The sequence below is a fragment of the Caretta caretta genome, chromosome 14 (genome assembly GCF_965140235.1).
Source record: "Caretta caretta isolate rCarCar2 chromosome 14, rCarCar1.hap1, whole genome shotgun sequence".
Taxonomy (NCBI): Eukaryota; Metazoa; Chordata; order Testudines; family Cheloniidae; genus Caretta; species Caretta caretta.
In genome coordinates this window covers 26,917,034-26,988,441 of record NC_134219.1, presented here as the reverse complement: position 1 = coordinate 26,988,441, position 71,408 = coordinate 26,917,034, and the positions used below count along the sequence as shown (strand labels likewise).

The 71,408-nt window shown below is 45.1% G+C and overlaps 2 protein-coding genes and 1 pseudogene across 2 annotated transcripts; all 3 read right to left on the bottom strand.

Moving 5' to 3' along the window:
• LOC125621517 (myosin-13-like) overlaps window positions 1-13,470 on the bottom strand; it is a 24,150-nt pseudogene extending 10,680 nt beyond the window's left edge.
• A 4,218-nt stretch (window positions 13,471-17,688) lies between these two features.
• On the bottom strand, window positions 17,689-19,467 carry LOC142069197 (uncharacterized). The gene is made up of 2 exons (XM_075119710.1): window positions 18,820-19,467; window positions 17,689-18,230 (listed from the first exon to the last, which is right to left on the bottom strand). Exons 1-2 carry the CDS (start codon window positions 19,400-19,402, stop codon window positions 17,689-17,691), a joined length of 1,125 nt encoding a protein of 374 aa, XP_074975811.1. The 5' UTR covers window positions 19,403-19,467.
• Window positions 19,468-28,297: 8,830 nt separating this feature from the next.
• Window positions 28,298-57,042, bottom strand: LOC125621054 (myosin-1B-like). The gene is made up of 39 exons (XM_048817453.2): window positions 56,849-57,042; window positions 54,396-54,635; window positions 54,167-54,310; window positions 53,918-54,074; window positions 53,079-53,106; window positions 52,869-52,977; window positions 52,680-52,772; window positions 52,420-52,483; window positions 52,226-52,324; window positions 51,533-51,636; window positions 51,243-51,381; window positions 50,142-50,260; window positions 49,893-50,042; window positions 49,020-49,190; window positions 48,094-48,400; window positions 47,890-47,963; window positions 46,657-46,744; window positions 46,445-46,562; window positions 45,935-46,058; window positions 45,715-45,851; window positions 44,535-44,790; window positions 41,556-41,798; window positions 41,272-41,448; window positions 41,040-41,185; window positions 40,873-40,963; window positions 39,942-40,331; window positions 38,977-39,103; window positions 35,121-35,239; window positions 34,658-34,854; window positions 34,116-34,299; window positions 33,870-34,035; window positions 33,410-33,534; window positions 32,854-33,162; window positions 32,550-32,753; window positions 31,015-31,140; window positions 30,751-30,921; window positions 30,562-30,666; window positions 30,156-30,251; window positions 28,298-28,587 (listed from the first exon to the last, which is right to left on the bottom strand). Exons 2-39 carry the CDS (start codon window positions 54,597-54,599, stop codon window positions 28,435-28,437), a joined length of 5,814 nt encoding a protein of 1,937 aa, XP_048673410.2. The 5' UTR covers window positions 54,600-54,635; window positions 56,849-57,042; the 3' UTR covers window positions 28,298-28,434.
• Window positions 57,043-71,408: the final 14,366 nt, after the last annotated feature.

Below are 71,408 nucleotides of genomic sequence, written 5' to 3'. Positions count from 1 at the left end.
TCACCTCTAAAGGGTTAAGAAGCTAAGACAACCTTGCTGGCACCTGACCAAAATGACCAATGAGGAGACAAGATAGTTTCAAAGCTGGAGGGGCGGGGGAAACAAAGGGCTCTCTCTGTCTGTTTGTTGCTTTTGCTGGGACCAGAGCAGGAATGCAGGTCAGAACTCCTGTAAAAAGTCAGTAAGCAATCTAGTTAGATATACGTTATACTCTATTTTAGATATATGTTAGATTCTGTTTTGTTTTGTTTGTTTTGTTAGATTCTGTTTTGTGCTGGAAATGGCCAACTTGATTATGATGCACATTGTAGGGAGAGTGGTCACTTTGGATGAGCTATTACCAGCAGGAGAGTGAGTTTGTGTGTGTATGGGGGTGGGGGGGGTGAGAAAACCTGGATTTGTGCTGGAAATGGCCAACTTGATTATGATGCACATTGTAGGGAGAGTGGTCACTTTGGATAAGCTATTACCAGCAGGAGAGTGAGTTTGTGTGTGTGATTTTTTGAGGGGGTGAGAGAACCTGGATTTGCGCAGGAAATGGCCCACCTTGATTATCATACACATTGTGAAGAGAGTGGTCACTTTGGATGGGCTATTACCAGCAGGAGAGTGAGTTTGTGTGGGGGAGGCGGAGGGTGAGAAAACCTGGATTTGTGCTGGAAATGGCCCAACTTGATGATCACTTTAGATAAGCTATTACCAGCAGGACAGTGGGGCGGGAGGAGGTATTGTTTCATGGTCTCTGTGTGTATATAATGTCTTCTGCAGTTTCCACGGTATGCATCCGATGAAGTGAGCTGTAGCTCATGAAAGCTCATGCTCAAATAAATTGGTTCGTCTCTAAGGTGCCACAAGTACTCCTTTTCTTTTTGCAAATACAGACTGACATGGCTGTTACTCTGAAACCTGTTTTGTTTAAATGGCTGATAAAATAAGTTGTGCTGAATGGAATGTATATTTCCGTTTTTGTGTCTTTTTGTAACTTAAGGTTTAGCCTAGAGGGATTCTCTATGTTTTGAATCTGATTACCCTGTAAGGTATTTACCATCCTGATTTTACAGAGGGGATTCTTTTACTTTTTCTTTAATTAAAATTCTTCTTTTCAGAACCTGATTGCTTTTTCCTTGTTCTTAAGATCCAAGGGTTTGGGTCTGTATTCACCTATGCAAATTGGTTATGATTTTTATCAAGCCTTCCCCAGGAAAGGGGGTGTAAGGCTTGGGGGGATTTGGGGGAGAAAGATGTTTCCAAGTGGGCTCTTTCCCTGTTATATTTGTTAGACGCTCGGTGGTGGCAGCAAAAGGTAAAATAGTTTGTACCTTGGGGAAGTTTTAACCTAAGCTGGTAAAAATAAGCTTAGGGGGTTTTTCATGCAGGTCCCCACATCTGTACCCTAGAGTTCAGAGTGGGGAAAGAACCTTGACAGTCCATTACAATGATAGTACCTCACCCACCTTGTCGTTCTAATATCTCACAGCAGCCATTCAAGGCGGTGCATTAAAATGTCTTATACCGACCATACCTCTGGTATATCTCTCTGGGAAGGAAGCCGTGTAACCAGTCCATATCTTGGACAAGAAACTGACCTCCTAGTAGCAGCCCTGCAAACTACCATGAACAAGGTGTCCATAACAAGTCTTGATCCCATTGACTGCCCTGGGACCTGACCTATTGACAGCCCTAGGACCTGACTTTCACCCTCTGTCCATAGAACAGGAAGCAGGGACAGCACCAATATGCTTCTCTCCCATGCATCAGCCATATCCTGGAGAGGCCACGGCTAGGTGAGAGGAAAGGTATTCCCCATGGCCCCTGCTGACAGCAGGCGGGGAACATTGCTGCGAACATTCCCCCAGAGTATGTCAACCCAGGTGCCGCACTGCCTGACAACTCTACCTTCTGTGCCATCCGGTTCCGCCTGCTCCTCTCGTTGCTTCTGTTTGAACTTTAAGTTCCCATAATGCATGACTGCCCCTGTCATCTTGTAGATTCCCACCTTCTCCTCAGGGTTGAAGCCCAGGATTTCAATGGCACTCTGTGTAGAGGAACCAGGACCGTCAAACAGCACAAGGGTTCAAATAGACAGTTGCACAGTAAACCACTTGGGGCAGGGCTTTGACAGGAAAATGGGCCTTACCCTAGGTTGGGTTCCCTGCACACAACCACCCTCAGCATCTTGCTTGGCCAATGCCTGTCCTGGTGCTTGCCAGGAGCTGTGAGGGAGGGAGTGCGGCAAGCCTAAAAATATCTTTTGTTTTAATTCCAATTCTCCTTGTGGTCAGGTGAAAGTAGCCCGAGCTCCTTACACTTCTGCCCTGTCAAGAGACAGCAGGGACTACTGTCAATCAGCAGTAAGGGCGAGATATAATTTTCTGACTGCAATGATCATTAGATGCCACTGGGGGGCGAAAAAGACCACGTCCGGGGCTCTTCGCAGCCAAGTTTTCCCAGGTAATACAGCAGTACTTCAGAGTTACGAACACCAGTGTTATGAACACCAGAGTTACGAACTGACCAGGCAACCGCATACCGCATTTGCAATGGGAAGTAAACAATCAGGCAGCAGCAGAGACACACACGCACAAAACGCAAATACAGAACAGTCCTCTGTTAAATGTAAACTACTAAAAAAAAGGGAAAGTAGCATTTTTCTTCTGCATAGTAAAGTTTCAAAGCCGTATTAAGTCTGTGCTCAGTTGTAAACGTATGGAAGAGCCACCGTAATGTTTTGTTCAGGGTTACGAACATTTCAGAGTTATGAAGAACCTGCATTCCGGAGGTGTTCGTAACTCTGAGATTCCACTGCAGCTGAAATAGCATCTTAAGCAGTAAGGCAGCAATGTATGGGACCCTGGCAGCCCTTCCCCTCCATGAATCAGAGACCCAACATCACAGCCCTCCCCTTCCTGTGTCCCTGCCAGGTGCAGCAGTACTGCAGGCTGCACTGTGGATGGAGCAGATGCAAGCTGCCCATTGGGGCAAGGACCATCTGCTCCGCGTTTCTACAGCACCTAGCACAGGAAGATCCTGGTCAGGACAGGGCTCTGAGGTGCTTTGGTAATACAAATCACAACGACTGGCAGCGCAGAAAGGGGATGGATCTGCACCTGCATTCTGCTAGTGCTGTTATTGCCTTTCAGACCATGCAGCTCCATCCTGTTCAGGTTACAGAAAGCCTCTCTTCCACGTGTTGCTGAGGGTCCTGTGTGTGACTGTAAAGCGGGTGTGTGGGAGATAGGGAACCGGAGGGCTGGGTGGCACCATTTCCCAGGACCTAGCAGCCCCTGCAGTTTTGGGCCAGCTCTCACTTCTCCAATCCATCAGTCTCATGCACCGTATAAAATGTCTGTTAGTCAAACTCCTCCCTCGACTCAGGGGCCATGCAGAGCTGTGATGCAAACCAAGGGCTTGTGCACATGCTATGTCAGGGGTGTCTTAACCCATGGGTAAGGCACTTACTTAGGATGTGGAATACCAGCGTTCAAACCCTAACTCTAAAGCAGCAACTGGAGCTCAGCTTTCCCCACTAGGAGCACCTACTCAGAAGACCGTAGGCTATGGTCCTCTCCGTCTCACCTCCTGCAGGTGTTCCACTTTGTACAAGTACAGAAATATTCATTGCTGTAGATGTGAGTGAGCATGACTCTATAGCCTGGTGACTGAGGCACTACGATAGCCCAGATCAGATCTGCCTGGAAGTTAGGAGACATGTGGATCCTGACCTGAGCTTTGCAGCTTGGGCCCATGTGTCATATTAACAGGTGCTGGGCCTTGGACAAAAGTTTGGTGAGCAAGATACGTTTTTGGATAAAACTGGAGGCCAAACAGCGAATGAGTAACAATGTGTCCAGGCTGAAAAGGGTTTTGTCCTCTGAGCTGGTTGGGCAGCAGATCTATGGCACATCAGTGCAGCAGAAAGGGGACAAAACCCTGGTAGTCCAGCACATGAACCAGGAGAAGGGTTTAGGAGTTATTAGGAAAAATCCTTTTGAAACCATCTTCCCACAACACAAATGCAGTAATGAAGTCACACAGAGTACGAGATTGGATTGCAAAGGGGCAGAACCAAAGATTACACTGCTATTGGGCCAAATCCATTCCTCGTGTGACTTTGTGGTGCTCGCTGGATTTCTGCAAGGGATAGCTCTGACCCCATGCAATGCCAAAGGGCTTGCTAGACCCTGTTGCTTCCTATCTGTGCATGAGCTGATTTTCACCTCAGTAGCAAAGGGGAAGCTCTGGGGCGACTTTTTCAATATTATGAAAAGGTCTGATAATGTTGGGTGGGGCAAGGGCCATCTCCTCCTCCCTCCCCGCCCCTGCCCACTGCCAAAGAAGTGCTCAGATCTAGGGACAGAGTATCCATATGGGTCACCAGGAGGAGAGGGGGGCTGCATTTGTGTTAGTGCCCTCCCCTGTTATTGGGCTGGAGGCAGGCACCATGGTTACGTCCTCCAGACGGTGCTTCGCCGGAGGGGGCAGACTGGTGAGCACAAGGGGGGCTTCTGGCCTTAACATCCATGGATCTTCACATTTAGTGAAGTCAGTGGAACTCCTCTTGTGTGTAAGCGTGAACGGGATCATGCCCCAAAGGGCCTAGATCTGGGAGGTGCTGAGTGCCTTCTACCCCACTTATATGCCAGGGGAGACATGTGCCCCCAGCACCTGTGAAGAGCATGAGTGGTCTGTAGTACAAGGAGCAGGACTGATGGGGGCAGGAAGGTGGGGTCAATGGTCAGCATTTCGGCCCGATGGTCCAAATATGTCTAATTCCCCTGCTATACATATTATTAATGATTTGTATTACCAAGCACCTAGGAGCCTCTGCCAGGTGCTGTACAGCCACAGAGAGAAGTGATGCTCCCTGCCCCGCTATGATACTCACATCTGTAGCCATCAGCTCCTCACTGTCATCGATGTTGGCGACAGTGAGTTCACCCTGGCTCACATAGGGGAAGTCGTAGCGGTTGGTGGAAATGAGAAGAAGATCTGCAAACAAACAACATGTCATTAGCTTCAGAGTCACAAGCCCAGCAGAATGGCTACACGGTTCGAATGCCATCGAACTAAACACAGCATGGCCAGCACTTACCAATGAGCTCAGGCTTCTTACTGGACATTATCTGGTAAAAAATATGATAACTCCTTTCACTAGCCAACTGAAATGTTACCTGGGATTTCTCCAGGAGATCTAACAGGGCAAAAAGTCAGACAGAGTTATTGTCCCAGGCGAATTCGTTACCAATACTGTTCAAATACTGCCCGTAAGAGCTTGCTGCCACTCACAAGTTTCAATATCTGCTGAAGCCAGCTTCCCTGTGGTCCCAAAGTGGATCCGGATGAATTTGCCCTATTGAATGATACAAACCCAACTTATACAATTATACCAACACACATGCTGTGCACTGAGCAGCTACAGCAATCAGTGTATTTCATGTGGGATATGTTCTCTGCCTCCACTCCAACAATTGAAATGAACTCACAAAGCGCGAGGAGTTGTCGTTCCTCACTGTCTTGGCATTGCCAAAGGCCTCCAGGAGCGGGTTGGCCTCGATTATTTGATCCTCCAGGGTTCCCTAGGTGCAGTACAAAGACTTCCAGTTAAATCTTGTAGTCACTTCAGGTGGAACTTTGGAAAGGAAATATTACAAACCAAGCACCTGCAGATTCCATGACATCCCTCTTGGCTCTGGCTCAGTGAGGTCTTTAAGTACACACCCAACAGTAAGCCTGCAAGTAGTCCCACTGACTTCAGTGGAGACCTGCTGAGAACCAGCCACTTCCTTAAGCATCTTAGCTGAACCAGGGCCCACTATGGACGTTTGCCATTACGTACCCACATGCTCACTGCCATTAATGAATGGGAAGTTCAGGGTTATGCTGGGATTTTCAAATCTGCCTTGGGGAATCAGGCTACCCACTCCCACTTGCTGATGTCCAGTGGAAGGTGGGCATCTTTCACGATCCCAGATGCCACCAACCACAGCAGTCACGCAGGTGTGCCTCATCCCCTCCCCCAGGACACAGCAGTCCCAAAGGTGAACGTTGCCCCCCCATGCACACAGCAGTCATGCAGGTGTGTGTTACCCTCCCCACACGCACACAGCAGTCCTGTAGGCATGCTATACCCCTCCACACACAGCAGTCCCATAGGCATGCTGTACCCCACATGCACACAGCTGTCCTGTAGGCGTGCTATATCCCACAGGGACTTTAGGCTAAAAAACCCTCAGACACTAAACAGTGAATTTAAATATTAGAAGCAGAAGAAATTTCAAAACCGTTGGGAAGGCACAGGAATAATGCACTAATGTAGTGAGCCTAAAGTGGAGAGGAGGCAGGGTTGTTTAACCAGTGGGGCTGCTGGTCACTAAGGCCTTCACATCAAAAGAATATATATGAAAATCTGTATGTGGCCCAGAGGCTACTCAACAGAGTCCAAGCAGGCATGTACCTCCTCGCCCCAAGTTGAAAAGGGACTAGGAAGGCAAGGAGTGACCCAGCTGTGGCCAAAGGGCAAGGTTGAAGAGGGTGTTTGACCTGAAGAGAGGTCATTCTGACAATGGAAATGCAGCCCTAAGTGAGGCACTGGTAGGAAGGAAATTAGGAGGCTCAGATGGAATTTGAGGAGCAAATGCCAAAGATATAAAATCGGACTTCAAGCATTGCTGTTCTTCATCAGAAGCAGGAAGCCTCTGTGAGAAGCTTTGGGTCCACTGGTCCACCTAGGAGCAATTAAGGAGGACAAAGATATTGCCGAGAGGCTAAATAATTGCTTTGCATCAGCCTTCACCACAAAGGATACAGGGAGATACCTGCTCCTTTTGGTAATAAGGATGAGGTTCGCTCAGGGATGGAGGTTTCAAAAGAAGATTTGTTGGAACAAACCAATACATTAAAGAGCACCAGGTCACCAGGAGCTTAACAATGAAACACCTGAGCTGCTAACAAATCATTTGGAGTCTCATTAACCTCAGCTCCTTTGCTGGAGTGTTGGAGGGTAGCAAATGTTGTTGCTAAAATTAGAGGCCTCAGGGTGCCCCTGGGAATTACAGAGCAGGAAATGTTACTCTGGTATCAGCTGAGCAAGGCCTTTGTCAAAGTCCCTCACAAGACACTCTTAGCCTGTTAAGGAAACTGATGGCCAGATGGTGGCCATGACTCCCCAAGGGCATAGGGTGTCAGGCTCCCTGGTGCCAGCTACCTGCATTGCAGCTGGAAGCCTGGGGGAGGAGAGTAGCCTCCTCTGAACCCCTGCCCCATGCAGTACATTCTTCACCAGGCATCGTCACTGGCTGCTTCTTGGGCTACTCTTGGGGCAGCACAGCAGTACATGGCAAAGAATGGACTGACCCTGGAGACGGGAGATAAACAAGATATAAAACATGATCAGGGTAAAGAAATAGTGCTCAGTAGAGAGCGGCAGGCAGGCTGAACAGAAAAGCCCATTTGCAAGCTACATGTCGGATGCTGTTATGCTACCAGGTGCCCTGGTATTGTTGAGACGGAGCCAGTATTCCAGTCCGTCTAACCGGAAGATTTCAGACCGGAATAAACTCAGCAGAGGGCAGAGCAGGTTGTTGTGCGTCTGAGAGGCTCCTACTTCTCCTTTACATTCAGTGCATGCTGCACAGCCTCCAGCTCGAGTTGAGATCAGCACCTACCTGGAGAGCAGCTGGCGAAAGCTGAGCTCAGGCAGGCCTGCAGAGATGCTGGTGGGAAGTGGGAAGTGCTTCTGAAGAACTCGCTAACCTCATCACAGCCTGACAATCCAAGGCATCGGCCTCAGATTGCTAAGAGTCTCCTTGGACTCTGCCCTGCCTTTGGACACTCAAATAGTCGTGGAGCCAAAACCCCTTTGGTCTGAGCCCCTTTCTCTCTGACCACGGCAATCCACGTCCTGGTGCACCTGGGCCTGGTTAATGCTGTTCTCTGTATTTCCTAATACACTGCTCCCTCACTGGCTCCTCACTGAACAAAATCCAGTTTGTGGTTGATGTCCTGACTCTGAAACCATAGGCGCCGACTCCGTGGGTGCTCCGGGGCTGGGAAAAATTAGTGGGTGCTCTGCACAGGCACCGATTCCGTGGGGGTGGGGGCGGGGGTTAGCACCCAGTGGACAGTGGGGAAGTTGGCGCCTATGTCTGAAACCCTGCATGGAATGGTCCCAGCTACCAGCGGTGCCCATCAGGGGCAGTTGGGGGGTAAATGCCCATGCCCTGTTCAGAGTCCTGTAGGCCACAGAGCTGGGGGGCCAGGGCCCGACCACTTTTACACAAGGTCCCGTACTAAAGCAGTACAGCTGCTCTGGTACAGTCCAGAGCGTCGCCGCGTGGAAAGTTGGCCCAGCCACCCCTGCGTTGCAGCAGAGCGGGACTGAGCCAAATGGTGTTGTGACCTGGCACATGGGGAGTCTGTTCCCGTAGGGCAGAGCCTGGGGGGTCTGCTGAGACCTCGACTCCAGGCAGCCTTGGCTCATGCACTATGTGAGTAAGAGGGGAGACTCCCCATCCAAGGGAGACTTGGGGTCTCTGCAAGGAGGTGGATGAGCGGGGACAGAAACAGGGTCCCTGCCAGGAGCAGGGGACAGGGACCAGAATTTGCCTCCCTCCCACCCCTGAAATATCTGAATTGACACCACTGCCATCTACCTCACAACCCTCCCTTCACAACCACAAGCTTCCAGAGCAGCTGCGTTTTGCTCGACTATAGATATCGTCGACCAACAGAGGGCACCTGATGCTCTTGGGAAACAGAGCCTCCATGACTAGAACTCACTGCCAGGTGAAATAAGAGTGGCCACTAACCTCAGCGCATTCAGAGCTAAATGCAGCCACTAGAGAGTCCATACTGGCCCCCAAGCCCCATCTCTTCTGTTTTCCCTGGACAGGCGTGTGCTGAAACAAAGCACGGGAAGGGGATGCTACAGATCTACCTGCATTTTGCTGGGCTGCTGATCTTTCTTCTTCTCCACAGCAACTGCAATTGTTGCAAAGTACGGGATGACACGCTTGGTGTTCACAGTCTTCCCAGCACCAGATTCTCCGCTGTTAGGAGAAAAAAGTATGCACTTGTAAAAAAAATTAAATCTATTCTTCCTATCCTTCCATCTTACTCACAGGTACTGGAATATACTCACGTTATCAGGATTGACTGGTTATCACGCTCTGAGAATAAAATGGTACAAAGAGCTATCAAATGGGCTGCAGTGCACCGAAAGCCAAACTCTGTTCTATCTCCACCCGCACAGGCTCCACCAAACCAAGAGACTCTGGCTGTGGGAGTGATTTTAATGTTTCGTTTCCAAAGTTGTGGTCGAAGCTGAGGAAACACCACACTTGGCTGGAGCTTGGATGTGCAGAAGGGGCCAGTTGCAGAGCTGACTGGGCTGGAGTTAGTTGTTCACAAGACTCTGGGTTTTCTATCAATATTTAAAATATTTATTGACTTAGAGTCAAATTCCCTGCCCTGCTCTGTCCCTAGCTCCCATCTGGAATATGACACGTCTCTGTGCTCAGTTGCAGGGCAGGCTCTTCGGGACCGCTGCCAACTGGTGCTGTTCGAGTAGTACCCAAGCTGTTCTAACCTACACTGGAGCTAGGGCTGGTCAAAGAATTGGGGAGCTGTAACCAGTTCCTTGATGCCCCCCTTCTCTGCGGCACTGAACATTAACCCCTCAGGCCCTGATTCTGCCTCACTTAGATATGCAGAGCAGTGCCAAAGTCTGAACTGTCAGGATATGCCTAAGTATTTGCTTAGGAAGTCAGGATTTCTTGCTCTAGGCAGAAAATATCCTTCCTAGCCTGTATTAGCTTGACAACTCCCAGAAAAGCTAAACTTTCTGGCAGAGGGGATGGCTAACGTCATGATATTAGCGTGGTCTCAAGCCCATTTCCTCTAGGAGTCCCCAGGCAGCAGCCAAACACAGATGAGCCAAGATTCTAACTCCTCATGAGGGAAGCCATTATTTGTCTCCCCATTTTATAGATGGAGAGACAAAGGTTAGAGAAGGGAAGTGACTTGTCCAAGCTGACTCAGTGAGCTACTGGAAAAGCTGAGCCTAGAAACTAGAGGTGGGGGAAAATTTTGGACAAATAATTTGCCAAAAATGCAGTATTGGTGGACCCCAAGCTAGTCACAAACTTGACCTGATAGTTTCAGCTTAGAAAAAGGTTTTCAAACCATGAATCGATCCCACTTTATAACCTTTAGCCCAGTGGTTACAGCAGTTTCCTAGAATGTGGGAGACCCAGGTCTGAATCCCCACTCTGGAGCAGAGACTTAAGTGCACAGCTTCTGCCTCCCAAGAGAGCAGCCTAACCAGCAGGCTATACTGGGGTTGGGGCCTCTTAATCTTGCCTGTTGCAGCTGTTCAACTTTGAATACATTCTTAAATGTTTATTGGGCCAGAAGGAAAGAGAATGGCTCTGTACCCTGGTGATTAAGTGACTCCTCAGGAAGGTAGGAAATATGGAGTCAAATCATCTTGCTGCCTGATTCAGAGCTGAGTACCTTCATCACCAGGCTATGGTCTCTCACTTTGGTCCAATGAATAGTGAAATCTTTATGCTTAAATGTTGAGTTCTGTTAACTGGGCAGCCAGCCCTGCACAAAGCTGCAAAATACTAGGCTTTTCCCCTCCAGATAAATGACTCACCAGTTAACATGAACTGATAGGCATTGTCAGAGATGGAGAAGATGTGGGGTGGGGCCTCTTGACGCTTCTTGCCCCTGTAGCCAGCCACCACTTCTGGGTTATACACTGGCAGCCACTTGTAGGGGTTGACAGTGACACAGAAGAGGCCTGAGTAGGTCTGTACAAAGAAGAATGGAACGACTGTTAGTTCTCATGTGCCCATGAGAATTAAATATCTTTATTCAGAAAAGAAGTTTTAAAAATCGGTTTACTTAAATCATCCAGGCTGCGTAATGTTCTTTGAGGTTATACAAGACAGCGAGCTCATGGAGGTGAGTCATCATCACCATGTCCTCGATTTTATCGTATTTGGGAGGATACCTTTTGTAGTGATAATCAAGGTGGCCATTTCCAGCAGTTGACAAGAATGTCTGAGGAACAGTGGGGTGGGGGGACTAAACGTGGGGAAATAGTTTTACTTTGTGTAATGACGCATCCACTCCCAGTCTTTATTCAAGCCTAAGTTAATTGTATCCAGTTTGCGAATTAATTCCAATTCAGCAGTCTCTCATTGGAGTCCGTTTTTGAAGGTTTTTTGTTGAAGAATTGCCACTTTTAGGTCTGTAATCTAGTGACCAAAGAGATTGAAGTGTTCTCCGACTGGTTTTTGAATGTTATAATTCTTGACATCTGATTTGTATCCATTTATTCTTTTACGTAGAGACTGTCCAGTTTGACCAATGTACATGGCAGAGGGGCATTGCTGGCACATGATGGCATAGATCACATTGGTGGATGTGCAGGTGAATGAGCCTCTTACAGTGTGACTGATGTGATTAGGCCTTATGATGGTGTCCCCTGAATAGAAATGTGGACACAGGTGGCAACGGGCTTTGTTGCAAGGATAAGTTCCTGGGTTAGTGGTTCTGTTGTGTGGTGTGTGGTTGCTGATGAGTATTTGCTTCACATTGGGGGGCTGTCTGTAAGCAAGGACTGGTCATTACACAAAGTAAAACTATATCCCCATGTTTATTCCCCCCTCCCCTGCCACACACCATTCCTCAGACATTCTTGTCAACTGCTAGAAATGGCCTACCTTGATTATCACTACAAAAGTTTCCCTATAAAGGGAATTATATTTTTAGAAAGGAATCTATCAAAGTGTATTATGAAGTCAATCTGCCCTTCATAGGAATGTCAAAAAGAGAGAACCCGTGCAGAGAACCGGCAAGAATGATCAGAGGTCTCTCTCTTGAAATTTATGTTGTTCTTGTTTTGGTTAATTTTCTATCCAACTTTGAGCAATTTAACATACTATTTCAGAAAGAAAAAAGATCATAATTTTAAGTCAAACACACAGATTCTTTTCTCATGTCAGATAAAATTTTGAGCACCACATTTTCAAAGCTGAATACAACTGTCTCTGAAAAATATAACCGTGCCTACTGAAAATGAACATTTGCAGGCCCAAACCCGGACATTGTGCACTCAAATGTAGTTCAATAACGTAGGTAACTGGGACAAACTGATGGGTTGGATTTTAGTGATGTGTAAAGAGATGCATAATTTGTAAAATCATCATATAAATAATACCGACTGAAATGTGTAACTCTGAGCGGACCCCTTCTGTGTAAGGTGAATGAAACATCGCTGCATAAGATGTCTTTCCTGGAGACGAGTATCATATAGAACTTTTTTCCTGTACTATACTACTACTGGGTTATAGCAATAAACCTGACTGATATTGGTTATTTGGTCTCTTGAATATATTTTATAACAAACCAAACTGTGGTCAAGCAATTTAGTTGGGGATTGGTCCTGTTTTGAGCAGGGGGTTGGACTAGATGACCTCCTGTGGTCCCTTCCAACCTGGATATTCTATGATTCTATGAATTGACTATGCAATTTATGAACAGCAAGCAATTTGTAAACATCTGGAGGATAAAAGGGTAGTAAAGAATAGTCAAGATGGATTTGTAAAGAACAAATCATGCCAAAACAACTTAATTTCTTTCATTGATGGGATCATTGACCTAGTGGATAGGGACAAAGCTGTAGACATAATATATTTTGATTTTAGTGAGACTTTTGACACAATCCCACACGACATTCTGATAAGAAAACTAAGGAAATGTGGTCTAGATGAAATTACTATGAGGTGGGTGTAAAACTGCTTGAAAGACCATACTCAAAAAGTACTTATTGATGATTCACTGTCAAACTGGGAGGATGTATCTAGTGGAGTCCCATAGTGGTCTGTCCTGGGTGCATAGGATCATAGAATCATAGAAGATTGGGGTTGGAAGGGACCTCAGGAGGTCATCTAGTCCAAACCCCTGCTCAAAGCAGGAGCAACCCCAACTAAATCATCCCAGCCAGGGCTAACATTATTCTGGGGTATATTAACAGGAACACTTTATGTAAGGCACAGGAGAAAATTGTCCTGCTCTACTTGGCACTAGTGAGGCCTTAGCTGGAATACCATGCCCAGTTCTGGGTGTCAAAAGAGATGGATAAACTGGGGAGACTCCAGGGGAGCAACAAAAGTAATAAAAAGCTTAGGAAACCTGACCTGTGAGGAAAGGTTACAAAAACTAGGCATGGTTAGTTTTGAGAAAAGGAGACTGAGGGGGGAACCTGATAATAGTCTTCAAATATGTTAAGAGCTGTTCTAAAGAGGACAGTGATCAGTTGTTCTCCATGTCCACTGAAGGTAGGAGAAGAAGTAATGGACTTTAATCAACACCGAGATTAGACATTAGGGAAAGCTTTCTAACCATAAGGCTAGATAAGTACTAGAAGGGGGTTACCAAGGGCAGTTGTGGTATCCCCATCATTGGAGGTTTTGAAGATCAGGCTGGACAAGCATCTGTCAGGGATGGCTTTAGACAAAAGACTCAAGTTAATGGTCTGTTGATGAAGAGGCCCGTCAATCCAGTTATCCAGAGGGAAGGAAACAACATTGGAGCCTCAGCAGTCGTATTGCTGGATTAGGGTTGAAAATGCTGACCAAAGTAAAGAGTGAGGCCCTAAATCACTTCTTCTCCCCACCACATATACTCATTTAGGTCTTGTCTAGACTGGGACAAAAGGTGCTTTTCCCCTACTCAAGTTAGGTCAGTTTAACTAGCTAGTTTAACTAGCAGCTAAAAAGTTAATGTGTCATTCTTGACATCTGACAGTACAAATGGTTCCTGGATTATTCCTTACCTCTCTGGCTCTGCCCATATGTTCTGATGGACACGTCTCATTTTCAATGTCTCCTGTTTCTCCAAAGGGTGACTGCTTTCCACACCACAGAAACTGAAACAGAAGAAGCAAAAACTACATCTCTGGGTATGTCTACACTACGGAATAAGGTCGAATTTATAGAAGTCGGTTTTTTAGAAATCGGTTTTATATATTCGAGTGTGTGTGTCCCCACAGAAAATGCTCTAAGTGCATTAAGTGCATTAACTCAGCGGAGCGCTTCCACAGTACCGAGGCTAGAGTCGACTTCCGGAGCGTTGCACTGTGGGTAGCTATCCCACAGTTCCCGCAGTCTCCGCTGCCCATTGGAATTCTGGGTTGAGATCCCAATGCCTGATGGGGCTAAAACATTGTCGCGGGTGGTTCTGGGTACGTATCGTCAGGCCCCCCGTTCCCTCCCTCCCTCCATGAAAGCAAGGGCAGACAATCGTTTCGCACCTTTTTTCCTGAGTTACCTGTGCAGATGCCATACCACGGCAAGCATGGAGCCCGCTCAGGTAACCGTCACCCTATGTCTCCTGGGTGCTGGCAGACGCGGTACGGCATTGCTACACAGTAGTAGCAACCCCTTGCCTTGTGGCAGCAGACGGTACAGTACGACTGGTAGCCGTCATCGTCATGTCCGAGGTGCTCCTGGCCACGTCGGCTGGGAGCGCCTGGGCAGACATGGGTGCAGGGACTAAATTTGGAGTGACTTGACCAGGTCATTCTCTTTAGTCCTGCAGTCAGTCCTATTGAACCGTCTTATGGTGAGCGGGCAGGCGATACGGACTGCTAGCAGTCGTATTGTACCATCTTCTGCCGAGCAGCCATGAGATGTGGATGGCATGCAGTCCTTCTGCACCGTCTGCTGCCAGCCAAAGATGTAAAAGATAGATGGAGTGGATCAAAACAAGAAATAGACCAGATTTGTTTTGTACTCATTTGCATCCCCCCATCCCCTGTCTAGGGGACTCATTCTTCTAGGTCACACTGCAGTCACTCACAGAGAAGGTGCAGCGAGGTAAATCTAGCCATGTATCAATCAGAGGCCAGGCTAACCTTCTTGTTCCAATAAGAACGATAACTTAGGTGCACCATTTCTTATTGGAACCCTCCGTGAAGTCCTGCCTGAAATACTCCTAGATGTAAAGCCACCCCCTTTGTTGATTTTAGCTCCCTGAAGCCAACCCTGTAAGCCGTGTCCTCAGTCGCCCCTCCCGGCGTCAGAGCAACGGCAAACAATCGGGCATCTGAGAGTGCTGTCCAGAGCAGTCACAATGGAGCACTCTGATGGGGCTAAAACATTGTCGCGGGTGGTTCTGGGTACGTATCGTCAGGCCCCCGTTCCCTCCCTCCCTCCGTGAAAGCAAGGGCAGACAATCATTTCGCGCCTTTTTTCCTGAGTTACCTGTGCAGACGCCATACCACGGCAAGCATGGAGCCCGCTCAGGTAACCGTCACCCTATGTCTCCTGGGTGCTGGCAGACGCGGTACGGCTTTGCTGCACAGTAGCAGCAACCCATTGCCTTCTGGCAGCAGACGGTGCAATACGATTGGTAGTCGTCCTCGTCGTGTCCGAGGTGCTCCTGGCCACGTCGGCTGGGAGCGCCTGGGCAGACATGGGCGCAGGGACTAAATTTGGAGTGACTTGACCAGGTCATTCTCTTTAGTCCTGCAGTCAGTCCTATTGAACCGTCTTATGGTGAGCGGGCAGGCGATACAGACTGCTAGCAGTCGTACTGTACCATCTTCTGCCAGGCAGGCAAGAGATGAGGATGGCTAGCAGTCGTACTGTACCATCTTCTGCCGAGCAGCCATGAGATGTGGATGGCATGCAGTCCTTCTGCACCGTCTGCTGCCAGCCAAAGATGTAAAAGATAGATGGAGTGGGTCAAAACAAGAAATAGACCAGATTTGTTTTGTACTCATTTGCCTCCTCCTCTGTCTAGGGGACTCATTCCTCTAGGTCACACTGCAGTCACTCACAGAGAAGGTGCAGCGAGGTAAATCTAGCCATGTATCAATCAGAGGCCAGGCTAACCTCCTTGTTCCAATAAGAACGATAACTTAGGTGCACCATTTCTTATTGGAACCCTCCGTGAAGTCCTGCCTGAAATACTCCTTGATGTACAGGCACCCCCTTTGTTGATTTTAGCTCCCTGAAGCCAACCCTGTAAGCCGTGTCGTCAGTCGCCCCTCCCTCCGTCAGAGCAACGGCAGACAATCGTTCCGCGCCTTTTTTCTGTGCGGACGCCATACCAAGGCAAGCATGGAGGCCGCTCAGCTCACTTTGGCAATTAGGAGCACATTAAACACCACACGCTTTATCCAGCAGTATATGCAGCACCAGAACCTGGCAAAGCGATACCGGGCGAGGAGGCGACGTCAGCGCGGTCACGTGAGTGATCAGGACATGGACACAGATTTCTCTGAAAGCATGGGCCCTGCCAATGCATGCATCATGGTGCTAATGGGGCAGGTTCATGCTGTGGAACGCCGATTCTGGGCTCGGGAAACAAGCACAGACTGGTGGGACCGCATAGTGTTGCAGGTCTGGGACGATTCCCAGTGGCTGCGAAACTTTCGCATGCGTAAGGGCACTTTCATGGAACTTTGTGACTTGCTTTCCCCTGCCCTGAGGCGCATGAATACCAAGATGAGAGCAGCCCTCACAGTTGAGAAGCGAGTGGCGATAGCCCTGTGGAAGCTTGCAACGCCAGACAGCTACCGGTCAGTTGGGAATCAATTTGGAGTGGGCAAATCTACTGTGGGGGCTGCTGTGATGCAAGTAGCCCACGCAATCAAAGATCTGCTGATATCAAGGGTAGTGACCCTGGGAAATGTGCAGGTCATAGTGGATGGCTTTGCTGCAGTGGGATTCCCTAACTGTGGTGGGGCTATAGACGGAACCCATATCCCTATCTTGGCACCGGAGCACCAAGCCGCCGAGTACATAAACCGCAAGGGGTACTTTTCGAGAGTGCTGCAAGCTCTGGTGGATCACAAGGGACGTTTCACCAACATCAACGTGGGATGGCCGGGAAAGGTGCATGATGCTCGCATCTTCAGGAACTCTGGTCTGTTTCAAAAGCTGCAGGAAGGGACTTTATTCCCAGACCAGAAAATAACTGTTGGGGATGTTGAAATGCCTATATGTATCCTTGGGGACCCAGCCTACCCCTTAATGCCATGGCTCATGAAGCCGTACACAGGCAGCCTGGACAGTAGTCAGGAGCTGTTCAACTACAGGCTGAGCAAGTGCAGAATGGTGGTAGAATGTGCATTTGGACGTTTAAAGGCGCGCTGGCGCAGTTTACTGACTCGCTTAGACCTCAGCGAAACCAATATTCCCACTGTTATTACTGCTTGCTGTGTGCTCCACAATATCTGTGAGAGTAAGGGGGAGACGTTTATGGCAGGGTGGGAGGTTGAGGCAAATCGCCTGGCTGCTGGTTACGCGCAGCCAGACACCAGGGCGGTTAGAAGAGCACAGGAGGGCGCGGTACGCATCAGAGAAGCTTTGAAAACCAGTTTCATGACTGGCCAGGCTACGGTGTGAAAGTTCTGTTTGTTTCTCCTTGATGAAACCCCCCGCCCCTTGGTTCACTCTACTTCCCTGTAAGCTAACCACCCGCCCCTCCTCCCTTCAATCACCGCTTGCAGAGGCAATAAAGTCATTGTTGCTTCACATTCATGCATTCTTTATTCATTCATCACACAAATAGGGGGATGACTACCAAGGTAGCCCAGGAGGGGTGGTGGAGGAGGGAAGGAAAATGCCACACAGCACTTTAAGCACAGCACTTTAAAAGTTTACAACTTTAAAATTTATTGAATGACAGCCTTCTTTTTTTTGGGCAATCCTCTGTGGTGAAGTGGCTGGTTGGCTGGAGGCCCCCCCACCGCGTTCTTGGGCGTCTGGGTGTGGAGGCTATGGAACTTGGGGAGGAGGGCGGTTGGTTACAGAGGGGCTGCAGTGGCAGTCTGTGCTCCAGCTGCCTTTGCTGCAGCTCAACCATACACTGGAGCATACTGGTTTGGTCCTGCAGCAGCCTCAGCATTGAATCCTGCCTCCTCTCATCACGCTGCCGCCACATTTGAGCTTCAGCCCTGTCTTCAGCCCGCCACTTACTCTCTTCAGCCCGCCACTTACTCTCTTCAGCCCGCCACCTCTCCTCCCGGTCATTTTGTGCTTTCCTGCACTCTGACATTATTTGCCTCCACGCATTTGTCTGTGCTCTGTCAGTGTGGGAGGACAGCATGAGCTCGGAGAACATTTCATCGCGAGTGCGTTTTTTTTTCTTTCTAAGCTTCACTAGCCTCTGGGAAGGAGAAGATCCTGTGATCATTGAAACACATGCAGCTGGTGGAGAAAAAAAAAAGAGACAGCGGTATTTAAAAAGACACATTTTATAAAACAGTGGCTACACTCTTTCAGGGTAAACCTTTCTGTTAACATTACATACATAGCACATGTGCTTTCGTTACAAGGTCGCATTTTGCCGCCTCCCACCGCGTGACTACCCCCTCAACCTTCCCCCCTCCCTGTGGCTAACAGCGGGGAACATTTCTGTTTAGCCACAGGCAAACAGCCCAGCAGGAATGGGCTCCTCTGAGTGTCCCCTGAAGAAAAGCACTCTATTTCAACCAGGTGACCATGAATTATATCTCACTCTCCTGAGGATAACACAGAGAGATAAAGAACGGATGTTGTTTGAATGCCAGCAAACATACACTGCAATGCTTTGTTCTACAATGATTCCCGAGTACGTGTTACTGGCCTGGAGTGGTAAAGTATCCTACCATGAAGGACGCAATAAGGCTGCCCTCCCCAGAAACCTTTTGCAAAGGCTTTAGGACTACATCTAGGAGAACCGCAAATGTCAGGGCAAAGTAATCCTTTCACATGCTTGCTTTTAAACCATGTATAGTATTTTAAAAGGTACACTCACCAGAGGTCCCTTCTCCGCCTGCTGGGTCCAGGAGGCAGCCTTGGGTGGGTTTGGGGGGTACTGGCTCCAGGTCTAGGGTGAGAAACAGTTCCTGGCTGTCGGGAAAACCGGTTTCTCCGCTTGCTTGCTGTGAGCTATCTACAACCTCCTCCTCATCATCATCTTCTTCGTCCCCAAAACCTGCTTCCGTATTGCCTCCATCTCCATTGAAGGAGTCAAACAACACGGCTGGGGTAGTGGTGGCTGAACCCCCTAAAATGGCATGCAGCTCATCATAGAAGCGGCATGTTTGGGGCTCTGACCCAGAGCGGCTGTTCGCCTCTCTGGTTTTCTGGTAGGCTTGCCTCAGCTCCTTCAGTTTCACGTGGCACTGCTTCGGGTCCCTGTTATGGCCTCTGTCCTTCATGCCCTGGGAGATTTTCACAAAGGTTTTGGCATTTCGAAAACTGGAACAGAGTTCTGATAGCACGGATTCCTCTCCCCAAACAGCGATCAGATCCCGTACCTCCCGTTCGGTCCATGCTGGAGCTCTTTTGAGATTCTGGGACTCCATCATGGTCACCTGTGCTGATGAGCTCTGCATGGTCACCTGCAGCTTGCCACGCTGGCCAAACAGGAAATGAGATTCAAAAGTTCGCGGTTCTTTTCCTGTCTACCTGGCCAGTGCATCTGAGTTGAGAGTGCTGTCCAGAGCGGTCATAATGGAGCACTCTGGGATAGCTCCCGGAGGCCAATACCATCGAATTGTGTCCACAGTACCCCAAATTCGAGCCGGCAACGTCGATTTAAGCGCTAATCCACTTGTCAGGGGTGGAGTAAGGAAATCGATTTTAAGAGCCCTTTAAGTCGAAATAAAGGGCTTCATTGTGTGGACGGGTGCAGATTTACATCGATTTAACGCTGCTAAATTCGACCTAAAGTCCTAGTGTAGACCAGGGCTCTGTCTGGGTTCCTCTTCTCTTACCAATCTTCCCTCTGGCAGACTGCTGCAGGATGAGTTGCATTCAGGGGAGATAAACGTTATTCTCTGTCTTCCTTACTCTGGGTCAGGATTTCATAACCCCATGGCTGCAGAAGGCAAGTAGCATTATAAATAAATATATCATTATAGCAGTTAAGAACAGAGGTTAAAATGTCTTAGGGCCTGATCCAAACCCCATTGAAACCTCTGGGAGTCTTGATTACAGTTGGCTTTGTATTAGGCCCTAAATTGTCCATTCACAGAGCCAGAGGCTAATCTGCCATTCCCTCTGCTCTTCACCTGTCTCTCTCAAATATCTGGACTCAAATTTTCAAAAGTTGCTGCTGATTTTGGGTGCTCAACAACAGATATTTGGGGCTGATTTTCATTTATGCTGAGCACCCACAACTCTATACAAAGCCCCAGACAGGAGCTGCAGGTGTTCAGCCCATCTGGAAACTGTGCCTCCCTAGCCACACTTGGTCCTTTCTTGGCAAAGGGCACTGGATTATCTCTCGAGGGCCCTTCCAGCCTGACAGTTCTAGGATTCTAAGGCTTCAATAGGCAGGACTTTGCCAAGTGGTACAGTGAGGACTACTGCAGCTTTGAAGCTACAGCCAGGTCATATTGCTGGCCTGCGTTCTGCGGGGAGGAGTTCTTTCTCCTGAGCCCATCCTACAGAAGCCCCAGCACACGGCTCCTTTACACGGTGCACTGGTCTGCCCCATAAACAATGGTGTTTTTTATAAAGCGCATGCCCTGAGGCACTCAGGTCCATGCACAAGCAGTTCTAGATACAATACAAATAACAGAGATAAATTATTTAAAAGGCCAAAAATGTTGCGTCGTTAAAAATGGGTGGGGGGGATTCTGACACAGAGGCCACAGCACTGAACATGGAAAACACCTCTGAAAAAATGTGATTTTCCAACTGTGTTAAAACCTGGGCAGGGGGGATGCAAGCAGAGGAGGACATGTGGCGGAGGGCAGGGCTACCCTCAGGCGTCATCACAGTAATCGCACAAGCACCTGCGATGGCGGAATGGTGACACACCTCAAAGGTGTGTGTGGGGGGGAATGCAGATACTCACCACGACGAAGCTCTAAGAGGAGGCCTTGGACAGTGCCAGAGCCCACTTTAAGAATAAAAAAGGTCAACTTAAAGTCCAGCAGCCCACTCATCACATGAGTCCAGTGTAGCGAATACTGGCTAGCTGTAATGTGATCAAAGCGGCTCCGTGCTACGAGCAGGTGTGCTGCTGTACTCTGCACCATCTTCAAGCAACTGTGGAGTCCTGCTGACAGCCCTGTAAACCGGGAAGTGAATGATCAGCTCTTTTGCCCACAAGGGCAATGGCTTTGTAGGACAAACAAGTGGACAAAGTTTGCAGCTGACACTTTTTTGTATCTTGTTGGTGTCCACTGAAATGGTGTGGTTGGAAATAACGCCAAGATGCTTAGCCTGACACATTCCTTCTGACTGGTCCCTCAGCAAGTGGGGTCATTCAAGGAAGCAAAACCTTCCTTGCGCCAACTATCCCTATCCAGCAGCAAAAGTCCTCGGTCCTCAGTGAATCACAGCTACATTGACCAGTACCTAGAATGCTAGTATTCAAAACAAAGAAAAGAAAGGAACAACAATGTAGGTAACTGGGACAAATTGATGGGTTGGATTTTAGTGATGTGTAAAGAGACGTGTAACTTGTAAAAACATTATATAAATAATACCAATGACCCTCTCCAGATTTTTACCATCCTTGTTCAAGTGTGCATACCAGAGTTAGACACAGTATCCAGCAACAGTCTCCGCTGCATTGCATACAGGATAATATCACCTCCCTTGTCTTAGCTGATACTACCGTTTATACAGCCAAGAAGCACATTAAGTCTTTTTGTCACAGTATCGCACCGGGCGTTCATGACCCCTACATTCTTTTCAAAGTCTCTGCTTCCCAGGATGCAGGTCCCCAGCCTTTCAGTGTGACCTACTCTATTTGTTCCTAGATCTATAACCTTGTGTATGGCTGCCTTAAAATTCATGTTGTTTAACTGCCCAGCTTTCAAAGTGATCCAGATTGTTCTGCATCAGAGGTTTGTTCTCATCATTATTTAGGGCCCCAATGATCTTTGTGTCTTCAACAGACTTTATCAGCAGTGATTTGACTGAATCCTGTTGGACCAAAACCTGATTTCATGTTTTTTCATCTATGGTTCATGCCAGGATGTTTCAGAGGGGGTTCACTGGGGGAAACCAGGTGGCATAATCTAAAACCACCAGGATATATTTGAACTCCACGGTGCTCTTTGTGAAGAGCCCCACGAGGTCCGTGGTGAACCTCTTGAATGAGGTGCTAATCACTGACAACAGGACAAGGGGAGCCTTCAGCACTTCACATCGAGGGGAATTGTCACCTTACCCAAGGGCTGCTTACAGGCCCTAGACTCCCCGGTTCAGACCTGGCCAAAGCTGTAGTACATTATGGGACAGTCATGTCATAGGTGCCCAAACAGATAAAACTATTTCTGGCCGCCTAAGCCTGTTTTTGGAGTTGGGCAAGTGCATTGCTCACCCAAGGTCTGAGACTTCCCCACTATGTCTAGGTCCCTAGGTATTCCCCAAGATGCACAGGGTGGGAGCCTCAGGGTCCTCCATCTCTTCAGGCAGTAGGGCGCTGGTCTGCTCAGGTCCTGCAGAAGGCTCGGCTTCCTAGAAGCAAGGTCCACTGAACTTTATACTTCCTGTCCCATCCCAGAACTTCCGGTGAGGGGGGAGAGTTTGGCTCCACCCATCAGGGGGAGGGTAGTGTCTCTCACTCTTAAATCCAGAGGGAGGCCACTCTGCCTCTCTGCAGCTACAAATATAATTAATGCCAGTCAGCATGGTTTCATGGAAGGCACGTCTTGTCAAACTAACCTTATTTTGACAGGATTACAGGTCTGGTACATAAAGGTAACTGTCTTGGTATAGTACATTTGGATTTCTGCAAGGCATTTGTCTTAGTACCACATGACATTTTGATTAAAAAGGTTGCATTATATGAAACTAACAGGGCACACATAAAATTGATAAAAAATAATCTGGCTCATTGACAGATCTCAGAATGTAGTTGTTAATGGGGAGATATCAATATGTCTGGCTGTTTCTAGCATGGTTTCACGGGGATTGTTTCTTGGTCTATTCTATTTAGACACTATTTAATATTTTTATCAACAATCTAGATGATGATATAAAACCTTTGCTGGTAAAGTTTGCAGATGACATGAAGATTGGTGGGATAGCAAATAATGAGGACAGGTTACTGCTACAGAGTGATCAGAATCACCTAGTTAAGTGGTCATAATCCAACAAAATGAATTTTTAATACAGCCAAATAATAATACATCTGGGAACCAAGAACACAGGTTATACCTACAGGATGGGAGACTCTGTCTTGGAAAACAGTGCCTCAGAGAAGGGATCATTGTAGATAATTGCCTCTACATGAGTTCTCAGTGCAATGCTGTGGCAAAAAGGGCTAATGAGATTCTTGGATGTACAAAAAGAGAATATTGAGTAGAAGTAGTTGTGACGCTTTGGGGTTCAATACAGAGCAGTAAAGGATCATGTCGCCACCTGCCCTGCAACTCTGGGTACCTTCAATGCAACGCTGCTGCAGCTCACATTCCTGACAGCAACAGCCAGCAGACAAGCTTTCAGTCACAGCAAGGCTTCTACTGCCCAGTTACTCTTTGCAGAATGATGCCAGCACCCTCCTAGTCCTGAATTTCCCCCAAATCGTCCAGCCCTTTCACTGAACACTTACTGAAGTTATTAAATTCATAGCTCCTATGAAGAGACATTACACTGCAGCTCATTAATTTAACTGGGGTTTGACAAACACTCTTATTTCAATCATAGCACTGATTTGGTTTATAATAAAGTAAAACAAGTTTATTACACAAAAAATCGTAGATTTAAGTGACACCAAGTAGAAGGAATAAAGATAGAAAGGGAGACAAGCAAACAAAAGTAAAAATATGCTTCTCAGGCTAAAACTTAATTTCAGCAAGTTACAATCTTTGACAAAGCAGGTTTATCACCTGTAGTCAGTTTCCAGAGACTGCAACCACCTTGGTAGAAGGATCCAACATTCTGTGAATTCAAGAGCTCTGGCCCCTTTTAATTCCCCAATGATGGATACCAAAAAGGCTTTCTGTTTCTGTTTACCTTTCCCATAGTTCACTGACCCTGCTCCAAGCAGCAGGATGGCTTCGTGTTGCTCTTCTCTTCCTGTTTACTTTCCTCCTCTCTGCTGATTCGTATGTAAATAGGGCTTCCACTGTTTTGATTCCACACTGCTTAATTTACATTGGAGACACATAGATAGCTGCCTTCCCTCCTGTCTGAGAGAAAAATGGTCACAGACTTTAAAACATAATATCGAGTATCCATAATTCTCATAGAAAGTTAATACAGACATTTCACAATGACATTAACCACTTGTGTGTCACAGGCTTTCATAGAAGACCTTACTCAATATACTTTTAAAACACACTAATATTGTTTACAATCAGTTGATTCAATTGCTTATCATTTGAGGTTCAGATCCCCTGTCTTTATAGAACCAGGATTTCGGTGGGGAAGCAGAAAGCCACCCTGTTGGCAAACCTATTCAGGAGGCCAGTGAGGACCTGGAGGCAGTCCCCAGCACCAGTAGGAGCAACTCAGGGGGCAGAGTTGAAACTGATCCCGTAAAATTAGGCCAGATCAGTTCTGCACCTGAGAATTTTGGGCAGGACCAAGCCTATGACCTGCTATATGCAAACATGAGGGAGGAGGTAGTGGAGGTAAACGGCATGCCCGTAGAGAGGAAAACCAAAGGCCCAGGGCTGTACTACGTGGTCAAACACAATCTGTTGTACCACATAGCCCAAATATGGTGGAGGGGGGAGAAGTTGAGCAGCTCTTAGTACCACGGAAGCACACAAGGGTGGTGTTAGAGCTAGCTCACAGCCATTTATTTGGAGGACACCCTGGATAGAGTCTAAGGAGGTTTTACTGGCTCGGAGTATGAGTGGAAGTCTAATTGCACCTCCTGCCCAGAATGACAGATGCACAGTCCCTGACCTCATTTACGGGCTCCGTTGGTGCCCTTGCCTGTTATTGAAGTCCCTTTCAAAAGGATAGCCCTGGACCTAGTTTGCCCTCTAGAAAGATCGTCCTAGAGCCACTGAAGCATACTCGTCATCCACACCACATGGTACCCAGAAGCCAGTCCCCTAAGAAACCCCACGTCCAAATCAATAGCAAAAGAACTGCTCCAGGTTTTCACGAGAGTGGGCATCCCTAAGGAGATCCTGAACAACCAAGGGATTCCCTTCATGTTGAAATTAATGAGGGACTTATGTACCCTACTCCGCATCCAGGCCTTGCAAACTTCAGTCTACCATCCTCAAACAGATGGCCTGGTTGAGCGATTTAATTGTACCCTCAAAAGCATGATCCAGAAAGTAGTGGCCTGGGACAGAAAAGACTGGGATGCCTTTCTACCAGTACCTGATGTTTGCGATACAGGAGGTTTCCCAGGCATCTATTGGATTCTCCCACTTCGAGCTACTATACAGACACCACCCACATGGCATATTAGATATCACCAAGGAGGATTGGGAAGAATAGCCCGACCCAGGGAAGAATGTCACTGAGCACATGGCACAGATGAGAGAGCGAATAGCCCAAGTGACCCCCATAATACGAGAGCATTTGGAGAAAGCACAAGAGGCCCAGTGGACCTATTACAACTACCGGGAGAAAGCAGGAGAATGGGTGCTGGTACTGGTACCAACAGCAGAAAGCAAGCTCCTGGCCAGCTGGCATGGGCCATATAGATAGTGGAAGCCATTGGGGAGGTGGACTATAAGGTAAAGCAACCAGACTGCCGAAGGCCAGAGCAGATCTACCACGTTAACTTACTGAAACCCTGGTGCGACTGGGAGACAGATAGATGGCTCAGAAGGGCAGATGTGGATATCCCCTGAACTAACCCCAGAATAACGAACAGAGGTCATTGATATGATCCAGCGGAACCAAGACGTGTTCTTCATGCAGCCGTACTACGATGGTCCAACACCATATCATCACCTACCCCGGGGCAACGATAACGATAAAACCATACCAAGTACCAGAAGCCAAAAGGGAAGAAATTAGGGTGGAGGTGAGGAGGATGCTGGAACTTGGGGTTATTGAAGAATACTACAGCCAGTGGTCCAGTCCTATTGTCCTACTCCCCAAGCCTGATGGCACCCTGAGGTTTTTTAACGACTGCCGGAAGTTGAACAAAATATCCCAATTTGATGCCTACCCAATACCACACATCAACGAGCTAGTTGATCAGTTAGGCAAGGCCCGATACTTGACAACTCTGGACTTGACCAAAGGCTATTGACAAATCCCGCTGTCTGAGGACGCCAAGGAGAAGACCACCTTCTCTACACCTGACAGACTCTTCCAATACATCATCCTCCCTTTTGGTCTCCATGGGGCCATGGCCAGCTCTAGGTTTTTTCCCCCCCCAAGCAAAAAAAAAAGGGTGGCCGGAAGGCCGCCCCTGGAACTGTGCCGCCCCAAGGACGTGCTTGCTTTGCTGGTGCATGGAGCCGGCCCTGAATGAGTCCCACGCAACATTCCAACGACTAATGGACGAATTGCTATGACCCCACGCCAACTATGCTGCCGCCTATTTAGATGACGTAGTTATCCATAGCCCTGACTGGGAGATGCACCTTAAAAAGAAGAAGAGGTGCTAGATGCCCTTAGTCAGGCCAGCCTCACCGCCAACCCTCCCAAGTGTGTGGTCGGACTCGCTGAGGCCAGATACCTCAGGTATGTAGTAGGAAGGGGCTTGGTGAAACCTCAATGGAAAAAGGTATAGGCAATACAGGGTTGGCCCCGACCAGTCCACAAAAATCAAGTCAGAGCATTCCTAGGGATAGTGGGGTACTATCATAGATTCATCTCTCACTTCGCCACGAGGGCATGGCTGTGATGGACCTGATAAAAGCTCGGGGCCCAAATATAGTAAAGTGGACCAATGTGGCGGAAGACCGAGATGCATTTACAAATTTATCAATGGCCCTTTGCAGTCATCCAGTGCTCATAGCCCCAGCCTTCGAGAAGGAATTCATCCTACAGACAGATGCCATCCTTTCGCAGATGGTGGGAGAGGAGGAGCACCCAATCCTGTACTTCAGCTGGAAACTCCTCCCCAGGGGGCAATGGGACACCGTTGTTGAAAAGGAATGTCTGGCAGTTAAATGGGCCACAGAAACTCTCTGATACTACTTACTGGGGCGGCAGTTCACCCTCATCACAGACCATGCTCCACTCCAGTGGATGCACAGAAACAAGGAGAAGAATGTGAGAGTGTCTAGATGGTTCCTATCCCTGCACCCCTTCCATTTCCAGGTCCAGGTACAGCATAGGACCGGAAACCAACACGGCAATGCTGATGGCCTGTTGCGACAGCACTGCCTCTGATCCCAAGTAGCCCAACCATGTGGTGGTGAGCGGGGCTGGGGGCGGGAGGGAAGATATGTGATACAGCAGGGCCAGAGGGAAGCAGGAGAATGATAGATGGGAGATACATAAGCCTCAGGATGATCAGAGCCTTAATCCCTGTGGACTGAGGAGAGGCTACTAAAGGTTAATTAGAGCACCTGGAGACAATTAAGGCCGTGCCAGAGACCTAATAAAAACCCCTGCTTCAGTCAGACAGGGAGCGGGAAGGAGAGCTGACTGTAGTTTGGAGTACTGTTGTTAACCAGAGGATCAGAGAACCAGAGGAAGGGAAACCCTGCTCAAGCAAAGCACAGGGACTCCCCAGCACACAGGACTGAGAGAAAACCTGCCCAACGGGGGAGAGGGCAGGAAGCCCATGAAGCTGAAGGATCTGGGACCTGGAGCAGAGGACGGGCCCGGGTCCCTTCCCTGCTCCCCTTCTCTCTCCTACCAGGGCACTAGCGGAGCCCTCAACGCCCAAGAATAGGGGCAACAGGCAGCGCCCTCACTCATCATACAAAGGGAAAGCAGGGGACCTACCATAATAGCACGGCCAGATCTGATTTGTGGGATCAATTTAATGTAACACAACTTCCAGGAAGTTGAATTTAGAAAAATTCAAATTGGAAATAAGATACAACTTGTTAACGGTGTGAGTAATTAACCAGTGGAACAGATTACCAAGGGATGTGGTAACTTCCTCATTGCTTGGTGGCTTTGAATCAAGACTGGATGGGTTGAGAGCATTCACTTACATCATACAGAAGAATAACTTCCTCTACTCCAAGAATTCCTGGGTGAATTCTGTGGCCTTGTATTTTCATGAGGTCAGATTGGATTATCTTAATGGTGGCCCAAATTCTTTAAAAATGTAGGGATGACAGTTTACAAATATTTAGTGTATGTTTGGTTAGAAAAATATAAGTGCACAAACCTTAATAAGACTCTAGAGCTAATGAATACAACACAAAAGCCACTTCTGGTTCTTTGTATGCAAAGCTCTCTATTATCTTTATTTACTAGACACTGAGGACAGAATAAGCAATAATTACAAAGCAAAGTGACGGAGAGATTCACATTTTGTGCATTTCTTCAGTCACTTTGCAGCACGGAGACATCCTCACTCTTCTCCTTCAATCTTCTTGTGAATCTCTCGGCTCTTCACCCGGAGCTTATTGACCTGAGACTCCGCAATGTCAGCCCGCTCCTCAGCCTCTTCCAGCTCGTGCTGGATCTTGCGGAACTTGGTGAGATTGACATTGGATAGTTCCTCCTGAGGATGGTGAGAGAGTGTTGTGAAAACCAAAAGGCTAACAGTTTCCCTTCTCCCACATTTGGGACTTGATTGGATGCAATTGTTTGCTGAGGGGAAGGCCCAGACTCTGTCACCCACTGACCATGTCTTACCTCATCATTTTCTAATTTAGAAAATTTATTTAAAACTAATTGAAATACCTTTGCAAACATTTAAGAGTTATGTATCTTTAGCTGTGTATGTTCACTGATAATTCTGGAGTCTTTTGCATTTGCAAAATGACAGTAAACATGATTGTTACTAAAAGTTTATCCTACGGTGGATGTAGGTTCCTTGTACCTAGACTCATAGACTCATAGGTGGATGGGACAGTGAAGAAATCCGAATGCCAGATGCCACACCATTCCAGCTCATATGCATTTTAAGGGGAACGCTTCAGCTGAGCAGTCTAAAATATCTCCTATTTGCTGATTTTTTATTAGATTCCCCAAAAATTACCTTTCATACAATTAGAATGTGTGCTCATGGTTTTGCAAGAAAAGGACAATTGGTACTTTCTAGTGAGATGCATCTTACAAGGAAGAGGAAGACAGAACTGAATGAAAGGAACAGATCAGTTGTGTTATATCAAAAGCACTATAAACCTGTCACAAAAAACTCAAAAAAGTTTTAGTTCCCTAGTGCAAATCTATCTATCTGTGTGAAACACACACACACACACACACGGAGTGGCTCCTTATTTATGTGTATTGTTGCAGGAAAACCAAAAGTATTCTGATAGATAGTGGTGATTTAAATAATGAGAAGCGCTACTGGACAGGTGATTTACATTCTGGGACAAGATAAGAGGGAGTTTTATATTAAAAAGACTTTAATGGTATTTACTATATGTACTTAATATTTGAGTAGGTAGTGTATACTGTAGGTCAGGTAGCTTCCATTCTAACCCCTTTCTCAGTTGCTCATAAGCTTCTGTTACAAATTCTTTTCAAGAAATGTACAAGCACCCCTGAAAAACAGGTGGAGTGTAAATATTCCACCAGACTGATAACACCATGCTAAAGAATGTACAAGAGTGGTAAACTGAGCAGGTACAGGCCAAAGGATGTGCAAGCTCTGCTACGATGTACACAAATCCTGATTTGTTCCAAGAACAAAGTCCCTCAGCCATTGCCCCAGGGGAAGAAACATTCTTTGATAATGTGACAGCATTTTCTGGCTCTGGCAAAATTGCAACTTAAAGGAATTATTTGTATCTGAATGAAATTGTGTTTACTGCAGCCTCCCAGATCCATTGTTCTGGGTTGGCACTGTGTTGTGGGAAGCCCTCTCCCAACGATGTTGCTCTGAAGCCATCCAGGTGTCCATAAGGGATGTTACCATGACCAACACAAACTAATTCTCTGTGTACTTGAGCTGTTGTGCAAAAAACAGCCACAAGGCATCAAACAAATTCCAGGGACTTAGATAGGCAGACATACAGACAGACAATTAGTGGAAAAAAACTTAATATCATTCTCCTCGAAGTAACAGAATTTCTATCCCATCAGAGGATGAATATTCGCCCACCTAAGAATGATACTTACAGCCTCCTCAGCTTGTCTCTTGTAAGCTTTCACTTTCAGTTGTAGTTTGTCTACCAGATCCTGGAGCCTGAAAACATTCTTGCGGTCTTCCTCGGTCTAGGAACAGTTTGTAATGGAAAAAAGTCATTTCATTTCCAAATTATTTGTCTATTTCCTTCATATTACACAGTGAAAGCAATGTTGCGTATAAAACGTTTTGGTAAGTAGGATAATAAAGATTATAACATGGATATTTTAATAGTCTTTCAAATGATTTCCTGATGAACTCTTTGTTTTTCCATAGTATTACTGTTAACAGTCTTACTGTTTGAGAATGGCAATAAAAATTCTGTGCTGCAGGTTCACATACAAACAATTCGTGCTCCCCGGAGAAGGATGTGACAGCACAAAGGGCCTCCCTCCTTACCTGATAGGTCAGTTCCTTTACTCTTCTCTCATACTTGCGCATACCCTTGATAGCATCAGCGCTGCGTTTCTGCTCATTGTCAACCTCACCTTCCAGCTCACGCACCTGGAATGAGAAATGGATCGTTGAGTTTCACTGTGACTGGACATAGGAAATGCTCCTAAATGCACAAATATGGGGAATACGCACTCTGGCCTCCAGTTTCTGGATATGCTTCTTGCCACCCTTCAGTGCCAGCTGCTCTGCCTCATCCAGACGGAGTTGCAGGTCCTTCACCGTCTGGTCCAGGTTCTTCTTCATCCTCTCCAGGTGGGCGCTGGTGTCCTGCTCCTTCTTCAGCTCCTCCGCCATCATGGCCGCCTAGTGAGTAAAGAAAGGAAACCGGTCCAGAAAACCAGCCATTTCAGGTGCAAACACGGCCATGTTCTCCAAAGAAAGGTGCCTTCAACTCACATCAGTGATTGCCTTCTTGGCCTTCTCTTCTGCATTACGCGCTTCCTGAATTGTCTCCTCCATTTCACTCTGGATTTGGGAAATGTCTGTTTCCAGCTTCTTCTTCGTGTTGATCAGGCTGGTGTTCTGTTTAACAACAATAGACAAGACATTTTTACAGTTAGTCCCAAAATATTGACTCTGGAGCATGAACTGAATATTTGTGTTTAATGTACAGGTTACTATTAACATTTTGTAAAACAGAACTCTCCTCTAAATGAATTATCACTGCAGAACATTGGCAGATAGTGACGTGCTATGAATATTTTGAGGTAGAGCTCTCAAAAACATTACCCCTCCCCACCCAGTCTGTGACAAACCCTGTATACCAAGGCGGTGTGCTTGCAGGAAGGACAGAAGTAGTGAGTGAATAAAGAATATATTAATACAAAAAAAATCTTTCTCATTGCCTTAATAAAGGTAGCAGTAAGGAGTACTTGGCAAATAAACACAGAAAGCACCTCACACACATTTGATTATATTGCCATGTATTGACAATTTAGTATAGCACACACTTCAACGTGTGTCATTACAGAAGGGTACAAAAAGAAGATCATCTTTTAAGGTCTACTGGTGATATCATCCCTTGTGAAAATAGGTTGGAAATACCTACCAGGTGGTGCAATCTGGTCAGCTCCAAAAGCAAAATAATTGCCCTTTAGAAACACTTTCTGAGCCCCAAATATCATCTCTGCAAAGATGATTTAACAGTATCCATCAACAGCAACTACGTCTGAGGCAGGAAACCCTCCAGCTCTCCCTTCGGACTGGTTCAGAATGATTCCAAAAGGCTACCTGAGGCCCCTGATATCCCCCTCCATCACTCAACTTCAAGTATTGCTGTAATTGCCTCTGACCTTCACAACCCCCATGTAGCCTTCAGCATGGACTTGCAGGTTTCTGCTTCCATTTCAGCAATGGTCCATCCAACTGAATATTGCCACAATGCTCATTTCAGACAAGGTCTTTACTGCTTCTTATCACTGCCTATCTCTGCTCTTTGGAGAATGTGCTGTGAATATTTTAAGAGCTCTCACAAACGTTACCTCCATAGCTTGTGGCAAACCCTATGTGCCAATTGTTGTAAATCTGGTCCATTCCAAAACAAAATAATCACTGTGTAGAAATACCTCCTGAGCCCCAGGGGGATGGCAGAGATGACTTAAAAGTATCCAATGATGGAAACTGTATAAGAGGCAGGAAATCCACTCCCAGAGCCTCTGAGACACTTGCCCCCTCCATCACATCACTGCAATTATAACCTTCGTCATCCCTGTGTCGCCTTCAACAAAGCAACATGAAGGAAACCAAGGAGGGCCTTGCAGCTTCTTGCTTTCTGTTTAACAAAGGTCCATCCTATGGACATTAGCGTACAGGCCATTTCAGGAACAAAAATCTTCTAAACACCCTCTAGCGCTGCTCTTTGGAGCAGGATACCTACAGAGCAGTCTCCTGCTTAGGGGTTTGTGGGATTTCTTTTCACACTAGACCCTGACCTGGGTGTGCAGGAGCTGAACTCGTTCACTTGCATCCAGAAGCTCCTGTTCAGCCACTTTCCTGGCCCTCTCTGTCTGTTCCAGAGCTGCCCTCAGCTCCTCAATTTCGGCCAGCATCAGGTTAGCTCTGCGCTCAACCATGGCCACCTGCTCCTTCAGGTCTTCTTGGCTTCGGAGAGCATCATCTAAGTGAATCTGGGTATCCTGTAAAAGGAGTGAGAGAAATTACCTGGAGGCACAGACTCCTTGGCATGCTGAAAAGACCAGCTGAACTATCGCACTAGGCATGTGTGGCTTAGTGTACCTTGAGCACTCCTTGTGTGTTTCGCAGATTCTTCTGTGCCTCTGCAGCCAGGCGGCTGGCATGGCTCAGCTGGATCTCCATTTCATTCAGATCCCCCTCCATCTTCTTCTTTAGCCTCAGGGCTTCGTTTCTGCTCCTGATCTCAGCATCCAGGGTGCTCTGCATGGACTCCACAACTCTGACATGGTTTCTCTTCAGCTGTTCAATTTCCTCATCTTTCTCAGCAATCTTCCTGTCAATTTCAGACTTTACCTGGTTCAGCTCAAGTTGGATGCGGAGGATTTTGCCCTCTTCATGTTCTAGGGAAGCCTTAACAAGAGCAAGTGAAGGGTCAATAAAGGGACAAAAATAGTTTTTTCCTTCCAAATAAAGTGTTAGATGCTCCCACAAACTGGAATGTAGTGCTGTGGGTAGCATGGGCACTGAGTACATAGCTTCCAGCACAGCATGTGCTGTCCTCCTGTCCCTGTGAATTATCCCACCGTGTTTACAACAGGATACAGCTCCAAGGTTTTTGACTCTCTCTTTGTAAAGCAGTGACTAATGGCATGTGTACCTCAGCTTCCTCCAGAGCGGACTGGATTTCTGATTTCTCTTGCTCAATCTGCTTCTTCATTTTCTCCAGCTCATGGATGGTCTTTCCCCCTTCTGCAATCTGCTCCGTGAGGTCAGAAATCTCCTCTGTTGGGTTACAGACAAATAACGCAATCAGACAAAGGGCCCAAAGAGAGAGAGTCTCCTTAGAAATGCCACAGGCACAGACAGATTCACTTTAGAGTTCAGAGTAGCAGCCGTGTTAGTCTGTATTCACAAAAAGAAAAGGAGTACTTGTGGCACCTTAGAGACTAACCAATTTATTTGAGCATAAGCTTTTGTGAGCTACAGCTCACTTCATCGGCTGCTCAGATAAATTGGTATGTCTTTAAGGTGCCACAAGTACTCCTTTTCTTTTCACTTTAGAGTGTTGACAAGCTTCCCAGAAGCCCCATGTTAGGAGAAGAAATCCGGGGACTTACGCTGCAAGTTCTTGTTCTCACGCTTCAGAGTTTCAAGTTGATCCAAGGTTTCCTCATAAGCATTCTTCATCTTAAACAGCTCCGTGCTGAGCGAGCGAGACTCCTTCTGGAAAGCTTCCAGTTCAGCCTGCGTTTCCTCATATTTCTGCTTCCATTCTGCTAGAACCTAAAGAACAACAAGACCTTAGTCTAAGCAACGGAGATCACTATCGGATGCTCCATCCAACACACACAAGGCTGAAATACCTTATCGAAATTCCTCTGCTTCTTATCCAGAGCTGCGCAGGCAGCATTAGATCTTTCCACATCAATCATCAGGTCCTCCACTTCATTCTGCAGCCTCTGCTTCGTCTTTTCAAGGGAAGCACATTTGGAATTCACAGCTTCAACATGTTCTTCAGCATCCTGCAGACGCTGGGCAAGCTTCTTCCTGGAAGATTGTAAATACAGCTCCCACTTAGTGAGTAAATACGGCTCCCATTTAGTGAGCAGTATGGGAAGAAATCTGTGTGCAGCTGCTCTGGGATTTGTGAGAGCAGAATCACCTCTTCTGGGCTGTGACCCGAGTGCATACATAATATGTGCCCTCTCCTAATCTTGGAGACACTACTGCACTTGGACTGTCCCTCTATTGTTTCCCAGGAGATATATACACTTTAGTTTTTCTTTTTCTCTACCATCACACCTGGGCCCCATATACTCCATGTTCTGGGCATATCGTTGGCCTCTTCCCATTTCCACATTACATTCTTGGTTTCTTCCAGCCCTCCCCCCATCCCAACACGTACTTGGCCTCTTCCAGTTCCTCTGTGCGCTGAATGGCATCCGTCTCGTATTTGGTTCTCCACTGGGCAACTTCACTGTTGGCCTTGGACAGGGCACGTTGCAGCTCACCTTTCGCTTCCTGCTCCTCCTCATATTGTTCCCGGAGCAAGTCGCAGTCATGGCGAGCAGACTGCAAGGCGTGGGCCAGTGCGTTCTTAGCCTGGAGACACAACAGGAGTAGCACAGTGATGTAGTTAAATATCCTGGGGATCCTTCCGACAGTGTCCTCCGTCAGCCGATGGAGTGGTAGAAACCCCATTGTAGGGGGCATTTAAAATTGATCTGGATAAATATAAATACACTGTCTAGTTTCCAGACTGATATGATTTTATATGAGGTTAAAGCATCCTTTGTAAACGATGAATCAGGCATCAAATGAAACCGCCAACCTTCAGATGAAGACAATACTGTTGGAAAAATCCTCACCTTTATCTCCTCCTCTAAGTGCCTCTTCAGTTCCTCAATCTGTTGGGTAAAAGCCTGCTTGCCTCTTGAGAGCTGAGAAACTAATGTATCTTTTTCCTCTACCTGGCGTGAAAATTCACCTGAAAAGGACAAAGTGAAATAGGAGGGATTTAATGAGACTCAAATGAAAATGATGGAAACACTGTTTTTTCACAAATGAGACAAAATCATATGTTAGCTGTGAGAAACTCCTGTTACATCATCCAGTCTATCTCTCTGCCAATCTCTTGTTCCCTAGAGTACATTTTCTAGTCCACTTTTCTAGTCCCATATAATTTTATAGACTCATCACCTGTGGAAGTCTAATACATCTCACTGTCAGGAAGGTTTCCCTAATATTGAGTCTAAATTTTCTTTTCTTAGTTTCATTCCAATAGTCCTACTTATACCCTTGGTGCATCACACTAAACACAGTCTTCCACCCTTCCTATTTCCATTAAAATAAACTAAGTTATCACTTAGCCACACTGTATGTTATTATCTTATTAAATCATTTCTCATTACTAGTTCCTTCATCCCCTTGGTCAGAGTTGGATTAAAGAATTTTGGAGCTTTGTGCACTGTGGAAATCGGGGGCCCCTTATCTTCCTTAAACCCTAGACACAGCATGTGATATACAGTCTGTAAATATGGCAGCGTGGCTCAGTTAGCTTGGCATTGTGCCAAGACTCGAATGATCCAAATGTGTCTATAGAGGGAGAGATATAGACAGCCTTCTGAGAATCAGGGAGAGAGCACCTGTATCCCAATCATTCTCCTCTTGCACCTATTGATTTCAGAGTAGGACCATGGATTTAGTTTCCGGGCTCAGAGTGGAAGTTTTCTGCTCACTGTACAGCCACACAAGTTTGAGCTCAGTCTCCCAGAACTAAAATGAATGTCTGTGCCAGCCAAGCCCAATAACATGGTAGCTTTGCAATGAGATTTGGTTGCTTCCTTTCACTCTTGACAATAAAGATGCCTTCATAACCTCACTTAGGACTTAGCATTGTTTTTTTCACATACTGGACATCAGGAATAATAACTTATCCACCTTTGGGGTCTGTCTACATTGCAATGTAAGCCCAAGGTTAGTAGAACTCGAGTTAGAAGACCTTGGGCCTGTTAACCTAAGGTTTGAGCATCTACACTCATTTGTAACCTCAGGTTAGGAACTGCTGAATCCTGGGTCCCAACCTGGGGCTCCAACGTCTATGCTACATGGTGCGGGACCTAGTTCAGCCACCCATGTCCCAGACTTCTTAGCACCATCCCAAAATGTGGCCACTCTAGCCCTTTGTTCATGGTGCAGTGAACAAAGGAAGTCAGCCTGTGGAGTTGTGCAGTACTTTTGGCAAACTCCCAGAGCATGAGTCCTGTGGGGCAATGTCTACACTGCAAAGCAATAGGGCTTGGACCCTGGGTCCTGGCTTGACTCAGGCTTGGCCCCTCCATCCCCGTGGGGTCCTGGGACCCTGTGTCTGAACCCATGGTTAGTGTGATTTGTGTGTAGACAAAAAGGGGGTTAGGCTTGAGCTTAAACCCTGGGCTTCCTTTCAGTGTAGACATACCCTGAGAGATCGGATCTTGTCACCAGGACTTTCCCAAAATAACCAGATGAGATAACTATTCTAAACTGGTAGAGAAAGTTCAGAGAAGACTTTTAAAAAATTGAATATGAAATATATTAGTATTAATAGATCTAGAATATTTAATTTAAATATACATGGCCATTTATTAAAAATTTAATACCAATTCTCTGTCTCTTCTTTTGCTCTGGAAAACATTTGCTAAGTAAGCTAATTTGCTGGGGTAGATTTATGAAATGGGACTTAGAAATTAACGTGACAGTGCCCAGTTGGCTCTCCAGATACAGGGGGAAAGTTCTCGATGAAAGCAAAACTTGCCAGAGACCATACAAATCAGAAAAGAGCAAGTACATTAGTGCATTGGAAACTGAGTGAGCCTCCTGAGCCACAGATGCTTCGCTGCCTTTGAAAAACAGGCAGGGCTCAGAGAGGAGCTCTGCCAGCTCCTCAGGGAAAGGGGCTCTGAGCCTCAGCTGGCTCTGGACACATGTTGGATCCAAATCTATATAAATAAGGGACTGACTCTGAGACACCAATTGTGGGATTGGGCTTCACCAGCCGAGCAAGCAAGCAAGCTGGTTCTTTTCCCCTGAGAAGAAGGGTGGACTTGAGTACCAAGATGCCCAGCTCCCAGAACCCAAAGATGACAAAGAGGCAGAAGGAGACATGAACAAGCTGAAGTCCAAAAAGTGACCCAAGAAACCAGACTCCTCCCAGAAGCTCCCTCCTCTTAGGTGTCTCTGATCGCCATGGCCATTCGGAGAGCACTAAGAAGAGACCCAGTACCTAGGGCGCCAGACCTGCCAGTTTATCTGCCCACGGTGCCAAACCTGGGTAGCCTGCAACCCCATACACCTACACCACTCACTGAAGTCTGGCCCAGCCGCCTCCCCCGCCCCCGTCATGACAGCAGGGACAGCCGGGCCAGATTTAATGGGACCCAAAGGGGATTGCCAGCTCTGAGAGTCAGAAACACCAGCCACCGATCTCCGATCCCTGGACACACACGCTAGCCTGTCCCTCTTCTTCTTCATATAGACACCCCCCACCAGCCTGACCCCCCCTTCTTCTCCTCCCAGGTATCCCCCAGCACCCTGACCCCCCTCGTCCCCTCCCAGACACCCCCTCCAGCCGGACCCTCCTCTTCCCCTTCAAGGTGCCCCCCTCCATACCACCCTGACCTTCCTAGCCCATGAGCCCCTAGACCCATCCCCTTCTAGAAGCCTCAAACAGGTAGCTTACTCTACCCTCCCAAGAGCCCCTGCCACCCCACCTTGGTCTCTGCTCCTTACCTCTCCCTGCTTGCAGACTAAAGAATGCAGTGCTTTAAGGCCTATGGACTCTGGACAATTTGCATGGAATTGTGGGAAGTCTTTATTTCCTTGACAATAGTCATGCCAAAAGAATCTGATATACTCAAAGGCCTTGCATGTAGTTAATAAAGGTCTACATCATGTATTGACATTAAAAAGTTGAAGCCTAAAATTATTTTTAAAAAACCCAAAGTATAGTCCTAGCTCTGACGTGCAAAGGAACATCCAAATTAACCCTTTGCTGTAAAAATGATCCCCACAATATTCAACAGAGAGGGTTTAGAACCGCCCTGTTTTGTGACGTGATGCATTTGCCCATGCAGCACACAAGACTGCACTGTGTTTCTTTGTTGTCATATTAGTTGGCAAATGTAAATCTAGCCTGGGGTCCAGTGTGTCTCCCAGACCTTTCTCAACATTCCTGTTTCTCAGAGTTCCCCCACCCATCAAGTACATGTACTTTGGTTCATTTCCCCATAGATCTATTAGTTGTATCTTTCCAAAAAGCATCTTGTGTTATTATTTTCCTGCTCATCTTCCTAATCTCTCTGGGTTCCTTTCTATTATTTTTATCCTTGCTGGGTTTTGCAACCCTCCCCATTAAGTATCCTCTGCAAATGTCATTAGTGTGTCATTTCCCCTCTCTTCCTTATTATTCTTAGCAGTAGCAGCGGTAGCAATGCATTCGGTGATGTGTTCAAAATAAAACAAAAATCTTTCAGTCTTTATTCTATTAGCATGAAGCATTCAAGAAGGGATTTCTACTTGGTAATGATCTGACATATGGTAATCTAGAGTGTTTATAGGCATCACATAGAATGGCAGGTAGAGTCTAAGCCATAGAGAGATAAGTTCACCATTGTCAGAAGTATCCCAATTCTCAGGCATAGACTGGTCAAATTTCTACCTTGAAGCAAACACTTATAAGTGTCTTACCTGCTTCTGTCTGTAGACGAGCTCGTTGAGTGCTCAGGTCATTGATCAAGCGCTGGTGCTCCTCTTCCTTTGTCTTAACCTCACTAAGCTGATCTTCCAGAGTGCGGCAAATCTTCTCAAGGTTTGCCTGCAATATGTGAAATGGGCAAAAGGAAAGAGGCTACACAACTGGCTCTGTTGTATTCTGAGATCACACGATCTGTCATGGACCACAAAATGCTAGCCAGCATTTAAGAGCGAAAACAGTTCTATAGTAAGGATTTATATCACTAAGACTGCAGGATTATAGAAGATATGCACAACAATAGGTAGTAGTGTGTGATAATGTATTGTCATAAATCATTCAAATATTATCTCACTTGTTTAAATTAAGGAACAGATTGTCAGTTGAGATGCAGAGTCCTTGATTTTTATTTTAAATCATGATTTATTGTGTATTTACTATTCACAAAACTCATCACTTTACAGTGATTAGAGGGAGGGAAGGAAGGGCAAAAGAGAAAAAGGCAGGAAAGCAAAAAAGAGTGATGTTGAGATAATTGATCTGTCAGAAGTTTTTAATGTTTTTCTTTTATTATTTACATTTTAATCATTTAATTAAAGTTTCAGTGTAATAATAATTGTGAAGGTCTTTCCTGCTAACGTGGTATTAACCTGGACTAATAAAGGTAGAGGCCTTTGCATTCCAAGTTTCTTTCCTATCAAAACATTGACCATCAGCCTTAGACTTTATTCAACCCTGCCTTTGGTTCTTATCTTATAAACCAAAAGTACCCGTTAGTTATCATTATATTAGTGCCAAAATTACTAAACACCAACTCATAGTAATACATGTACAGCTCTTACCCTTCTTTTACACCCTGCTTACATGTAAAGTTTGATATAATTAAATATAAATCCTCTGTTCTTTTCAGCTGCAATAACACTTAGGATAAAGACAGCACTTTCAATACACAGCTCTGTACCTTGCCTTTGGAGACAGTCTCCAGGTTACTAGCCAGGTCGTCAATCTCCATCTTCAGTTCACTCTTCTCCTTCTCCAGCTTCTGCTTGACGCGTTGCAGGTTGTCGATTTGCTCCCCAAGCTCTGCCGTGCTGTCCGCGTGCTTCTTCCGGAGGGCGGCGGCTGTGGCTTCGTGCTGCAGAGTGGCCTCCTCAAGGTCTCGGCGCATTTTCTGGAATTCTGCCTCACGCTTCTTGTTCATCTCAATCTGAACCGCTGTGGCTCCACCAGCTTCTTCCAGACGCTCACTGATCTCCTCGAGTTCCCTGGAGAGATCAGCCCGCTGCTTCTCTGCTTTCGCCCGAGAGGCCCGTTCAGCCTCTGCCTCCTCCTCCAGCTCCTCAATACGAGCCTGGAGAACAACAGGAAACACTCAGACTGTGGCTTCAGTCTGGGGTCAACACCAGTATGGCTGTCGGCAGAGTTCTGCTGGCGTAACTCCGTAGAATAGATGCAGCTTACACTGACAACAGGGGGTTCTGGTGGCAAGGAAACATCGCCTCCCTGAACTGGGGTAGCTACGTCCAAACCCACTGAGAGAAATCTGGGTCCCTGGTACATCATGTTCACTGGGTCCACCTTTTTCTTTCCATTTCACTTTACTTACACAGATGTTAAAGATGTTTTGGGGGTCCCTTGAGCTCAGGGCCCTGATACAACTGTCCCTCCTTTCTCCCTACTCTCATCCACCTACATTGACAGAAGCTTTCTTCAACCAACACAGCTGGTGTGCATCTACACTGGGGCAAATCTCTGTCAGTCAGGGATGTGGTTTAATCAAACCCCTGGCCAACATGACTATGTCAACCTAACTCAGACCAAGCCTAAGAAAGATGGCTTCCTTTTAACTGAACTCGTTCTGAAGACCAGAATAGAAAGAATTAATGACTAGCCTGTAACTCTTTGATCTTCTTCTGCAGCTGGATGCCCAGGACTTGCTCATCCTCAATTTTGCTTTGGAGCTGACTGATTTCAAAGTCTTTCCTTTTCACACGGAAAAAAAAAAGTTAGTGCTGGAACAAAATGGATCTGCAGTTTACCCCCTGCAAACCATACCTACTTCTTCAGTTTTTCCTCCAGCTGCTGTTTATCATTTTCTAAATCCATTGTGGATTCCTGGGCCAGCTTCAAATCTCCTTCAAGTTTCCTCTTCGCTCTTTCAAGGTCCATGCGAATCTTCTTCTCTTGCTCCAGCGACCCTTCAAGCTAAACAGAAAAAGGCCATAAATTCTCTGCGAACAAGAGCCTAACATCACACTGGTTTTGTTCTCTCCATATGTTATTGTGCCTACATCGTCCACTTGCTGCTCCAGCTTGGTTTTAGCTTTGCTCAGTGTGTTCACTTTGTCCTCTTCTGCCTGCAGGTCATCCAGGGTCTGCTGATGGGCCTCCTGGAGGGCTTTCTTTTCCTTTGTCAGTTTAGCGATGGTCTCATCCAGAACTGCCATCTCCTCGGTGAGGTTTTTCACCTGCAGAGTTGAACAAAGGTAGTTAAAGAAAATGGATACAAAACATTATTGTTTGTGAACCAGCAGTGTCATATTTTAGAAAGTTCGTTAGAGATTCTGCCTTATACCTTGTTTTCTGTGGCATGTTTTTCCTTTTCAACCTTGGCCAATGTTAACTCAAGGTCATCAATGTCTTTCTTCAGCTCTGAACACTCGTCCTCCAGTTTCCTCTTTTTGGCTGTCAGCTCAGCGTTCATCTCCTCCTCATCCTCTGCTCTTTCAGTCACCTCCTTAATTTTAGCTTCAAGTTGGATTTTGGTTTTGATCAGCTGGTCACATCTTTCCTCAGCATCAGCCAAGCCATCAGATTCCTACAGTGAATCCATTATTAGGATCTTTTCTAAAAGGTTTTTTTTTTAACTGGTGTTTATCTCATAATGACTTTTACTGCATCTTTTATAGCATGGAATAGGTATTTTATAGTTATGGTTTTGATGACACTTCCACTTGTAGTTCATATTATCAGTCACTTAAAATTTTCTGGAAAAAAAAACAACCATTTGGCCTGAAATTTCTCTAATTTCAATACAACTCAGAAATGAAAAACAAATATTTTTCAATTTCTGGCCATAAATGAAGCACCTCTCACCAGTTCATATTTTTGGCAAACATTTTTAGTGCTCAGGTACCTCAAGTATGGCTTAACTGAGAATATAAAATTTGGGGCTAGATCCTGCAAATGGAGCCCATGTCTGCCATATGACTCCACACAGCTGGACTCTGCATCCACACAGAGCCCCGCTGATGTCAGTGAGGCTCCCTGGAGGCAGATCTGTATGCAAGGTCTAGCCTTTGCATCAACATAGTGTTCAAACTCAGGCCGAATCCTTCACAGGCCTGGCTGAGAAATAGTGGAGTTAAGCCAGTGCAAAATCATCTGCTGAGTGATTTTTTTAAAGAAAAAACTGAAATGTCCTTAACTTTTTATATACATCCTGTAGCTCATGCTCCAAAATTTTCTCTAAAAGTCATTATTTTCACAGGGACAGATTAAGGCATAGGCACTAAAAGCCTGTATGTAGGGCTTCAACTCTGGAGTCATGTGGCTGCAATAAAACCTCAGCAAACAGTCTGGAAAAAAAGGACGTTTCTAGCCCATGGGGTTATGAAGAACAGTTTGAGAATGTGAGCCAAGTCTAAGTGATGCAGTGACAACTGCCTGAGTTTGCAGACAGCCTAAAACAATAGTTCCGAGAGCAAGGCCATCCTTAGGATTTATGGGGCCACACGCAGTATTATTAAGCTGGTGCCCCTGTGCCCGACTTGGGGCCCAGCCACTACCCCCGCCCGCGGACTCCCAGAAGATTCCCCCCTCTCCCACCATTCGTATGCAGGAGATGCTGCAGTAGTCTGGGCTCACAGCCCGGTAGGGGAGGGACAGCAAAGGATACTGAGCTGCCCGGCCTGCCTCACAGTGGCAGAGAGTCACAGTTCCCCTCAGAGACCCCTGTACCCTCTCCCTCACACAGAACGCGCCGCCCCGGTGCATTCGGCTCTGTGAATACGGCCCCTGCCTAAGGAGACTGCAGCGTGCGCTGGGTGTGCAGGAGCCAACCCGCTGTTACCTGCTGTCCTGGTGGTGCCCCAAATTTTCGGGTGCCCTATGCAGTGTCGTATGCTGCGTATGCCTGAGGACAGCCCTGCCCAAGAGGGCAGAATGGCCCCAGTCATCTCTTTGGGGTTTGAGCTCCAAGCCCTGCTGTTTTGATGGGCTACAGAGACACCGCCCTAGCAGAGGACTGTGTGGGGCCAGAGTGGAAGGGTGCATGGATAGACACCTTGGATAGGGGCGTGTGCAGGAGTAAAAATTTGACCCTTTTGGGGGGGCACATTCTGTGCTCCTCCCCACTGCCCCTGGGCCAGAGGAGCTCGCCCTCCCCTTGGGGCACCACTGAGGACCCTGTGCTCCCCCCTCCTACCCAGCCCAGCCACGGGATACCCTGTGCTCCCACCGCCACCATCCAGGAACACTGTGCTCACCCCTCGACTGATCCCTTCCTTGCCTGCCCCACCCCCAGAGGCACTGCTCACTATTGGATAAGAGGATTGTCACTGCGTGCCATCTCAGCGCTAACTGGTGGAGGCAGAGAAGGGGGTGGGTTGAGAGAGCTCCAGAGAACCCCAGCTCCTGGAAGAGGGGATCTGGCTGCCCAGTGCTGCAGCAAAGAGCTCTGCATTGCAAGCAGCCCTCCAGCGTGAAACTCAGAGGGCAGGTCCCCACTCCACCCTGGGGGCGGAGGAGCTCACTCTCCCTCCACTGCCCTGGGGCCACCAGAGGAGTTCTGTGCCCTCACCAGTTACGGGGGGGCTGTGCCCCTGCTTTTCCCGCCGTGCGCGCATCCTGGCTCAAAAAGCAAGTGCTCGGGGTGCTGCCACCTCTACTTCTGTGGAGAGAGAGAGGGAGCCCTACATCCGCCCCTGCTGCTCCAGAGGAGAGGAGGCCCCTTCTGCCTCTTCTTCTGGGAAAAGAGGACCTCATGCTGCGGCCACTGCTTCTCTGGGAAGGGAGGAGCCCTCTGCCGCTGCCATTTCAACTGTGTGTGTTCGAGGAGTGGGGGGACCACATCACTGGGCTGCGGCTGTGTGGGTGGAGCCACAGACAGCCCCTTGTCATGGTATGTCTGAGGCTCCAGATTGCCTTAATCCAGCCTGGGATGGCAACATCAGTGGCATAATACATTTAAAGGGTACAGCAGATGTGTAAATTCATCAGGGCTTGTGAATACACTGGCATTGTCACACTAAGTTGCCCTGGATGAGGCAGGTGTACTTAAAAAGCATAACTTTGCTTCTCTGAATTTGCTTGCTCTCACCTTGTTTTAGGGCATGACCTGTCATACGTGACTGGGAGTATTGTTATTTATTTATTTATACACCTGTACTTTCTTTTCAATACTTTATATTTTAAACACGGGGAATATTTTATCTTGGCCAAACACTGACCCCAGTGCTATTAATAGGATGCTTCATGGGAAAGTTGCATTTGGAACCTTCAGCTTGGACCTTTCTACTGTGCAATAAGGGTCGAATGCACTGGTGATACTCACAGACTGCACTTGGAGCTGCAGGTCGTTTTTCTCTTGCAGGAGGGTCACCATTTTCTCCTCCAGTTCTTTCCTTTTTGCCTCAGACTTAGCAAGCTCTTCCTTTGTTTTCTCAAACTCTTCCTTCATGTTGGCCATCTCCTTCTCAGATTCAGCACTCTTCAGCAAGGGCTTGATCTTGAAGTACAGCTTCATCCAGGGCCAGTGCTTGACATTCATGAACGACCGAACATTGTATTGGATACAGAAGATGGACTCTCTATAATGTAATCAGAATATGTGGTCAATGTTAAAGGCCAGATTCTGCAATGCATTGTGAATATTGTGAGTACCATTTATTCAGCCAGTAGCCTCATTTGAGTTCAAATGGGGCCACTCACATGAAAACATACTACTTTAAGGGTTACAGACTCTGGACCTGCTTGAGCCTCAGAAAGTCTAGGGGGAGTAAAACTCCACTGTCGGTCTCCTCAATGTGCATGTTGAACTAAAGTCTTGACTCACGCTCACAAACCGGAATGAACTTTTGCTCCCTCTTTACACATCACATCTGTAACTGACCCACTCCCTCTGATGAGTGTTTTGGAGTCTAAGGGACTCTGAACTGGTGTAACTCACATGCTGAGGAGCCAAAGAGAATTTAGCATAAAAGTACCCAACTGGAAGGTGTAAGTTAAAGTTGCCACCCCTAGTCTAACACACACTTTATTACACCTTCTTCTTGCTCCTTGGTATACAAGTTAGACTGATTTACACTCCCAGATAGAGCTGGGCAAATAATTGATTCGTTGGTTCACTGGCAGTTCTGAAAAATAAAATTAAAAAAATCAGTTTGGGTTGAACCAAAACTAATGTTGAACCAAAACTAACTGATAGGTATTCTGGGGCTCCTCCTATGGTTGCTTTGTGAATGGCACATAAGTCCCCTTGTGAATCTTGATCGGACATTTTCTTGGGCCTAAACTACGAGCAAATTCATTCATTGTTTTGGTTGACCTAAAACTGCATTTTTCAGCAAATCAATTATTTGTCTGAAAATTTTCATCCAGCTCTACTCCCAAGCACTCACACCTTGATACAGTGGATTAATGAGATCTAAATCAGACGGAGTCCATCCTATAATTTTGTTCATTTCACCCCTGTGGGGTGACACAGACCCAGCAGACATACAGTACATTGCTACCTTCTTTCCATCATTTTCTTGAATTCCACTCTCATCAGGAAGCCACGACACATGGCTTGTGTACGGGTGATAAGCTGTGCCAGTTTATCATCTCTCATCTCCTCTAGAAGACCCAGAAGTCCTGCTTTGAAGAACACCTTGAGGAAGAGAATGTTAAAGACAATCACTTTCATTCTGTACAAAATACAAATAGACGGTGTTTGAATCAGAGTGTTTGTACCTTGGTGTGACCAAATTTATATTGGGTCTGATCAATATCAATGGACCCAAGTAGTTTCTCAGAAGCCTTCTTGCTGTCCATGAACTGTCCTTCTGGAACGGCACTTGCATTTAAAATCCTATATCTGTGGGAGAAAACAAAATATGAAGAAGCTCACATTGCTCACAATTCTGGCCACACTGGCCATGTCTCTGTCACTGCCTTTGTCCTCCCATGAAGCCCCTACCCTGAGGTCCCACAGACAGACCCATCATGAAATTCAGCTTTATGGTATTTAAAGGGCTACATAGTCACCTGACATGGCCACTCCACGGCTCACCCTTCCCCTCCCCCCACACAGGAAAAGTGTGGTATTTTTGCTGCTTTTCGGAGTATACCAGTTTGGTCCTAAATTTCTTCTATACACACAGCATGTGTGGGCACTGCAGTGACTACAATAGTTAAAGTAGTTAGAAAAGGCAAGCTATTCCACACAGAGAGAGAATGGAACAGGGATTGGAGGAGTCTGACCTCTGTTTAAAGTCTGCGTAAATGACTCTGCTGGGGAATCCTTTCCTGCAAATTCTGATCCCTTCCAGCACGCCGTTACACCTTAGCTGGTGTAGTACGAGTTCATGTTCCATTGCACCTTAACAAATCACAGCATGAATTAGTACCTTATTGTGCAGCCCGGAGGGAATGGCTGCATCTCACTAAGATCTCTGTACACTGGCGCTTCTTACCGGGTGTCTTCGTTTCATTGGGAATGATGCATCGCACAAAGTGAGGATGAGTGCTTCTCAGATTGCTCATCAGCTTGTTTAAATTCTCCTGTGAGACCGTAAGCAAAGATTTAAGTTAACCAATGTTACACCTATGCAGATATATGCAGATCTGTGCCCTGATAAATACAGTAAAATGTTTATAATGGGATCATGATTTGTAGCAAACTGTTGACCAGTATTTGAAATTCAGACAAATGAGCTGTCAGGTCTTACCAGCTGGAGACATTCTAACCTGTATCTCCCTCCTTCTTGTAATTTTGAAACTTGTTAATAAACTGAAATTAAATAATTAAAAATAGTACAATTGAGCCTATGGGAAATGGCCATTATGACTGGTAGAAGAGACACTGGAATTGCTGAAACATAAGGCAACTTTCAAAAATCTGAGACAAACATCAGAAGTTTATCCTGAACTTAAAATTTAATGGACTGCATGTGAGGATAAAACACAGCCCTGAATGCAGACTCTCCACTGCCCACCACCTCGTCTAGTCATTGACACCTGAACAAAGTGAGTACAAGGTGGGTGTCAGAAACTGCCACTCACGGGAGGGAGCAAGGGAGGGAGGGAGGAATTCTGAATTGGGAGTGTTGCACCCTTTTTGTACTCCTTTGCACCAGTGAAAGTGACACCCAAGGTGTCAGGCAGGGGAGACTCAGGACGCTTAAGAGGATGAGAAAGGAAGGGAGTGAGAGGCAGAAGGAAAGTGAGACACAAGTGACACACTCGTAACCTTGTCAGCTCTTCAGTTATAATCAGAGACATGAAGGGCGCCTACAGACCCAACCCCATTGCAACATCCATATTTTGGGGGAAGGGCTGCACAGTGTGTGGCCCTGAATCAATTTCCTCTGAAAGGGTAAGTAGAGGGAAGGAACATGTTAAGCCCCATATCAGAGAATGATTTTGTTTTATATCATTTTTCACATCATCCAGAGGAGACAGTGGCTCTGACATCATCCAGAGGCGACAGTGACTCTGGCCCTTATTCTCATGTCGTTAATTAGGCAAAACTCCTAGTGACCTGCCTGGAAGTTTTGTTTGATTGAGGACTGCAGCCCTTTGCTCTTTATGAGCAAGGAAGCTTGCGCATGTCAGAACTAACTGGAAACCAGGCTTTGCAGAATTAAATGGGGTCTTCTTTCCTCCTTCACATAGAAAAGAGATTTATAATGACCACTGTACTGTACCCTGAAAAGAGCAGAGACGGTCTGGAAAGAAGAACCCTTCTTCTTGCCTCCCTTCTTGCCACCACCACCACTCTCTGAATAATACAAGAAAAGGATGCAATTAAAATGTAAGGATCTCATGAAAATGAACATTTTGCATATTTTTTATTTCTATAGGAGCCACCTGCTGTGTGTCAAAGAAAATACTGATTTCACAGAAATTACCTGCATCTCCACCATACACGGCAAAGAGCAAAGCCAATGTTTTCAGTGACGATTTCTGGTACAGCCCAATGACAGTTTCATTCAGGGGATCCTTGTTCTTCTCGAGCCAGCCAGTGATGTTGTAGTCCACAGTGCCAGCATAGTGCACCAGGGCAAAGTGGGCCTCAGCCTTTCCTTTGGCAGGCTTGGGCTTCTGGAAGTTGTTGGACTTGCCAAGATGCTGGTCATAGAGCTTGTTCTTAAAAGACACATCAGTTGCCTTGGGGAACATGCACTCCTCTTCCAGGATGGAGAAAATACCCATTGGCTGAAAGACACAGCAACAGATGAGAAGAGAGAGGAAAAAGAGATATTACAAATCAGCCTCCTAGACAATGTGAGCATCTCTTCGTTGCGTTCAGAAGGGATATTGTGTCAGTGAATGTGCCTTCAACAAGATAAAATTAGGGTAACCTACCTATGGTATCTATCTGTAGGTTTGAAAATAATAAAGATATAGTGTATGGAAAATCATCTTGCGTGTCCTAGACAGATTTTCTGTGTGCTAGAGAGTTAAAGTGAATGAAACAGGAATCATTCTAAACTTCTATGTCTAGGGGTGAGGCCGTGCAGTTCTTTAGATGTCCTTCAAATAGTTACTGTGTCCAAGTAACTGAAAAGAGTTCTAAAACTTACTCTGTCCTTTTCTTTGTGGAAGTGAACAGTGACAGGGATTGTTGCCATACAGTTATGTGTGGCTGCCTTGTGACCCTATCCCAAAGTTATGGATTGAGGCCTTTTCACAACCAATGTCCAATATATTTATTTAATTATTCAGAGTATATTAAATAATTTACATGCACTTGAGCATGCATTTATTAATTATCTTAAGTATAGCAAAATCCTTTAGACGCTAAAGAACCCTTCAACACATAAAGCATAAGAACCTTCTCAATGAGCTCAATACAGGCAGCCAAGTCCATCCCAAAGTCAATGAACTCCCATTCGATCCCTTCCTTCTTGTACTCCTCCTGCTCCAGCACAAACATGTGGTGGTTGAAAAACTGTTGCAGTTTCTCATTGGTGAAGTTGATGCACAGCTGCTCCAGGCTGTTGTACTACACAAAGGCAAAAACGGAGATATACCTATTTGTAAAATTCTGTGCTTACCTGATATACCTAACAATGACTCTTCTTTCAATTCATCATGTCTGTGTAACTAACCTGGGCTTCAGTGGGATTCTGAGTTCCCTTCCCTAAAACTAGCCAGATGTTTTGGGATTCGATCCTCAGCTCTTCATAGACATTTCTGAATGTAAGGCCCAGGCTTGTCCAGTTATTTCTGTGCTCTGGGGCCCAGGCCTACTTAGCCATTTTTATGCTCTTGATCATGATCATATATTAGAGTCTGGGCTTGCCCAGATCCTTCTGAGCTCTCAGCCCTCCGGCCTACTAAAACATTTCCAGATACTCGGCTGCAAGCCTGCCTGGGAGTTAGTGAGCTGTCCTCTAGGTGCCATGAACACCTACAATAATTTGCATTAGGTGGACGATAATTTCTTTGCTATTAGGCACCACCTGTTAACAATTTGAAGGCACTTTCAGTGTTGTTGCCATTTCTGCATGTACCAAACAAAATCTACCCAAAAATGAAATCATTGGAGGGTCATACTACTGTGGGAGAAGATCAAGAGACACCTGTTTCTAAAGAAAAGTCAGGCTTTTCCAGGAAATTATTTAAATTTTTAAATAATCCTCAAAGTTCTCAGAACCCCTGAGCATCCCTTCCAAGAACCTGCTGTCAAACCTCTGCTCCTTACATCAAAGATCTCAAAGCCAGCAATGTCCAGGACACCAATGAAATACTGTCTGGGCTGCTTGGTATCCAGCTGCTGATTGATACGAATGACCATCCACAGGAACATTTTCTCAAAGACCGCCTTTGCCAGAGCACCCACCGAATTGTGCACCTAAACCAGTAGGAGAGGGACTGGAGTTACCATACAAAGCAGAAGAAGAAACCCGGGTGTGTTAATTCAAACCAGGAGTTCTAGATCACCGATAGTTACCTGCTGCACGGTTTGACCTTTGGTCACATATTCATTCCCAACCTTGACTCGGGGGTAACATAGGGCTTTGAGCAGGTCAGCTGAGTTCAGACCCATCAGGTAGGCAGCTTTGTCAGCCACTAAACAAAGAGTTAGAGGAATGAACCAGTAGCTCAAAAATAGACTTTGGTGTCTTTTATAATTACTAGAAAAGAGCAATGAGATCTGTTCGTGTTTCACCAGCTACCACATACTATTAATAACTCCAGTAATTATGGAGTTTAGAGTTTCCTTTATTTCTTTATTTCTCGATTAATTGTTTTGAATTTGATTGAGAGGGTCTGTACATCAAGTGATTGAAAGAATTTGTCAAAAAAAATCCCATATGGTCTGAATAAAAAATATTAAAGGAGAAAGAAGCAGATGAACAGCCAGAATGAAAAGATGATTTTGAAGCTCTTTCTTTGCCACTTTACTGTGCAGCCTGTCTAGAGATTCTGATTTCTGAATGATCAGAATAAAGGACTTAGGTTAGTGGCCATATTCCATGCTGTGCAACCCCACTGGCTTCAACAGGATTACAAAGGGATGTATTTCAGTGCAGCATTTGGCCTAGAAACAAATTAGAATGTCTCTCTTCAGTTTCAAACCATGGCCCAAATTGTGTCCACAGAATGAACATGCAGCTCCCATTGGCATAGGCAGGAACTGTGCATGCCTTCTCGGACAGAATGGAACTTCATGATGTTAAACTAGTATGACTACCCAATGTTGGCCCTCTCCTGCCATCACTTCCCCGCTGCCTGTCTCATCTCATAGCACAATCCAGGGGCTGGTTAGGCAATAAAACATCTACATTGCCCCTTTCATATGCGAAGCTAAGCTGTTTTACAAAGATGGCCATTTTAGAGATGGGGAGGTTGAGATGCTTACACCTTATGTGTCATTTACACCCATGTGTAGCAGGTATGTTATAGTAGATATGCTATAACTTAGATCAGCCCTTATAGCCACCTCCCCCATGAGTTAGATTGTGCCAACACCCAGCTCAGCACAAGTGATGACTAAGGCTTCATTTTTTTGCTTGTATTATTGAGAGTTTAGCTCAGATTCTGCTAATACCTTCTGTGCCATCCGGCTCCGCCTGCTCCTCACGCTGCTTCTGCTTGAACTTCATGTTCCCATAGTGCATGACTGCCCCTGTCAGCTTGTATATGGCCATTTTTTCATCAGAACTGAAGCCCAGAATGTCAATGGCGCTCTGTCAACACAATCATAAAAGATCTAGCACCTAGGTGATTTAGGAGCCAAAGCCCCATTGACTTATGATGGGATTTCAGCTCCTAAAGCACTCAGACATTTTACCCCTTCTCTGGTATTAGTCCCTGTGCTAATTTCTTTGTGCTACTCACATCTGTGGCTATGAGTTCCTCCTGATCATCGATGCTGGCTACAGTAATCTCACCTTGACTCACAAAGGGGAAGTCATATGGGTTGGTGGAAATCAGAAGCATCTCTGAAAACAAAAATAGATCCCAATTTTTCCCTGCTGCAGTTTGGTCTTTGGTCACATTTTTATTCCAGACCTTGCCTGAGGGTAACACAGGGCTTTAATGGTATGTCTACACTCCATTGTAAACCCTGGTCTGTGGGCCCAATGCCTACAGACTCAGTGTTTCCAAGCTTACGCATATGCATCATGCTGCATAGTAAACCCAGGTTTACAATTGAATGACCTAGTTCTCAGAACCATGCTGATGCTTCCATATTGCTCAAAGACCCGAGTCAGACTTTCTGCTTCTGGGGACCCAGGCTTGTGCAGGATCCACACTGCAAAATGACCGAGCTTGGTCCCAAGTCACAGCAGGATTTGAGGTTGGACCTACCGCCCCATGTGGGTCCTAGGAATCTGGCCCTGACGACTTACTAACCCAAGTCAGATAGATTTGAGCGTGAACTGTAGAGGAGGGGTTGGGCTCAAATCTGAGTCTGAGCCTGGGTTTACAATGCAGTGTAGACATGCCCATAATTGCTCATTTAACAAAGCTCATCAGTTGGTGTTACTCAGTGATCAGTTCCACCAAAAGAGTTAAAACATTTCTTACCAATTAGTTCTGGCTTCTTGTTGGACATGATCTGATAAAATATGTGGTAGCTTCTTTCCGCCTTGAGCTGGAAAGTGACTCTAGATTTCTCCAGCAGATCTGGCAAGGCAGGTAAAGTACAATTAACCACAAGAAAACACCATGAGAAAGAAAGAGAGACAGAGAATTGTGACCCTTAAAGGGAGGTCCCTTACATGTTTCAATGTCAGCAGAAGCCAGTTTCCCTGTGGTGCCAAAGTGGATTCTGATGAATTTACCCTTTAAAGGAAAAAAAAGTTATTTCGTTTAAACCCTCAGAGACAGACTCCAGAAGTGGGATTTGCAAAGCTGCCCTGGGGTCTCTTCCGCAGGTGTGAAAACTCAGCCAACATTTATATTGTCAGTGTAATGGTAGGAACATATACGGCCCATCATTGCTCTTGTGGCTAGGAACAATTTTGTCAAAAAGACTTACAAAACGAGAGGAGTTGTCGTTCCTCACGGTCTTGGCATTCCCAAAGGCCTCCAGCAGGGGGTTGGCGCTGATGATTTGATCTTCAAGGGTCCCCTACAAAGTAACAATTATTGTCAAAATAAGGTCGTTTTAAACCAAATGGCAGCTTCAGAACAGAACATTTAATCCCTTCTCTAGTGACGAACTCACTTGCATTTTGCCTGGCTCTTCCTTCTTTTTCTCCCCAGAAACTGCAATTGTTGCAAAATACTGGATGACACGCTTTGTGTTCACAGTCTTTCCAGCACCGGATTCTCCGCTGTCAAATCAAACAGAGAAGCAGAGAACACATCACCAAAGAGTTTCTTCCTGTAATGCACAGCAAAGCCAGCAAAAACCGGAGCAGGGAAATATACATACGTGATGAGGATTGACTGATTCTCCCGATCTGTGAAAGAGACAGAACCAAAGAGACTTAAAAGAGTTACTGTGTAACACTGAACTCACTGAAAACTGAAGGAAACAAATAAGTGCTGGGATTTGCAAAGGGGCCTCAGGGCATCAGGCAACTAACTAAAAGTCCATAGGAATTCAGCATCTACCTCCCTTAGGCCTCTTTGAAAATCCTAGCCATAATAAATAATAAATATAAACTCATGCAGATCAATAGAGCCATCACAGGATACTTATACCCACTTCCCTTTCACAGAATATCCTCTTACAGAAATCTGATGAAGCTACTTATATCTCTGGACAGCGAAGAGTTATACAGAATAACGACCTGATCCTCAATTTATAACCATCTGCATAGCATCAGTGCAAAAAGAGTGCAAAGTGCGTGTGAATTATCACACAAGGTGTAAGGGAGTGGAGATTCTGATGCACCACTTTGCACAAGTGTAAATGACACACACGATGCAAAGTCAGGAAGAATCAGGCTTCCTGAGAACAGAGTGTCATGATTTTTTACAGTTCTTCTTTGGGCCCAGCTAGAGCCAGAATGTGCAGACGCAGATATGGACATTCTGTACTTTTTTCCATTAACCACATGCTTGTGAACTTCCAAAAAGTTCTCTGAGAGCTGGGCTAATGTTTGGGTCAGGTTCAGTTTGTCTTTGGATGAATTCGTGTTTGCACATTGCTAGTTTTGAATGTTTTCGGTGTCTTTAGCTGCATGTCATATTTCCCGGAAAGAAGATTGTGATTCCTCATATGAAATTTTCACTCTATAATCACTTTTCAGGAGTTGAGCCACTCACCAGTTAACATGAACTGATAGGCGTTGTCAGAAATGGAGAAGATGTGGGGAGGGGCCTCTTGACGTTTTTTGCCCCTGTAGGCAGACACAACTTCTGGGTTGTACACTGGCAGCCACTTGTAGGGGTTGACAGTGACACAGAAGAGACCCGAGTAGGTCTGAAAGAAAGGGAGATAACGTGATGGGGTTCCACATGATTTAGTGTAGCTGTTAGTTTGGAAGTCCAGGAAAGACATCAGCCTGTACTTACATAGATCATCCAGGCTGCATAACGCTCTTTGAGGTTATACAGGACAGCAGGTTCATGGAGATGGGTCATCATTGCCATGTCCTCGATTTTATCATATTTGGGAGGGTTCATGGAGAAGATTTGATCTTCCTTAACAGTCACCGTCTGGAAGGAAAGAAGAGACCCATTTCTATCAGCTAAGAACAGAGGAGGAACAAAATGCTGTTCCTTATTCCTTGTTTTTACTCACTTCTCCTTTTTCAGGCTTGACTGTGACCTTCCCTCCTTCCCGGCTCTGGATTATGCCTTTCACATAGGATTCCTTGGGATGCACCACAAAGACTGAATTCTTAGCATCGAAAGGCTTGTTCTGGTCCTCAATTCTCTCCTTCTCTGTCTTTCGGAGGAAAGGAGCTGCCACCCCAAAGACGGCCATCTCAGCATCCGACGACATGGCTGCGGTTTATCTAGGGCAGCTCAGCAGTGAGTTCTGTTGGGGAGAAAATGTGTGACATTGATTCACGTGCTGTTCATTTTGAATACTCTGCCATGTCAGTTTCTTACACTTGTTTAACTGGCCACGTCACTACCAACTGCCCCTCCTGAGATCTGAGTGAGAGGCTTTCCCAGCCATTTAGATCCAGACTCTAATTTTGGGCCTCTATTATCACACTGTTAATTTATTTATACCTTTCCTAATCTATAGAACCAGAGGTCCTGCAGTTCCAGTGGGATGCACACCATTGTCCACCCAGCCATTGTCCACATGCACACCATTGTTTATAGCAACAATGTAAGTACCCTATATGAGGGACCAGGAAGAGCCAAAAACAAAGCAGGAATTTTGAAAGCCCTCTTAGGTCCTCTTTCCTGGGTACATTTTAGACTGTGTGTTGTGGTTACAATGAAAGGGTTGTTGGGAGCACTGGAAAGTGGGCGTGGGGAGAGGGACAAGATAGAGGCTGCTATTGTCAGTGCTTTCTTGTATTGAATAATAAAGATACTGGTTTTGATATAATTTAAGCTTTTCATTCAGGATTCCAATCTCCATCTTATAAGTATGACCTCCCTTCTTTGTATTTGATTTTGTATTTGGCTATATTAAAACACAAGTTGTTCAAATGAGCTAAGCTTTACAAGTGATCCAGTGTAGTCTATATAACTGACCTGTCATCATCATTTGGCACTTCACCAATTTTAGTGTCATCTGAAAACTTGAGCATTGATAAAGAGATTGGATAGCATAGGGCCATAAGCAGCTCCCCCTGAGCCTCCATTAGAAATCTGCCAATGGATGATCATCTTACATTTACAATCACTTCTTGAGATCTATTAGTTAACTAGTTTTTATTTCTTAATGCTTTTTTTGTTTTATCAGAATGTCATGTGGGACTAATTCAAGTGTTTTACTGAAGTCTAAGGATATTATGTGAACAGAGTAACTTTTATCAACCAAATTCATGATCTCTTAAAAAAATCACACATTTGTTTAGCAAGATCTATTTTCCATGAGACCTCATTGATTGGAATTAATGAATCTTAATTAATTAATTATATGGCTTTACTGACTGCATTCCATACCAGCTTTTCCATGATTTTGCCTGGGATCCATGTTAGGCTAACTCATATGTGCCGGAACTAGGGGTGCCGGGGATGTTGCAGCAACCCCTGGCTTGAAGTGGTTTCCATCATATACAGGGTTTACAGTTTAGTTCAATGGCTCTCAGCACCTCCACTACACAAATTGTTCGAGCCTCCCTGGGCTAACCAGGTCATCTTGTTTATCCTTTTTAAATATTGGCACAACATTGGCTTTTTTTCATTTCTCTGGAATTACTCCAATGTTCCAAGATTTGTTAAAAATCATCATTAGTTGTTCAGCCAATTCTTTTAATACATTTGGGTACAAGTCATCCAGTGCTGCCAATTTCAGAATGGTTACTTTAATAGTTACTCTGTCTGCCTGCCTCTTCCATGCCAGTTAATCAAATATGATCAATATGCCTTTATTTGCCATTACTCCTTTTATAGTTTCCTTATTTAACTATACAGTACATTAGTGGCACTGTCAGACTGGTCAAGAAGTCAGTGTGAAAGGGCCACCAGCTGCCTTAAACGCTGCCTGAAATCCTCTTCTGAAGGCATTTTTACACATATAGTATCTAAGTGCCACTCACTAAGCTACTCTGCACAGTAAGAGTTGAAAACTTGATTAGCATTTACCAGAGAAATGTGTCTCTCTTTCAGCTGGGGCACGATTATTGTCAGTGATGTTTGGGGTGTGGGGAAAAAGCAAATCCTGGATACATGTTCATTAAAAGAATAGATTTATTCTGTGGACAAGTAATTAGATTCTGTCCCTGGTGGGTCTCCTCTGTTGGGCCACTCTGTCCTGGTTTATTAGGGACCTACGAGCTGAGGTGTCAGAGCTCACTGTGTACAATTACGTTGTGATGTGTGTATTCAGGAGAGGTATCTCAGAGAGGGCACTGGCCGGCCCAGCGTTAGTGGTCAGTGGCTTCAAGTCCAGCCACTTTGGAGACCTGCCTGTCATGGGCAAGAGAGCCCAAGCGCAATATACTGTGCATTTACACAATGGGCATAGATATTAGGGGATACAATGACTGCCTATTGAGCTGTATAGAAATCCCACCCTAGAGGGTCATTCACCCTCCCCTGGGAATTAGCAAATCAGGATCTTACCTCTTTCGTGACACCAGATGGCTAGTATGCAGACTGGAAGCTGGTCAGTATTCTAAAATAGAAATAGAAATTCCTTTCTTATTGCTGCATGAAACTCCAGTGATAAATTGGAGATTGAAAAGGTATGGGTGCCTCGAAAAGTAGATTTAAAAGTCCTGCTGTCATAGGCAATCCCTCCTGGAAATGAGTGCTCGCGGCAGCAGGAATGCAGTGGGATGTGCGGAATGCAGAGTGGGCTCCCCCTCCCTTCAAACCAAAGTCCTTTACACTCTTACCGTAGAGCTTTCTGTGAAAGGACAAGACAGACTGGTCCCAGGGGCTTTTATAGGGTGTGAGCTGCAAACACAGCAGTCGCCTCCTCTTTCTTGGTCAAAATATTTTCGGCAATCCTGTCTCCTAACCTAATTCCCATTCATATTAGATGTGAATGGATATAATTAGCCATAGGTCTGTGAATCAATCTCCTATAAATATTTTGACAAGGGAGCTGGCAGGGGCAGTTGGGGAGGTGAAAGGGGCTGCCTGGAGTTTGTACTTTCGGGGATCCTGAAATCAAGCAGAAGAAAAGAGACTGGGAAGAATCTAGTTCCTGTAATGGGAGACAGCTCCTAGCAGAGGGAGCGAGGAGTGAGACAGAGAGGGAGAGAGTTCCAGGGGCGCATAGCTGAAGAGGAAATTGGGGTTTCAGGGACAGGGATCTAGCAGTGGAAGAGGGTCCCTGGGTCTAGCAGGAGGGAGTCTGGGAATGGGGGCAAAGCTGAGAGGAGCAGGGGACCAGAGAGGATACGGATGTCTGGGGAGCAAGGCACCTGGAGGCTCAAGGATGGGGAAACAAAGGAGAACGGGGATCCTTGGGGCAGTGGGATAGGGAAAAGAAGTAAATCCAGGGCCAGAAGGGAGGGCAGTAAATGCAAGGGAATAGTGAGGAAATGGGGGCCAGTGGAAGGGAAAGAGCAGAGAAATGGAAGTCCAGAGTCAAGAGACTGGAGCAGGAGTCTTGAAGAAGGAGGTCCCCACGTGAGTGGGTGCAAGGGAAAGGACCCTGGAGATGGTGCAGATGGGGAATGTTAAATGGATGCAAAAATTATACATTCTACTGAAAAGGGACAAGGAACACCTACCCCCAGACTGCGATAGGTAGCCAGATTCCACCATCCATGATATAGGGAGGGTACATGTATCCCACATTATTATGGAGGGAGCAGGTACATCCCAGACTGATATAGGAGAGCAGGAGCACCCCACATTGATCTGGAAGGGGAGGTGCCTCCTGATATTTTATGGGGAGATCATGTGCATCCTCCCATTGTTGGTGGGGAGTCATGTGCACCTCACATTGTTATGGAGGGGCAGATGCTTTCCACACCATTCCTGGATGCACTGGGGTTCTGGGGCCACTTTTGCATACACCACAGAGTGACGGAGAGTCCCTCTCTTTCCCATCTGTCATTCCTCACTTTCTAGGTGTCAATTTCTATAATAAGCCAGGCAAACTGCTGTGTAACTGGGGTTAGTGCTGGGAACCATATCATAGTACCCAATACAGGGATCACTGCATACACCCCCATTAGCCCTTCCAGCTTGGGCTGCACACCCCATTAGAGCTGCCTGCCTAGATGTCCAGCTATGAGGTTGAGGAAATGCTTTCCTCCTTTGCTCACAGTGAGCTGTCTGCCTGGTACAGCACAATTGTGCTGGGGGTGGGGGATGGGTCCTAGGAGCCCTGCAGAGGTCAAGTTTCACATTTGGCATAAATCTATCTTGAAACTGTTCAGAAGATATTGAGTTCCAAGAACTTAAAGCCTAAGAGCCAAATTCTCAGCGCGTGTAAATCAGCATTGCTTCATTGACTTCAGTGGATTTATACCCACTGAGACTCTGGGTCTAACAATGCTGCAGGATTTCAGCCAGCATATCAATCACTGTGAGCTGTCCTCACTCCTGCGCTGGAATGAAAATGATTAAAATCAAATGAAGCACATGTGTATCTCAGCACAAGCCTACTGCTGACAACACCGTAACGCTCACACACCTGCAGAACCCCTACAACTGGGTGAAATTCTCCGGTCAAAACTTTCTTTTAAAACAAAAAATTACTATTTTCAAAGCCAAAACTTTTAAAAAAGCCTTCTATTTTTCAAAGTTTGCTGGTTTTTCTTCAAAACTGGACATTTTGTAAAATTTCAAAGTTTGTTTTTTGGGGTGGTTTTCCTCCATCCCTTATCACTTTCCTCCCTTTTTTCCTGTGTCCCTTTTGCCACTGAATTCATTAGGATAAATTATATCCTAATTGTATGTTTATGACACTTGGTCATCTTGGTTAACTCTGAACCGAATTCGAACCAACCATGGTGGATGCGGATATCTAATGCACAGATGGAAAATGGGATGGGTGTGTGTGTGTTTGTTTATTTATTTATTTATCTGTTTGTTTGTTTTTCTTTTTGCCACTCTGGAAAATTTCCACAAGAGCAAAAGGAAAAATTAACTGTAATTTTTTCCAAGTTGGAGAAGTTCTGAAAAGTTACAGAGTAGAAAAAGGAAAAACTGCAGGATGCGGGGGAATTAAAACATTAAATGGTAGCACAGGGAGAAGCTGGATACCATATTTTTTTGTTGCATTAATGGCAAAAAATGAAAGGTCATAAATTGGAAATTTCAGCTCTGCAAATTAAAATTTCAACATTTTTCAATAAAATATTTCACAAAAAAATCAAACAATTAAACATTGTTACATTTTGAACCCTGCAAAATGGAAACATCTTCAAAATTTCAAAATCTTTCACAAAACAGTATTTCAATTTTTCAGCTCGCTCTCGTCATCTCCCTGCTCTCTTCTGTATGCCCTCCAAACCTCCCTTCCCACATCACCTACACACAGCCACATACACTGCTGCAGAGACCCACAGGGCCAAAGCCTCAAAAGGCTAGATTCACCCAAGGAAATAGGTAAGTCTGGGTTTAAACTCCGACGTCACAGCTTTGGGTCCCATGCAATCCACCAAACTCCTGCTGAACTCACCGAAACTCATTAAGTTTTTGCAGTGAAAGTTCCCTAGGCACCTATCTTTCTGGCAATGGGCACATGCATTGCTGCCTCCTTCTAGGTGTCTGTCTCCCACCTAAGCCTCAGAATCATGCACAGACCAGGGAAGACAGATGGCTGGCTGCCTCAGGGCTTGTCTTCACTACAGCACTTCTTCTTTCGCATGGCTGGTGTAGAGGAGCAACTACAATTTCCCCTGAAGCTGATCGAGCCAAATGGCTACATCAGGAGTCGCAGAATTTATTGCAGTGATGCCCCCTTCATATTTATAAATTGGGTGGTAGGTGGTGGTATGTTTGATGGTCTGTCATGGAGAACCACACTCACATACCGGGCAGTCCTTGATTTTCCATCTGTGCATTAGATATCCGCATCCACCATGGTTGGTTCGAATTCGGTTCAGAGTTAACCAAGATGACCAAGTGTCATAAACATACAGCTAAGGGTAGCCTAAAATCCCTCCTTTACCTGTAAGGGGTTAAGAAGCAAATAACCTGTTTAGCACCTGACCAAAAGGACCAATAAGGAAAGACGATACTTTCAAATCTGTGGGGAGAGGATTAGTTTTGTGCTCTCTTTGGTGTTCTCTCTCGGACAGAGAGAGAGACCGGGGGGGAAAAACATCTCCTAACAAGATCCTGAAATGATACATATAAAGTTACAGAAATTGTAAGTAATAGCAAGGAAATGCATTAGATTATCTTTTGTTTTAGCTTGTGAATTTTCCCTATGCTAGAGGGAGTTTTATTCCTGTTTTTTGTAACTTTGAAGTTAAGCCTAGAGGGGAATCCTCTGTGCTTTAAATCTTTTTATTTGCCTTGTAAAGTTACTTTCCATCCTGATTTTACAGGTGTGATTCTTTTACTTTTTTAAAAAAATAAAATTCTTCTTTTAAAAACCTGATTGATTTTCAGTGTCCTAAAGACCCAGGGGTTTGATCTGTGCTCACTTTGTAACCAATTGGTTAGTATATTATTCTCAAGCCTCCCCAGGAAAGGGGGTGAAGGGGCTTTGGGGGATATTTTGAGGGAGATAGGGCTCCAAGTGGCCCCTCCCTCAATGTTTGTTTAAATCCCTTGGTGGTGGCAACAATACCATCCAAGGACAAGGAAAGGAATTTGTGCCTTGGGGACATTTTTAACCTAAGATGGTGGAATATAAGCTGAGGGAGTCTTTCATGGGGGTCCCCACATCTGTACCCCAGAGTTCAGAGTGGGGAGGGAACCCTAACACTATGGAAGATCAAACCCAGGAACCCTCTGCGTGGGATCTGACACAAGGTGCTTCTTTTTTAAGTCTTGTTTAGCCCAATCTGCTTTCCAAGCCTTCTTCTGATCATAGCCTGATTGCATGAGACTAAATGAATGTTCCCAGAAAGGCTTGCAGGACTTAAGATGTTGCAGGGGGAAGCGGGAGGGGGCAGTGTTAAGGTCTTGGTGGCTAGGAGGATATCTGTTTTACTGGTTTTGCTGAGCTTCGCGGAATGGTGCAGCAATTCGGCATATTGGTGGGGAAGCGATGTGAGACAGGACAGGTAGCCATGGTGTTGGAGTCGACTTAAGGATTCCCGTGATGCACCACATCACTGTATTTAGCTGGGTAACCACAAGTCGTGTGTGGCTGCTACGGCTCCATACCAGTGCACAATATTCAGCTACTGAATATACAAATGGTATTACAGCTGTTCACAACACTGTTGCTGATGCACCCAAGGTTGTACCTGCGAGTTTCTGGATTATGTTGGCTCTTGTTTTTATCTTTGCAACTACCTTCTCAAGATGATCATGGAAGGAGAGGGTGCGGTCGAGTTTCATTCCGAGGTATGTTGGAGTGTAATCGTGTTGCACATTTTTACCACAAAAAGCTACTTTTGGTGTGTTTTTGGTACTCTTATTATCAAGATGAAATGTGCTTACTATTGTTTTTCCAGGGTTTGGTTTGAGCCTCCATTTCCGGAAATATTGTTCCATATTTTGGAGGTCCTCAGTTAATACTTTCTCAGTGTCATGGAGATTTGATGCTTGGATTGTCATGGCAAGATCATCTGCATATTCACATTTTCGTGATTTAGTTGGAGGCATGTTACTTATGTATACTGTATATTAAAAAGGGTTGGCGCAAGTCTAGAGCCTCATGGTAGCCCATTGGTTATGATACGGGGTGAGCTGGTCTTATTACCCAGGTACACCTCCAAGCGTCTCTTACTCAGCATGGTCCACAGCAGGCGAAGTGTTTGGTAGCAAGGTATAATTTTAGCAAGTTACTACGGCACTAAGTTAACATAAATTATGCTGCTTAAGTTACATGAACTAAGTAACTTAAGTCAAGTAACCTATATTGACTTACTGCAATGTCTACACTGTGCCGTGTCAATAGGAGATGCTCTTCTGTCAACGTAGCTTCTGCCTCTCGCGGAGGTGGATTACTGAAGTCGACGGGAGAGTGCTCTCCCATTGACTTAGCATGTCTTAACCAGACCTGCTAAATTGATGCTGCTGCATTGATGACAGCTTCTTGTTAACAGCATAGGCACCTACTGCCAAGAGAAAGTTTGCAGCTGAGACTCGCAGGCAGAGCTAGGACCTCCCTGCAGCCTGGATTTAGGTACCTATCTCTGAGAAAGGGACGGGCTTAGCACACACCCCTCTTATTGGCATCTCCCATTGGCTAGCTTAGGTGACTCGCTGCCTAGCTTGCTGCCTTTTGTGATTCACAGTCTAAGATGCCTGCTTCTCCCCATTCATTGTATAGGAGCTTAGGTGCTTAACTCAGCTTTCGGAATCACAGTGATTTTCAAGGCACCTTTTGTGCACTCAGGTCTCTATCCCTAGATGTATACATTTACTTTTGGCCATATTAAAATATCTATTGTTTACTCGCTCTGTCAGTGACCTGTCCTCTTCATTATTTGACATTCCACCTATCATGGTGTCATCTGTAAACTTTATCAGTGATGATTTTATGCTTTCTTCTAGGTCACTGATAAAAATGCTAAATAGTGCAGGGCCAAGAACCAATCTCTGTGGGACCCACTGGAAAACATAGCTGCTCGATAATGATACCCTGTTTACAATTGCTTTTTGAGACCTGTCATTTAGCCAATTGTGTCTGATGTTAATTTTATATCATTTTAGTTTTTTAAATCTAAATGTTATTCTGTACCAAGTCAAAATGCTTCACAGAAGTCACATCAACACTTACATCAATACGGTTACCTTTATCAACCAAACTCATAATCTCGTAAAAAAAAATCAAGTTAGTTTGACAAGAACATTTTCCATAAATCCATATTGATTGGCATGACGTATATTACTCTCCTTTAATTCTTTATTAATAGTGTCCTGTATCAGACACTCCATTATCTTGCCCAGGATTGATGTTAGGCTAACAGGCCTAACATTACCTGGGTCATCCCATTACCCTTTTTAAATATTGGTACAACATTAGTTTTCTTCCAATTTGCTGGAATTTCCTCAGTGTTCCAAAACTTATTGAAAAATAAATATTAATGATCTAGTGAGAGCCTAAGTCAGCTCCCTTAAAACTCTTGGATGCAGGTTCTCCATACCTTCTGATTTAAATATCTAGCTTTAGAAACAGCTGTTTAACATTCTTCTGAGTTACTACTGGAATGGAAATAGTGTTTCAGCATCATCATATGATGTGACTACATATACAGAACAGAAATATTTATTGAACACTTCTGCCTTTTCTATATTGTTATTGACAATTCTACCATTTCCATCTAGTAATGGACCAATAACATTATTAGGATTCTTTTTGTTCCTAATATACTTTTAAAAACTCCTAATTGTCCTGAACGTGCCTGATCATAGATTTCTCTTCATGTCCTTTTGCTTCCTTATCAATTTTCTAAATTCCTAGCTTTTAAGTTATATTCTTTACTATCAATTCTCCTTTCTTCCATTTGCTATATAATGAGATTTTTTTATTATTATTATTACTATTATTTTATAGATGCTTTCATTTCCTGTCTAAGCCAGATTTATTTTTTAACCAAAGTGTCTTTCTCTGTCAATTGTGGGACTGCAGCTTTTTGGGTATATAGTAAAGTCTTCTTAAACAATTCCCAGTTATCTTTCTAATTTTTCTGTTTAAATACCTTTTCTCACATATTTTTGGCTCATAATTGTTTTCGGTTTTGTGCAACTGGCACCTTTAAAGCATCAAGTATATATATTTCTAGTTTTAACTTTATTCTGCTTGCACATAACAAGTGTAATCAAATCATGATCACTTATACTGAAGCAATTGCTAAGTTTTAGAGCTGTGATCAATTCTCTTTATCTGTTAAGATGAGGTCTGTGTTAGATGTAGCAATTCCAATGCCTCTTGTACCTGGCTTCTAGCATTGGTTACCCTGCCTTGTGTACAGGCAATTCAAGAATTTCTTCTCTTCATATCATTTGATTTCTTGATTAATTTTGCTCTAACATCTTGATTTTGTGTTAAATGAGTGCTCATTTCTTCCTTCTTTTTACCCTCCCCTTTTGTTTTTAGTTTAACATTCCCCTGACTACTCTAGTCAGTCTGTTCCTGAGAAGCTTGTTTCCCCTTCTACTGAGGTAGAGGCCATCCAAACTATATAGCCCCCTCTCCCATAGAAGGTGGACCAGTGTGCCATAAAATCAAAGCCATCTATTACTTACCTACCAATGGTTCACTTCCAGAATCTTCTGCCTTCTGTCCTCCTTTACTTGTAGGACAGGAAGGATATTTGAGAAGTTTGCTTGGATGTTTTTCTCCTTCAATACCCTTCCAAAGTCATCTATAATCTGTGAGATACCCCATGATGCAGAGATATAGAAAGACATCAAAGGTCATGATGATCACATTAGGGGACATCAACCCCTCATTGTCGCATAGAGATTGGTTCCAGGCTCTCAATTCGAAGGATGCATACTTCCATGTAGCCGTCAGAAAGAGGTACGTCAAGTACCTCATATTCTTCATGAAACTCAAATGCTATCAATGCAGGGTCCTCCCTATTGGAGTGTCCACAGCCATTGTGTTATTACCAATAGCCTGGTGATGGTAGCTATCCATGCAAGACATAGAAGGCTCCATGTATCCTTACTTGGATGACTGGTTAATAAGGCCAGATCAAAACAATACCTAGCCACAGCCATCACAGCTGTGTGCAATGTATTCATACATTCATAGATCCCAAGGCCAGAAGGGACTATTGTGATCATCTAGTCTGACCTCCTGTGCAACACAGGCCAGCGAACTTCCACACAATAATTTCTAGAGCAGAACTTTTAGAAAAACATCCAACCTTGATTTAAAAATTGTCAGGGATGGAGAATCCACCACAACCTTCAGTAAATTGTTACAATAGTAATTACTCTCACTGTTAAAAATTTACACTTTATGTCCAATCTGAATCAGTCTACCTTCAACTTCCAGGTATTGCATCATGTTAGTCCTTTCTCTGATAGACCGAAGAGCCCGTTATTAAATATATGTTCCCTTTTGTTCAGGAAAAGTTAGCACATGTGACTCCATTTTGGTTTGGGGCCCACCATTGCCTAAAAGCAAACATATCATGCATCAGGAGGTGTGTTCCTTAGATACTGCATTCCTGTGAAAATCCTCCCCCTTGTCTCCAGCCTGCCTTGACTCCCAGTATCTGTTTTTTTGTCAGTCCCTAACTCCCTATCTCCTGGCCTTTGATGTGAGGCCTCCCATCCTGATAATAAAAGTTACTGATGCATGGCTTTAGGACCATGCTGTGTAATTAACATACTGGTTTAGCACGAGGAATACACCAAGCAGGGATAGGTGGTAGATAAGAAAAGGGTTTGTTTATTGGCTAAGGTTTCCAATGCACGAGGGCAACATGCTTTGCTAAAAAGTATATAACCTTTGTATAATCTGTATTTGGGGGTCCCCTCCTGGCTAGCAGGGGGGCACCACGCTCGAGTGTAATAAACTTAGTGTTTTTTGGGAACTCTGCAGTTGTGGACTTTGTTTATGTGCCTCAGCCTAGATTCGAACTGTGCGTGACCTATCAGGTATAATTCGCAGCATTTGTGTGAGTGTCCTACCAGGTGTAATTCGTAACACTTTGTAGATACTACTGACTGTAAACAAGCCACCCCTTAATCTTCTCTTTTTCAAGATAAATAGATTCAGCCCTTTGAGTCTACCACTATAAGGCAGGTTTTCTAATCCTTTCATCATTCTCGTGGCTTTTCTCTGAACTTTTTCCAATTAATCGTATCCTTCATAAATTGTGGGACCAGAACTGGACATAGGATTCCAGCAGTGGTGTCACCAGTGCCATATACAGAGGTAAAATAACCTCTCTATTCCTATTTGAGATTCTCCTGTTTGTGCATCCCAGGATCACGTTAGCTCTTTTGGCCATCACATCACACTGGGAGCTCATGTTCAGCTGATTATCCACCATTGTTACCCAGGGTTTTCGGAACCCAAAGCAATGGTAACTTACTTGTTTCACTCCAGGTGATGTCAGGAATAAATCAATGGGAACACAGTAATTCTGTCTGATGAAAGATTAAGACAAGTAAGCATATTATTAGGAAGAGACAGGTAATAGTAATGGGGGATTCAGTCATTAGAAACATAGATAGCTAGGTTTGCAATGATGGGGAGAACCACATGATGACTTCCCTGCTGGGTGCGAAGGTTGCGGATCTCTCAAGACATCTAGATAGACTTCTGTGTAGTGCTGGGGAGGAGCCAGTAGTTGTGGTACATGTATGTACCAGTGATATAGGGAAGGATAGGAGAGAGGTCCTGGAGGCCAAATTTAGGCTGCTAGGTAAGAAATAGAAATCCAGGAATTCCATGGTAGCATTCTCTGAAATGCTTCCAGTTCCACATGCAGGGCCAATTGGGCAGAAAGAACTGCAGGGTCCCAATGCTTGGATGATACAATGGTGTAGAGAGGAGGGGGTTTAGATTTATTAGGAACTGGGGAACTTTTTGGGAAAAGGGGAGCCTATACAGGAAGGATGGGCTCCACCTAAACCAAAATGGAAGCAGATTTCTGGCACTTAAAATAATAAAGGTTAGAGAATAGTTTTTAAAATATGGGCTGGGGTAAAGCTGACAGGTACGGAGAAGCATGTGGTTCAGACAGAGACATCCCTTAGGGGAGGATCTATTAATGGAGGTTCTCTATGTCCTAATAAGGAGGAGAGTATGGAAGATAAAATACGGGTAGAAACTCATGAGAAATGGTCAAATGAAAACAAGTCCCATTCAATTACATTACATACTGGCAGACAGCTAAAAAGTGACAATTTTAAAAGCTTATATACCAATGCTAGAAGTCTAGATAATAAGATGGGTGAACTACTGGATGCAAGTTATCTGGACCTGCTGATTTAAAAATATTGAACTTTGGTAGCTTCTCTTTAACATCCTCCAGAGATACTAGTGAAATGGAAAAAAGAGTTATCATCATTATATGATGAAAATGTATCATCTGTCTTTTCCCTCTAAATACAGAACAGAAATATTTATTGAACACTTCTGCCTTCTCTACATTATTAACAGTTCTAACATTTCCCTCTAGTAATGGACCAATACCATTGTCATGATTCTTTTTATGCCTAATCTATTTTTAAAACTCCTTCTTATTGTCCTTATCACTGCTAACCATAGATGTCTCCTTTTGTCCCTTTGCATCCCTTATCAATTCTCTGCAATTCCCAATTCCTGATTTATTTTCCTTACTATAATATTCCATTTGTGTATATATATATATATATATATATATATATATATATATATATATATTTATTTATTTATTTATTTATAGCTGCCTTCACTTTCCCTCTAAACCAGGTCAGTTTTTTTTAACCAGCACAAGCTTATTCCTCACTTGTAGGATTGTGGCTTTTTGGGTATATTGTAAGGTGTTCTTAAACGATTTCCAATTATCATTCACATTTTTCTCATTAAATTCTTCCTCACAACTGACTTGGCTCATAATTGTTTTCAGCTGGTCTGGACTTTATTCTGTTTGTACATTATAAATGTGATCAAGCCATGATCACTTATACCTAACCGACAATTAATTTTTAGTTCTATGATCAGTTCCTCTTTATGAATTAGGACAAGGTATAATAAAGAAATTCCCCATGTTGGCTGCAACACTTTTTGAATTAGGAAACTGTCATCTGTATTGTTTAGAAATTCCAAGGATGTTTTAGTACTGGCAGCATGAAAACCCCAGCATATGTCACTCAAATTGAAGTCCTCCATGATCACACCAATGCCAGGTGCTTCAGAAGGAATGAACAGAACAGGTAATCATCAAAAAGAAAAGGAGGACTTGTGGCACCTTAGAGACGAACCAATTAATTTGAGCATAAGCTTTCATGAGCTACAGCTCACTTCATCGGATGCATACTGTGGAACGTGTAGAAGATCTTTTCATACACACAAAGCATGAAAAAATACCTCCCCCCACCCCACCCTCCTGCTGGTAATAGCTTATCTAAAGTGATCACTCTCCTTACAATGTGTATGATAATCAAGTTGGGCCATTTCCAGCACAAATCCAGGTTTTCTCCCCCCCGCCCCCCGCCCAACCCACTCTCCAGCTGGTAATAGCTTATCTAAAGTGACCACTCTCCTTACAATGTGTATGATAAACAAGGTGGGCCATTTCCAGCACAAATCCAGGGTTTAACAAGAACGTCTGAGGAAGGAGTGGGGGGTTTGGAAAACAAGGGGAAATAGGTTACCTTGCATAATGACTTAGCCACTCCCAGTCTCTCTTCAAGCCTAAGTTAATTGTATCCAATTTGCAAATGAATTCCAATTCAGCAGTCTCTCGCTGGAGTCTGGATTTGAAGTTTTTCTGTTGCAATATCTCAACTTTCATGTCTGTAATCGCATGACCAGAGAGATTGAAGTGTTCTCTTACTGGTTTATGAATGTTATAATTCTTGACATCTGATTTGTGTCCATTTATTCTTTTACGTAGAGACTGTCCAGTTTGACCAATGTACATGGCAGAGGGGCATTGCTGGCACATGATGGCATAGATCACATTGGTGGATGTGCAGGTGAACGAGCCTCTGATAGTGTGGCTGATGTGATTAGGCCCTGCGATGGTGTCCCCTGAATAGATATGTGGGCACAGTTGGCAACGGGTTTTGTTGCAAGGATAGGATCCTGGGTTAGTGGTTCTGTTGTGTGGTATGTGGTTGCTGGTGAGTATTTGCTTCAGGTTGGGGGGCTGTCTGTAGGCAAGGACTGGCCTGTATCCCAAGATTTGTGAGAGTGTTGGGTCATCCTTCAGGATAGGTTGTAGATCCTTAATAATGTGTTGGAGGTGTTTTAGTTGGTTAGTCTCTAAGGTGCCACAAGTACTCCTTTTCTTTTTGCGAATACAGACTAACACGGCTGTTCCTCTGAAACAGGTAAATGTTATTTATCCCTTCAAATAACACAAGAACCAGGGGTCACCCAATAAAATTATTAGGCAGCAGGTTTAAAACAAACATAAGGAAGTATTTCTTCACACAACACACAATCAACCTGTTGAAACGCATTGCGAAGGCCAAAGTATAACTGGGTTCAAAAAAGAATTAGCAAAGTTCCTGGCAGATAGGTTCATCAATTACTCCTGGGGGGATTCTGCGCCCATGCGGTAGAGCAGAAGTCAGATGGCCCACATTTTTCTGTACCCCCCATGCAGAAAAACACACAAAAAGTCTGCCGGGGGACACGCGCTTCTTCCCCAGTAGCCCAAGCAGTGCGTCTGTTCCAGCATTCCTGGAGCAGCCTCAGAGATGGGGGGCAGAGAGGGTGGCTGGGCATGCGTCTGCGTGATCAGTGTCGGGGGGGGCGGGGTCTGGGCATATCTGCATGCCAAGAAGCGAGAGAGACTGCATGCATGCCATCCTGGAATGTAAGGATAGGGCTTTTTATTATGCACGAGGCAGGTTAGAGGCACAAATGAAGCAGCCTGACTGTATAGTAAAGTTGTTAAACTTGCTGTTGATGGTTAATTGATCTCATTCTCTGAAGCAAAAATGTAGCAGCATGCCTATTGTTCTTATTGTTAGTTAGCTGTTCCCATTCTCAGTCAGTTCCCCCAAGAGCATTAAAACCTGTGAAAGTTTTAAGGCCCCTACATTGTCTTAGGAGTCTTAGGGCTTTTCTACACTTACATTTTATAGTAAGAATCACCCCCCTGAGCGCAGCAAGTCTGAGCGCTTTAAAGCACTAGTGTGAACAGGCTCTGAGCACTAGGAGTGGAGATGAATTACCAGGAGCGCTGGGAGAGCTCCCGTGCGACCACACTCGCCCTTCAAAGCACTGCGGCGGGCTCATCCCCACAACAGCGCTTTGCAGTTTCCAGGGTAGCAATGCCATTATTATAAATGACAGTAAGGCAATCCTCAGCTAGGAAGATCCATGTGCTTTTTCATTTTTTTTCCTGTGCCAAAGAGGCACTATGGGGTTTGATTACAGCTCAGGATTTATTTTACTTACCCATTCAAAAAAAAGACTTTGAGGGCAAATAAAACATTTACCAATCAGTTAATAAAATGTCAAGACAATCATTACAAAGCACTTCCCAAAGTAACCAGCCAGGTCCAGGAAAATGATTAGTTAAACTGTATGACTTTCATGTGTGAAAGTCTGAGTAATTTAAAATAGCATTCTGCTTTATTTATTTGTTTGTTTGGTTATTTATTTATTTATTTATTTTGCAGTTTGGTGTTCTGTAATGTAATTTAAACGAAAATCTAGGATTATAACTGGAATGCAGGGCATTAGTTACCAAGTGTTTGTAACTTCACTTTCATGTATTTAGGAAATGCTGAATAGTTATTGTGACTTTTTTCTGTATTGTAGTTTAAATAAATTATAAAACAATTGAAACTGATGTGATTATATTGCATTATTTTGACAAACAAAATATGCAGAATTTTGAATTTTCTGGCGCAGAATTTTGATTAATTGTTTTTGGCGCAGAATCCCCCCAGGAGTAATCAATGGCTATTAACTAAGGTGGTCAGGGATGCAACCCCATCCTCGGAATGTCCCTAACCCTCTGACTGCCAGAAGCTGGCCCTGGATGACAGGGGATGAATCACTCAATAATTGCTCGGTTCTGTTCATTCCCTCTGAAGCACCTGGCACTGGCCACTGTCAGAAGACAAAAAGACAAGAAACTAGGCTAGATGGACAGTTCTTATGACAGTACACAAATTAAAAGGACAAAACTCGACTGGTCAGTAAAAGAAGAGCAATAATGTTCACAAACACAAAATAAAGAAAGATGATGATGACCAAAACTTACTCAAGATGACTGATTGATGACTGAACAGAAAAAGAAGTACAGGGCCAATCGCATACAAGAAAAAGAAGGACAATGATGACCAACTGAACAAAAACAGAATAACCCCAATGACTGGTTGCAGAAAAAGGAGGAGGATGACAATAACCACCAAAAGAAGAAAGGCTATGACAATGAAGATGACCAAGCATGAAAGG

Excerpts from the sequence above, each read along its gene's own strand:
- LOC142069197 (XM_075119710.1), bottom strand. The coding sequence starts at position 19,402 with ATGCAGAGCTCATCAGCACAGGTGACCATGATGGAGTCCCAGAATCTC. Across the intron at positions 18,231-18,819 it reads AGGCGGAGAAGGGACCTCTG|CTGCATGTGTTTCAATGATC; the intron begins GTGAGTGTACCT and ends TTTCTCCACCAG.
- LOC125621054 (XM_048817453.2), bottom strand. The coding sequence starts at position 54,599 with ATGTCGTCGGATGCTGAGATGGCCGTCTTTGGGGTGGCAGCTCCTTTC. Across the intron at positions 52,978-53,078 it reads AATCAGTCAATCCTCATCAC|CGGAGAATCCGGTGCTGGAA; the intron begins GTATGTATATTT and ends TTGATTTGACAG. Across the intron at positions 50,261-51,242 it reads GGAGCCGGATGGCACAGAAG|TGGCTGACAAAGCTGCCTAC; the intron begins GTATTAGCAGAA and ends CTCTTTGTTTAG.